A 72,089-nucleotide genomic window follows, 5' to 3' on the forward strand; every position below is an offset into this window, starting at 1 on the left:
GACAAGGCGGAACGAAGATAGAGCTGCAATGTCGGAGGTGACAAGAATCATCCTCTGGGCAGAAAGACACGCGTTGGCACTCTCAGCCATCTTCTTTCCGGAAGTGGACAACTGGGAAGCAGACTTCCTCAGCAGACACGATCTCCATCCAGGGGAATGGGGTCTCCATCCGGAGGTGTTCAAGTAAATAACTGACCTTTGGGGGTTACCCCAAATAGACATGATGGCCTCTCGTCTCAACAAGAAGCTCTGGCGCTATTGTTCCAGGTTGAGGGACCCACAAGCAGTGGCAGTGGACGCCCTGGTGTCTCCGTGGGTGTTCCAGTCGGTGTATGTGTTTCCACCGCTTCCACTCAGTCCAAGAGTTCTAAAGCTCATAAGGAGAACAAGAGTTCAAGCGATCCTCATTGCTCCAGACTGGCCAAGGTGGGCTTGGTACGCGGACCTTTTGAATCTCTTGCAGGAAGAGCCGAGGCCTCTTCCTCTTCGGGAGGACCTGCTGCAGCAGGGGCCGTTCGCCTATCAAGACTTACCGCGGCTACGTTTGACGGCATGGAGGTTGAGCGCCTGATACTTGCTCGGAAGGGCATTCCGAAGAAGGTCATTCCTACCCTGATACAGGCTAGGAAAGGGGTAACGTCTAAACATTACCATCGTATTTGGAAGAAATATGCCTCTCGGCGTGAACCTAAGAAGTTTCCTACGGTGGAGTTTCAACTCGGACGTTTTCTCCTCTTCCTGCAAGCAGGTGTGGATATGGGCCTGAGGTTGGGATCTGTGAAGGTCCAGATTTCGGCCCTATCCATTTTTTTCCAGAAATAATTGGCTGCCCTCCCTGAGGTTCAGACCTTTTTGAAGGGAGTACTGCACATCCAACCTCCCTTTGTACCGCCTACGGCGCCTTGGGACCTTAATGTGGTGTTGCAGTTCCTTCGGTCGGATTGGTTTGAGACTCTACAGGAGGTTGAGGTAAAATTTCTTACATCGAATACTGTAACGTTGTTGGCCTTAGCTTCTGCTAGACGTGTGTCAGAATTCGGGGCTTTATCCTGTAAAAGCCCTTACTTGATCTTCCACAAACATAGAGCTGAACTCAGGACACGTCAGCAGTTCCTTCCGAAGGTTGTGTCGACATTTCATATCAACCAACCTAATGTGGTGCCAGTGGCTACTGACTCCTCAATTACATCAAAGTCCTTGGATGTTGTGAGGGCTCTGAAGATATATGTGAAGAGAACTTCTCGTCACAGAAAGTCGGACTCTCTGTTTGTCCTGTATGAGCCCAAGAAGATTGGGTGTCCTGCTTCTAAGCAGACGATCTCTCGCTGGATTAGGTTCACTATCCAGCACGCGTATTCTACGGCAGGATTGCCGTATCCAAAATCTTTTAAGGCCCACTCTACTCATAAGGTGGGGGTCTTCCTGGGTGGCTGCCCAGGGTGTCTCGGCATTGCAACTTTGCCGAGCTGCAAGTTGGTCTGGGTCGAACATGTTTGCAAAGTTTTACAAGTTCGATAGTTTGGCCTCTGATGATTTGGAGATCAGTCACTCAGTTCTGCAGGAGCCTCCGCGCTCTCCCTCCCGTTTTTGGAGCTTTGGTACATCCCCATGGTACTAATGTGAACCCCAGCATCCTCTAGGACGTAAGAGAAAATAGGATTTCTGCTGCGGGGTACACTGGGCTCCACAAGGAAAGACATAGGGGTGTAGAGTAGGATCTTGATCCGAGACACCAACAGGCTCAAAAGCTTTGATTGTTCCCAGAATGCACAGCGCCGCCTCCTCTATAACCCCGCCTCCCTGCACAGGAGCTCAGTTTTATAGTTGGTGCCGCAGATAGCAGGCACATAACAGAGGGGCTGCTCTGGGCAGCCCCAAGAAGAGCTTTTTGAGAAGAAAAGTGAAGACTTCAAGAGCTGTAGCAGTGTGTACATGTCTAGTGACATTCACTGCTGCAGCTCCATCTCTCCCCAGCAGCGCTGTACACTCCCGAGCCCTGGTTGCCGCGTAAGTACAGCAGGAGGCTCCGGTTTTCTTCTACAGTCAGGCACACACGACGGGGGCTCTCCGGGATCGCGTGGCCGAGCTTCGGGAGGTGGTGAGTGGGTCCCGCTCGCGGGATTCGTACTTTATCGCGATCCGGCGCGGTCAGTGGGAAGTGGGCCGCGCGCGCTGGCGGTGGACACTGAGGCAGTACAGGCGATCCCACTAGATCACCAGGGCATGGGTGCAGGTCAGGTTTTCCCTTAAAACCGTTTTACTAGTAGCCCACAGTACCCGGTGGTTTTGCCAGCAGGGGGATAAGGCTTAGACCTGGAGCCCCTCCCCCAGCCCCAGGGCGCCATTTCCAGCAAATGTTCCCGCCCTGGAGCTGCATATCTGTTTCTCCCTCACTCCCTGTTAGTGTTTGGGTGCCATTTCTCTCAGCTACACTGTTCCTGGGACTGCTTGTTAAAATCCTCCTGTGTAAAGCCGTCTGGTTGTCAGCGCTGTGACTTTACATGACACTTAAGTATTCTACATGTCAATTAGACAGTGTTAGTTAAGAAAGAGTGCATTTAGTCAGGGTTCTCTGGTACAAGTACCCTGTGATATACATCCAGTTCTTACTGTGCAGTGTTATATCTATTGACTACATAGCTATATAAGCTGGTCCAGTACAGTATTATTGTTAGTAATAACCTCTAAATTGTTTAACTGTGACTATATGTGTGGGCATTAGCTTGCTGAGTGGTTTCCATTTCGTGTCTCGCACTCAACTTGCTATCCCTATATTCTATAACCTGAGGGGGCTTGGTGCGTCAGGTTTTATAATTATATAGGATTTTCACAAGATATACTCTAATACGTATTTTTCTCTGTGATTTTAGTCACCATATCTCTCCTGTATCTCTGCTTGTGCTGACTACACTGCGCAGGGGTTTGGGTAAGAGGTATTGTGCTGCTGCCAATTGTACTGTGTTACCTGATACTGCAAGTTATATCATGTCTGCTTCTGACGGTAACGGTTCTGGGGCTGAACACACTGCCGGTGTTGCTGACACAACAGATCACTATGAGGAGACTACAGCAGCTGTGGGCTCTGTTTCTTGGGGCTCCATGCCCACCAGTGGGACTGTGGCAATGGGGGTACATAATGACCCACCATGGGCTACTTTCTCCACGCTTCTACATACGCTAGTTACTAAACTAACACCCCCTATGGGACCTCCTATGCCGGTGCAACCATATGTGGTCCCCGCAGCTAACCCGCCGTGGGCGGATAATTTATCTGCTCAACTGAAGAAGTTGAACCAGAAGAACTTGGCTAATAAAAAGTCTGACTCTCGCTCGCCTAAGACCAAGGGGTCCTCTAAGCGAGCTCTTATCTCCTCACAATCCACTGCTGTCACTGACTCCTCGTCTGATGAAGATGGCGCTTACTCTGACCCCACAGATTCTGACACAGATACTGCTGATGGGGAAGGTAGTTCACATGTGGATGCTCCTGATCTTTTGGAGGCTATTAAGTTAATTTTACAGATTACGGATGATCCCGAGCCATCCGACCCTCCTAAGAAACCAGATAGGTTCAAGCGTCAGAAGGTGGTTAAACATGTTTTACCTCACTCTGACCACCTAGTGGATATATGTCAGGAACCCTTGGGAAACCCAGGTAAGAAGTTTATGCCTCAAAAGAAGATGCTGGCTCGCCATCCCCTCGCACCAGAGCTGTCTAAAAATTGGGAAACGCCTCCTCCAGTGGACTCACATGTGGCTAGGATGGTGGTTTCCCCAGCTCTACCTGTCACTACCGTCACATCTCTGAAAGAGCCTACGGATAAACGTGTGGAGGGTTGTCTGAAAGCGATTTACATCCTCACGGGTGCTGCACAAAGGCCCACTATTGCAGCAACATGGGCTGCAGAGGCTATTGAAGCATGGGCCCTAGAGTTAGAAGCTGAAATCTCTTCTGACCATGCTAGACAATGCTTGTCATATATTGTCACAGCTTCTCACTATATTAAAGAGGCGGCTTCTGATGCCGGTATCCTAGCAGCCAAGGCCTCTACTACATCAGTCCTGGCTCGCCGGATATTGTGGCTGAGATCCTGGTCTGTGGATCTGGATTCTATAAAAAGCCTGGAGGCACTCCCTTTCAAGGGAGATATTCTGTTTGGGGAGGACTTAAATAAGATAGTGGCTGACTTGGCTACTGCCAAAACTGCCTGTCTGCCAAGTACCGCTCCTTCTGTTTCGAAGGCTAAAGGTACTTCCTTTCGCCCCTTTCGTCCTTCAGGTAAAGCAAAAGGTCAGGCGTACAACAAGCAGGCCCGCACTTCCAAACCTGGTAAGCCGAAGCCCAAAAGAGCCTGGGGATCCCAGGGTGGGGGGCCGGCTTCTAGAGTATACCCAGGAATGGTTGAAGACCACTTCAGATGCCTGGGTACGGGAAAGCGTCACTCGAGGTTACGCCATAGCCTTCAAAAACCGACCCCCTCATCAATTTTGCCGGACAGACGTCCCGTTGGGCCAGGCAAAGGCAAACACTCTACATTCGGTGGTACAGACCCTTCTGGATACAGGAGTAGTAGTACAGGTGCCTCTTGCTCAGAGGGGCCAGGGGTACTATTCTCCGCTGTTTCTGGTCCCGAAACCGAATGGGTCATCCCGGCCCATTCTCCACCTCAAGGCATTAAACAGGTTTGTGAAAGTTTCCAAGTTCCGTATGGAAACCCTTCGCTTTATAGTTCTGGCCTTGGAACCTGGGGACTACATGGTCTCCCTGGACATACAGGATGCTTACCTGCATATTCCTATAGCAGTGTCACATCAGCAATACCTGAGGTTTGCGATTGGCAACCTCCATTACCAGTTTCGGGCGTTACCTTTTAGTTTAACTACGGCTCCGCGAGTCTTCACCAAAGTCATGACGGTGGTGCTCCGCCATCAAGGGGTCAGGATACTGTCATATCTTGACGACTTGTTAATCCTGGCAAATTCCCCAGAAATTCTCCTGCGTCATCTGGATATGACTGTCCGGTTTCTACAAGCCCACGGGTGGCTCATCAACTGGAAGAAATCCTCCCTGGTCCCTGCTCAGAGCATGGTGCACCTGGGAGTGCTATTGGACACTCACAACCAGCGGTTGTTCTTGTCTCAGAAGAAAGTCCTGAAGCTTCAGGACAGGATTCGGTACTTCCTTTCTCGTCCGCAAGTGTTGATACATTCGGCGATGCAGGTGCTGGGCCTCATGGTGTCAGCATTTGACATGGTGGAGTATGCTCAATTCCATTCTCGCCCCCTCCAGAGGCTGATTCTAGCCAAGTGGGACAGCCTGCCTCACCGGATCAGGTCTCACATGATCTCATTGACTCCGGAGGTCCGTCTGTCGCTGCACTGGTGGCTCCAGGACCAACGATTGTGCACGGGCCGTCCCTTCTGGATATCCGACTGGGTCCTGTTGATGACAGATGCGAGTCTCAGAGGTTGGGGAGCGGTGCTGGAGCAACACTCCCTTCAGGGTCGGTGGACCAAGGAGGAATCTCTCCTCTCGATCAACATTCTCGAATTGCGGGCGGTCTTCGATGCGTTGAACCTAGCCCAGCATTTAATTCAGAACCGTCCTGTTCAAGTACAGTCGGACAACGCCACCACAGTGGCTTACATAAATCATCAAGGCGGCACTCGAAGCCGTTTGGCAATGAAGGAAGTCTCACGGATTCTACATTGGGCGGAACGCCATCTACCGGCCATATCGGCAATATTCATTCCGGGAGTCCTGAATTGGGAAGCGGACTTTCTCAGTCGTCAGGACGTACATGCCGGCGAGTGGGGCCTCCATCCAGAAGTGTTTCAACTCCTAGTGGAAAAGTGGGGCCTTCCAGACGTAGATCTGATGGCGTTTCAACACAATCACAAGGTTCCAGTCTTCGGAGCAAGGACAAGGGATCCTCAAGCAGCATTCGTGGATGCGCTGGCGGTGCCGTGGAGGTTTCGGCTGCCGTACGTGTTCCCTCCGGTGTCTCTTCTACCCAGGGTAATTCGGAAGTTCAAGCAAGAGGAATTCTGCAGGGCCCATCGTCAGAGCTTCCAATTCTACTTCCACAACGCCAATCAGGCACGGTGGGGGCCCGTCTCAATGAATTTCAGCGCGCAGTGGGCTCACTCGCAAGTAGACCCCTGGATCCTTCAAGGGATATCTCAGGGGTACAAATTGGAATTCGAGACGTCTCCCCCTCACCGTTTCCTAAAGTCGGCTTTACCGATGTCTCCCTCTGACAGGGAGGCAGTTTTGGAAGCCATTCACAAGCTGTATTCCCAGCAGGTGATAATCAAGGTACCCCTCCTGCAACAGGGAACGGGGTATTATTCCACACTGTTGTGGTACCGAAGCCGGACGGCTCGGTGAGACCGATTCTAAATCTAAAATCTTGAACACTTACATACGGAGGTTCAAATTCAAGATTGAGTCACTCAGAGCAGTGATTGCGAACCTGGAAGAAGGGGACTACATGATGTCTCGGGACATCAAGGATGTTTACCTTCATGTCCCAATTTACCTTTCTCACCAAGGGTACCTCAGGTTTGTGGTACAGAACTGTCACTATCAGTTCAGACGCTGCCGTATGGATGGTCCACGGCACCCCGGGTCTTTACCAAGGTAATGGCCGAAATGATGATACTCCTTCGAAGGAAGGGAATTTTAGTTATCCCTTACTTGGACGATTCCCTGATAAGGGTAAGATCCAGGGAACAGTTGGAGGTCGGTGTAGCACTATCTCAGGTAGTGTTGCGGCAGCACGATTGGATTCTCAATATTCCAAAATCGCAGCTGATTCCGACGACTCGTCTTCTGTTCCTAGGGGATGATCCTGGACACAGTCCAGAAAAAGGTGTTTCTCCCGGAGGAGAAAGTCAGGGAGTTATCCGAGCTAGTCGGGAACCTCCTATAACCGAGCCAAGTCTCAGTACATCAATGAAAGGGTTCTGGGAAAAATGGTGGCTTCCTACGAAGCAATCCCATTCGGCAGATTCCACGCAAGAACTTTCCAGTGGGACCTGCTGGACAAATGGTCCGGGTCGCATCTTCAAATGCATCAGCGGATAACCCTGTCACCAAGGACAAGGGTGTCTCTCCTGTGGTGGTTGCAGAGTGCTCATCTTCTAGAGGGCCGCAGATTCGGCATTCAGGACTGGGTCCTGGTGACCACGGATGCCAGCCTGCGAGGCTGGGGGGCAGTCCCACAGGGAAGGAATTTCCAGGGCTTATGGTCAAGCCTGGAGACATCACTTCACATAAATATCCTGAAGCTAAGGGCCATTTACAATGCTCTAAGCTTAGCAAGACCTCTGCTTCAAGGTCAGCCGGGGTTGATCCAGTCGGACAACATCACGGCAGTCACCCACGTAAACAGACAGGGTGGCACAAGAAGCAGGAGGGCAATGGCAGAAGCTGCAAGGATTCTTCGCTGGGCGGAAAATCATGTGATAGCACTGTCAGCAGTATTCATTCCGGGAGTGGACAACTGGGAAGCAGACTTCCTCAGCAGATACGACCTCCACCCGGGAGAGTGGGGACTTCACCCAGAAGTCTTCCACATTATTATAAACCGTTGGGAAAAACTCGACAGGTATTGCGCCATGGGTGTACCAGTCAGTGTATGTGTTCCCTCCTCTGCCTCTCATACCCAAGGTACTGAGAATTATAAGATGGAGAGGAGTAAGCACTATATTAGTGGCTCCGGATTGGCCAAGAAGGACTTGGTAACCGGAACTTCAAGAGATGCTCACGGAGGATCCGTGGCCTCTACCTCTAAGAAGGGACCTGCTCCAGCAAGGACCCTGTCTGTTCCAAGACTTACCGCGGCTGCGTTTGACGGCATGGCGGTTGAACGCCGGATCCTGAAGGAAAAATGCATTCCGGATGAAGTCATCCCTATCCTGATCAAAGCCAGGAAGGATGTAACCGCAAAACATTATCACCGCATTTGGCGAAAATATGTTGCGTGGTGCGAGGCCAGTAAGGCCCGACGGAGGAAATTCAACTGGGTCGATTACTACATTTCCTGCAAACAGGAGTGTCTATGGGCCTGAAATTGGGGTCCATTAAGGTTCAAATTGCGGCCCTGTCAAATTTTCTTCCAAAAAAGAACTAGCTTCAGTCCCTGAAGTTCAGACGTTTGTAAAAGGGGTACTGCATATACAGCCTCCTTTTGTGCCTCCAGTGGCACCTTGGGATCTCAATGTAGTTTTTTGGGTTCCAAAAGTCACATTGGTTTGAACCACTTAAATCTGTGGAGTTAAAATATCTCACATGGAAAGTGGTCATGCTGTTGGCCCTGGCCTGGGCCAGGCACGCGTCAGAATTGGCGGCTTTATCCTGTAAAAGCCCTTATCTGATTTTCCATTCGGACAGGGCGGAATTGAGGACTCGTCCTCAGTTTCTCCCTAAGGTGGTTTCAGCGTTTCACCTGAACCAACCTATGGTGGTGCCTGCGGCTACTAGGGACTTGGAGGACTCCAAGTTGCTAGACGTTGTCAGGGCCCTGAAAATATATGTTTCCAGGACGGCTGGAGTCAGAAAATCTGACTCGCTGTTTATCCTGTATGCACCCAACAAGCTGGGTGCTCCTGCTTCTAAGCAGACTATTGCTCGTTGGATTTGTAGTACAATTGAGCTTGCACGTTCTGTGGCAGGCCTGCCACAGCCAAAAATCTGTAAATGCCCACTCCACAAGGAAGGTGGGCTCATCTTGGGCGGCTGCCCGAGGGGTCTCGGCTTTACAACTTTGCCGAGCAGCTACTTGGTCAGGAGCAAATACGTTTGTAAAAATTCTACAAATTTGATACCCTGGCTGAGGAGGACCTGGAGTTCTCTCATTTGGTGCTGCAGAGTCATCCGCACTCTCCCGCCCGTTTGGGAGCTTTGGTATAATCCCCATGGTCCTTACGGAGTCCCCAGCATCCACTAGGACGTCAGAGAAAATAAGAATTTACTTACCGATAATTCTATTTCTCGTAGTCCGTAGTGGATGCTGGGCGCCCATCCCAAGTGCGGATTGTCTGCAATACTGGTACATAGTTATTGTTACCAAAAATCGGGTTATTGCTGTAGTGAGCCATCTTTTCTAGAGGCTCCTCTGTTATCATGCTGTTAACTGGGTTTAGATCACAAGTTATACGGTGTGATTGGTGTGGCTGGTATGAGTCTTACCCGGGATTCAAAATCCTTCCTTATTGTGTACGCTCGTCCGGGCACAGTATCCTAACTGAGGCTTGGAGGAGGGTCATGGGGGGAGGAGCCAGTGCACACCAGGTAGTTCTAAAGCTTTACTTTTGTGCCCAGTCTCCTGCGGAGCCGCTATTCCCCATGGTCCTTACGGAGTCCCCAGCATCCACTACGGACTACGAGAAATAGAATTATCGGTAAGTAAATTCTTATTATTTCTCTTACGTCCTAGAGGATACTGGGGTTCATTTAGTACCATGGGGTATAGACGGGTCCACTAGGAGCCATGGGCACTTTAAGAATTTTATAGTGTGGGCTGTCTCCTCCCTCTATGCCCTCCTACCAGACTCAGTTTAGAAAATGTGCCTGGAGGAGCCGGTCACGCTGAAGGAAGCTCCTGAAGCGTTTTCTGCATTTATTTTATGTTTGTTATTTTCAGGCAGGGCTAGATGACATTGCCTGCCTGCTTTGTGGGATTTAGGGGGGCGAACGACCCAACCTCTTGAAGGGTTAATGGTCCTGTTCCCCGCTGATAGGACACTGAGCTCCTGAGGGACCTATTCGCAAGCCCATCACGGAGAGCGTACAGTCCTGCAGCACGCTGCCACCCCTAACAGAGCCAGAAGAATGAAGAGTGGTGAGTACTGAGCCGGCGTCCCTGCTAGCGTGGCACCGGCCATTATGGCGACGTGATGGTACGGAGACGCACAGCTTCTAAACGGGGCGGAATGTGTCTCCGGACACAGTACATAACTGCGTCCCCGTACACTGTACACAGTACCCATACTGGCACAACAGCCTTAAAATGGTTTTCTCAATTTTCTCCTTCATCCACTAGGGGCCACTGGAGCGTAGTTACAATGGGGAAATAGTAGGCAGTAATTGGGAGCTGGCACTTTAAAATTCTCACACTGTGGCTAGCTCCTCCCCTACTATCTCCCCTCCAAGCCAGTCTTAGTTAGTGCCCGATGTGAGCTGGTTCACTTGGGTTTAGCTGAAGAAAATTTTCTTTTTTCTTTATTATTTTATTTTTCTTTCACACACGCACAGACTGGCAGCTCTGCCACTGCCAGTCTGCACCGCGGGAGCTGCCGGCGGGGTCCCATCGCAGCTGCGTGCGGCTCGGGATGGGCCCCGTCTGAGGTAGACACTGAGCTCTCCTGAGTTGGCCGGACACCGCTACGTGCGGCGCGTGTCGGGGCCGCTCCACCAGCAGAAGATTCCGGCAGCACGGCAGCGGTGAGTATCAAAAGTGGCCGGACACCGCTGCGTGCGGCGCGTGTCGGGGCCGCAGGGTCGAGCAGAGTACGCCTAAAGTGTGGCGAGTACAAACATCCCCCTCCAGACTGATGTATGTTTTTACAGTTTCAGTTTTCAACATATGTATGGACCCCTATACTCTTCAGTCATAGAAGGCTGGAGTGCATCAAAGGCGCTTACTAATTTGAACTTGGCGCCATTATATGGGGGGCGGAGCTTCAGCCCGCTCTATAAGCGGGCTCAGCGCTCTTCACTACCCGGCTGCAGCAGAAGGCAGCCGGGGGATACAGAACAGTGAGATGTAAGTTTGATCCAAGGCTGGTTGCCTTTTATAGTTGCCGCCTTTGTCTTATGTAAGTGTTGTGTAAAAACATGTGGCTCTGTTCATGGACTGTCCGCTCCCCGGCCGCAGCATACAAGCGGCCGGGGAGATACAGGGCGCTTCCCGCTTACTGTAGAGCAGGTTTGAATTTGGCGCCGAAGCGGGGGGGGGGGGGGGGAGCTAACTCCCGCTCTGTTCGGCGGGCTAAGCGCTCTCCGTCCCCCGGCCGCTACAGGACCGCCGCTTCACTGTCCTACCGCTCCCCGGCCGCTGCAAGCTCCCTTCCCTCTCCGGGCTGTTCAGGGAGGATAAAGGTAGGATGTGGGGGTGAAGGCTATTCCCGCTTTGCTCAGCGGGCTCCCGGCGGCGGATCGCAGCGTTCACTGCCTCTAGGCACAAATCCTGTCTCAGGGGGGTTTTTAGTTTTTCTGTGCAGGGAGTTGCTGACATATTTGTAATATCTGACTTTGGCAGCCATTCCTCCCTGCAGGAGAGTCCTCTGCCAGGCATTTCATACAGGAGCCTGCTCTATTACAGGAGCTGGGGCTCATCTCATTAATGATTAAAAATCTACTGTGCAGTATTTCTTTACCCTACAAATACTATTAGGTTTAAATAGACAGTATTTATCTACCCTATTAGGTTCACAGGCACAGTATTTATCTACCCTATTGGGTTCACATACACGGTTGAATTAACTGTGGGTGTGTATATATATATATAGATATGTATGTATGAATATATATATGTGTGGAGGTATGTATATAGATATATGCATACAATACCGTCTATAGGGGATAAAACAAACCACTTCCGCAATGTTTTCTAATAACAAAATACCTCCTTGCCACATAACATTTTCCCCCATCTTTTCTCGCAGTCTGGTCACCATTTTGAAAAGCCAGCGGAACCTCCGAGAAACATCTGGTGCACCTAAATTAGCGGTACACTACATACAGGGCGGGGTGTTGCCTTCCCTTTATTATTCCTTGGTGTCACTAGTTACTAATGCTATTTGTAATTTGGGAAATGTGTGTAAGGCATCAGACAAATAGCGCTGCGGCTCAGTACGCTAGTAGCGGGTATCTGAACAGGGGGACCAGGGTTTGAATCCAAAAAAAAAAAAAAAGCTTTAAGGGGAGCTCCTATAGCCTAGGGCTAAGACTCCTGTCCCACAGCGCAGCGCTACTGGTTCAGGTCTCCGCTGCTCCAGAAAGTTTATTTGAATAGTGTCGGTCACTACACATTATAGTGCAGACCTTACATAGGGCTGTGTTTATTTAACCCACCTTTTCTCCTTTCGTTGGTCTCACCTGGGATAGTCAAAGAATTCCCTCTTAGGTGTGAAGTATGTGGTGGAGCCATCTGCTTAGCCCTCCACGCACCTGCAGAACACTCCTGTTTGAACAGCTAAGATTATGCAGGTAATGTCACTATTAACCAGAGACCTTGTACGTCATTTCACCTCTCCAGGTTTCTAAAGGAACCTTGCTAACCTTCCATGTTACAATACTGATGATGTCTGTTTTCTGTGGAGTCTGAATATCCAGGTGCATTATACAGCAGTTCGTCTGGTACTGCAGGTAAAGGAGGCGGACATGTCAAGTCCATCAGGGTTCGACGCCGAGGACGAAATGACAGCGACTGGTCCAGTCTCGGATGAGCTGGGCAGGCTCCGGTAGGCGGCCGGCAGACACCCGAATACACAATATCAGGTATCAAACAATGTTTGTTTTCCTATCCTTTCCCCGCAGACGGCAGGAGATGGTATCAGAACCTCTCTAGGGTATACCCCTCGATGTATCGCCGGTCCAACAAGCTGCCGTTTTCCTGAGGCAGCCTTGCTCAGGGATCCATCAAAGACATATACGGCAGCGCGGTTCTACCGTGTCCGGAGCAGGTAGGTTGTGGAACAATTGTCCTCTAGGTTACAGGATGTTTCGCATCAGGATCAATTGATACTTTGGTACAGGTCAGAATCACGATTCTGCTTTATGATCTTTGGAGGTCTCCACGTCTGCAGACTCGGACCCTGCATTTTCGCTTGGGCTGTCTTAACCCGACGACCTCTGGGTCTGCGACAGTGACAGGTGAACATGTAATCCTACAGGGCAGATGGTTCAAGTGAAGGAACTTTCTGCAGGATTTCTTGAACCATTGGAGGTAAGTCCACTTTGCTTTCTCCTAATACTGCCCCAGCTCCAAGACAGACCTTTACCGGTCTTTCCTCTAGATTTTTCCGTGCCCCTTCAAACTTTCGACTCCACACGGGCGATATCTCAGTCGCCAGGAGATCTCAGGGTAAAAAAAAAAAAAAAAGCTCAAGCAGAGGTTCAGCATCCTCGGTCCAGTCTGATTTTAGGTCATCCTATAAACCCACTACAGGTCAGACTTTCCTACCACCTGGAGGGTCCCAGGGTAGGCGCAGGTCGGTGGTCCTACGGGAAGAACTGAGAAGGCTTGGGCGGTTACAAACTGGATTTTGGAGTACAACCATCTCAGGAGTCCCTCGGCAGGGGTCGGCCGATTTACGATGACAAGAGAGTCATACTGCAGGCGGCGCTCCATATGCTTCTAACCGCAAAGGGTGTCGATCCCTGTTTTTCACATATCATTTGAATCGGGACAGTTCTCAGGCCTTTGTTTTCTTTTCACGTTCCGAAGCCAGTTGGCTCGGCCAGGCCTATTCTGGCCTTAGAATCCTTTCAGTCTGTGATTGCTAGTTTGAACAAGAAAGGGAGTTTTACGGTTCCCTTGTCTTCAGAGATGCCTGTTTACTCATTTCCGTTGGACGGGCTTTTCTCAGATTCGCATTACAGGATTCTCATTTCTCTGACGTCCTAGTGGATGCTGGGAACTCCGTAAGGACCATGGGGAATAGCGGGCTCCGAAGGAGGCTGGGCACTCTAGAAAGATCTTAGACTACCTGGTGTGCACTGGCTCCTCCCACTATGACCCTCCTCCAAGCCTCAGTTAGATTTCGTGCCCGGCCGAGGTTGGATGCACACTAGGGGCTCTCCTGAGCTCTTAGAAAGTAATAGTCTTAGATTTTTTTATTTTCAGTGAGACCTGCTGGCAACAGGCTCACTGCAGCGAGGGACTAAGGGGAGAAGAAGCGAACTCGCCTGCTTGCAGCCGGATTGGGCTTCTTAGGCTACTGGACACCATTAGCTCCAGAGGGATCGACCGCAGGCCCAGCCTTGATGTTCGGTCCCGGAGCCGCGCCGCCGTCCCCCTTACAGAGCCAGAAGCAAGAAGATGGTCCGGAAAATCGGCGGCATGAAGACTCTGTCTTCACCAAGGTAGCGCACAGCACTGCAGCTGTGCACCATTGCTCCTCTCACACACTTCACACTCTGGTCACTGAGGGTGCAGGGCGCTGGGGGGGGGCGCCCTGAGGCAGCAATAAAAACACCTTGGCTGGCTAAAATACCTCAATATATAGCCCCAGGGGCTATATATGAGGTAAATACCCCTGCCAGAATTCCATAAAAAGCGGGAGAATAGGCCGCGAAAAAGGGGCGGAGCCTATCTCCTCAGCACACTGGCGCCATTTTTCCCTCACAGCTCCTGCTGGAAGGAAGCTCCCTGGCTCTTCCCTGCAATCTACAGTACCAGTAAGAGGGAAAAGAGAGGGGGGGCATTAAATTTGGCAGTATATATATATTTTATTGAAAAGCAGCTATTAGGGACATAACTCAGTTAGTCCCTGTATATATATAGCGCTCTGGTGTGTGCTGGCATACTCTTACTCTGTCCCCCCAAAGGGCTTTTTGTGGGTCCTGTCCTCTGTTTGAGCATTCCCTGTGTGTGTGGAGTGTGTCGGTACGGCTGTGTCGACATGTTTGAGGAGGATAATGATGTGGAGGGGGAGCAGATGCCTTTAGCAGGGATGTCACCCCCTGGGGGGCAGACACCTGAGTGGATGAGTTTATGGCAGGAAATGAGTGCACGTATAGACTCCTTACATAAAAAATTTGACGACATGCCGACTGTGGGACAGCCGAGTCTTCAGCTCGTGCCTGTCCAGGTGTCTCAAAAGTCATCAGGGGCTCTGAAACGCCCGCTATCTCAGATGGCACAAGTAGATGTCGACACAGATACTGACACCAGTGTCGACGACGATGAGTCAAATTTAATGCCCGTTAAGGCCATTCACTGCATGATTGAGGCAATGAAAGAGGTGTTAAATATTTCTGATTTACATCCAGGTACCACAAAAAAGGGTATTATGTTTGGGGAGAAAAAACTACCTGTAGTTTTCCCCCCGTCAGATGAATTAAATGAAGTGTGTGAAGAAGCGTGGGCTTCCCCTGATAAGAAATTGGTAATTCCTAAGAAGATACTAATGGCGTTCCCTTTCCCGCCAGAGGATAGGTTACGTTGGGAAACACCCCCTAGGGTGGATAAAGCGCTCACACGTTTGTCTAAAAAGGTGGCACTACCGTCCCAGGATACGGCCGCCCTTAAGGAACCTGCTGATAGAAAGCAGGAGGCGATCCTGAAGTCTGTATATACACACTCAGGCATTATACTTAGACCAGCTATTGCGTCAGCATGGATGTGCAGTGCTGCCGCTGCGTGGTCAGATAAACTGTCAGAAAATATTGACACATTAGACAGAGACACGATTCTGCTAACAATTGACCATATCAAAGACTCAGTCTTATACATGAGAGATGCACAGAGGGAAATCTGCCGGCTGGCATCTAAAGTAAGTGCATTATCCATCTCTGCTAGGAGATGCTTATGGACTCGCCAGTGGACTGGAGATGCAGATTCCAAAAGGCACATGGAAGTTTTGCCTTATAAAGGGGAGGAATTATTTGGGGATGGTCTCTCCGACCTAGTTTCCACAGCAACGTCTGGGAAGTCAGCATTTTTACCCCATGTCCCCTCACAGCCTAAGAAGGCGCCATTTTATCAGGTTCAGTCCTTTCGGACCCAGAAAAACAAGCGGGGAAAAGGAGGGTCTTTTCTGTCTAGAGGCAGAGGTAGGGGAAAAAGGCTGCAGCAAACAGCAGGTTCCCAGGAACAAAAGTCCTCCCCCGCTTCCTCTTCCAAGTCCGCCGTATGACGGTGGGGCTCCACAGGCGGAGCCAGGTACGGTGGGGGCCCGCCTCATGAATTTCAGCGATCAGGGGGCTCGCTCACAGGTGGATCCCTGGATCCTTCAAATAGTATCTCAGGGATACAAGCTGGAATTCGAGGCGGCTCCACCCCACCGGTTCCTAAAATCTGCCTTGCCGATTGCTCCCTCAGACAGGGAGGCGGTGCTAGCAGCGATTCACAAGCTGTATTCCCAGCAGGTGATAATCAGGGTACTCCTACTTCAACAAGGCCGGGGTTACTATTCCACACTATTTGTGGTGCCGAAACCGGACGGTTCGGTGAGACCCATTTTAAATTTGAAATCCTTGAACACATACATAAAAAAATTCAAGTTCAAGATGGAATCGCTCAGGGCGGTTATTGCAAGCCTGGACGAGGGCGATTACATGGTATCCCTGGACATCAAGGATGCTTACCTGCATGTCCCCATTTACCATCCTCACCAGGAGTACCTCAGATTTGTGGTACAGGATTGCCATTACCAATTCCAGACGCTGCCGTTTGGACTCTCCACGGCACCGAGGGTATTTACCAAGGTTATGGCGGAAATGATGATACTCCTTCGAAAAAAGGGAGTTTTAATTATCCCATACTTGGACGATCTCCTAATAAAGGCACGATCCAAGGAACAGTTGTTAGTGGGAGTAGCACTATCTCAGGAAGTGCTGCGCCAGCACGGCTGGATTCTGAATATCCCAAAGTCACAGCTGGTCCCCACGACACGTCTAATGTTCCTGGGAATGATTCTGGACACAGTCCAGAAAAAAGTGTTTCTCCCGGAGGAGAAAGCCAGGGAGTTGTCTTCTCTAGTCAGAGACCTCCTAAAACCAAAACAGGTATCGGTGCATCACTGCACGCGGGTCCTGGGAAAGATAGTAGCTTCTTACGAAGCAATTCCATTCGGCAGGTTCCATGCCAGAATTTTTCAGTGGAACCTGTTGGACAAGTGGTCCGGATCGCATCTTCAGATGCATCGCTTGATAACCCTGTCCCCAAGAACCACCTGTGGTGGCTGCAGAGTGCTCATCTTCTGGAGGGCCGCAGATTCGGCATACAGGACTGGGTCCTGGTGACCACGGATGCCAGCCTACGAGGCTGGGGGGCAGTCACAAAGGGAAGAAACTTCCAAGGACTATGGTCAAGTCAGGAGACTGCCCTTCACATAAATATTCTGGAACTAAGGGCCATTTACAATGCCCTAAGTCAAGCAAAATCCCTGCTCCTACACCAGCCGGTGCTGATCCAGTCAGACAACATCACGACAGTCGCCCATGTGAATCGACAGGGCGGCACAAGAAGCAGGATGGCAATGGCAGAAGCCACAAGAATTCTCCGATGGGCGGAGAATCATGTACTAGCACTGTCAGCAGTGTTCATCCCGGGAGTGGACAACTGGGAAGCAGACTTTCTCAGCAGGCACGACCTCCACCCGGGAGAGTGGGGACTTCATCCAGAAGTCTTCCAAATGATTGTAAATCAATGGGGTCGTCCACAGGTGGACATGATGGCGTCCCGCCTAAACAAAAAACTAGAGAGGTATTGCGCCAGGTCAAGAGACCCTCAGGCGATAGCTGTGGACGCTCTAGTGACACCGTGGGTGTACCGGTCAGTTTATGTGTTCCCTCCTCTACCTCTCATACCAAAGGTATTGAGAATAATAAGAAAGCGAGGAGTAAACACAATTCTCGTGGTTCCGGATTGGCCAAGAAGAGCGCGGTACCCGGAACTTCAAGAGATGATCTCAGAGGACCCGTGGTCTCTGCCGCTCAGACAAGACCTGCTACAGCAGGGGCCCTGTCTGTTCCAAGACTTACCGCGGCTGCGTTTGACGGCATGGCGGTTAAACGCCGGATCCTGAAGGAAAAGGGCATTCCGGAGGAAGTCATTCCTACGCTTATTAAAGCCAGGAAAGAGGTCACAGCAACTCATTATCACCGCATATGGCGGAAGTATGTTGCATGGTGTGAGGCCGAAAAGGCCCCAACGGAGGAATTTCAACTAGGTCGATTTCTGCATTTCCTGCAAGCAGGAGTAAATATGGGCCTAAAACTGGGCTCCATTAAGGTACAGATCTCGGCTCTGTCGATTTTCTTTCAAAAAGAACTAGCTTCAGTACCTGAAGTTCAGACATTTGTTAAAGGAGTGCTGCATATTCAGCCCCCGTTTGTGCCCCCTGTGGCACCTGGGGATCTCAACGTGGTGTTGAGTTTCTTAAAATCACATTGGTTTGAACCACTAAAAACCGTGGATCTGAAATATCTCACGTGGAAGGTGGTTATGTTATTGGCCTTGGCTTCTGCCAGGCGAGTATCAGAATTGGCGGCTTTGTCCTGTAAAAGCCCTTATCTGATTTTCCATATGGATAGGGCAGAATTGAGGACTCGTCCCCAGTTTCTCCCAAAGGTGGTGTCAGCGTTTCACCTGAACCAGCCTATTGTGGTGCCTGCGGCTACTAGGGACTTGGAGGACTCCAAGTTGCTAGACGTTGTCAGGGCACTGAAAATATATGTTTCCAGAACGGCTAGAGTCAGAAAATCTGACTCGCTGTTTATCCTATATGCACCCAACAAGCTGGGTGCTCCTGCTTCTAAGCAGACTATTGCTCGTTGGATTTGTAATACAATTCAGCTTGCACATTCTGTGGCAGGCCTGCCACAGCCAAAATCTGTCAATGCCCATTCCACAAGGAAGGTGGGCTCATCTTGGGCGGCTGGGTCTCGGCTTTACAACTTTGCCGAGCTGCTACTTGGTCAGGGGCAAACACATTTGCAAAATTCTATAAATTTGATACCCTGTCTGAGGAGGACCTGGAGTTCTCTCATTCGGTGTTGCAGAGTCATCCGCACTCTCCCGCCCGTTTAGGAGCTTTGGTATAATCCCCATGGTCCTTACGGAGTTCCCAGCATCCACTAGGACGTCAGAGAAAATAAGAATTTACTCACCGGTAATTCTATTTCTCGTAGTCCGTAGTGGATGCTGGGCGCCCATCCCAAGTGCGGTTTATCTGCAATACTTGTACATAGTTCTGTTAACTAAATCGGGTTATTGTTGAGCCATCTGTTGAGAGGCTCTGTTGTTTCATACTGTTAACTGGGTTTCATATCACGAGTTGTACGGTGTGATTGGTGTGGCTGGTATGAGTCTTACCCGGGATTCAAAATCCTTCCTTATTGTGTACGCTCGTCCGGGCACAGTATCCTAACTGAGGCTTGGAGGAGGGTCATAGTGGGAGGAGCCAGTGCACACCAGGTAGTCTAAGATCTTTCTAGAGTGCCCAGCCTCCTTCGGAGCCCGCTATTCCCCATGGTCCTTACGGAGTTCCCAGCATCCACTACGGACTACGAGAAATAGAATTACCGGTGAGTAAATTCTTATTTTTCACTGTCAGTCCTTTCCTTTCGGTCTCTCTTCCGCTCCCACAGAGTTCAGGAAGATCACAGAATAACTCTTTTTCAAGGGCAGTAGGTGACGTTGGTTCCCTAATGGGACAATCTACTGCTACTTTCCCACTCTGTACATTAGGTGGCTTCTGAATATCCGGAGGATCCAGGAGCTTCTGGTTCAACACAGATCCAATTTATGCTCCTCGTAGACGTTTCTCAACACGGTCTGTCAGAGGATTTTGCCTTCCTCGGCACCAGGTACTCTATTCCTTCAGTCAAGTTGCGACGCAATGAGTGGTCGCCTACATTCCTCTCTGAGCGGGGGACAACATTCCTCTCTGAGCGGGGGACAACAATCTTCTTTCCAGGTCAAGCCACCAGGTCAGACTCCCGAGTGAGGAAACATTCCCTGGAGTTTTGTCAGCTGGTCCGCTGTGGGCGGAGATTTCGGATCGACTCAGGGCGTTCTGACTGACTCTTTAACCCTTTACTACTCTCGGACGTGAGCTCGGGCGGCAGTAGCCGAGGAGGCCCTCTGGGCTCCGGGGAGTTTTCTGGTTATTCTATCCTGCCTCCCTTTTTGATTTCTACCTCATGTTCGGTAACACAGGAGGGGATTATGCGTGCTAGTCCTCTCGGTGGTGCTGGTTGGGCCACGCATGACTTGAAGATACAGATACACCTGTTGTCAGTAGAGGAGCCTTGGCTCCTACCTCGACTGGACTGTCCCCTTCAACAGGCTCCTTTTTCTTTGTTCAATCTTACACTGGTTTCGTTTAACCGTGTGACTGTTCACGAGACCTCAGAAGGGAGGAGTTCCCTAGTTCGGTTAGGCCTACTGGGCCCCGATTTCAGAAGTCTGTTACCTCTTCTCGCTTTTGCCACTTTTGGAAAACTTTATGGGACATAATAAGCATAAAAGGGGTTTTCCCCTTCTTTCAGTTACCATTGATCTTTGGTTTCTCTGGGAGGTTTTGCTCCGCTGCGCTTCAAACCACACTGACCTGAATTTAGGTCTCTGCCTTTTTCGGTTTTCTTCCAAAAGAGATTAGCCTAGCGGCCGTAAGTTCGGGCTCTCTTTTTCAGGGAGTACTCTATTGGCTACTCCCCCGGCTGAGCTTCAGACTCAGCGGTCGTTTCTTCCAGAGGGGATGTCCATTTTTCAGATAAATCTGACACTAGTGTTTTTCGGTCCTCTTTGAATGTTGTCAGGGCTCGCCGACTCTCTCTACAGAGGTCTTCGGCTATTCGACGAAGTGTTTTTCTTCTTTGTGCTGTACGATGCTCCCGTGCTAAATAGCCGGGGTCCCAGCATACGCTGGGCCGTTGGATACATCTGACCATCAGACAGTCTTCTTGGCGGTTGCTAGGGAGCCTCCATTTTCCATTTCAGCGCACTTTACGCGCGTTGTAAGACCTTCGTGGGCGGCTGCCCGTGGGGTCTCCATAAATAGTTTGTCGGGCGGCTACTTGGTGGGACCGACATTCGTTTTGTCAAATTCTACAAGTTTTACAATTTTGCGGCCTCTGCATCACAGTTTGGCCGAGCAGTTTTTACAGGACTCTCAGCGCTCTCCCACCCGTTTTTGGGAGCTCCGGGACGTCCCCATTGTAACTACGCTCCAGTGGCCCCTAGTGGATGAAGGAGAAATCAGGATTTTGGTACTTACCGATAAATCCCTTTCTCCGATTCCACAGGGGCCACTGGACGCCCGCCCAGCGCTGTTCCTCCTTGTTTTTTGCTTAAAGGTTTGCAGATCAATATATGACTGCTTGTTGAGTTCAGGCTAGCCTGGTTTTTGTCAGGTTCTGTTCCAGGTTTAGTTTGGGTTATCCTGGTTTACAGGGCGTCATTAACCTCCTCTACCTTAAGGTTTGTTTATTCCATCTCTCATCGGGCACAGTTTTACGTAGACTGGCTTGGAGGGGAGATAGTAGGGGGGAGGAGCTAGCCACAGTGAGAGAATTTTAAAGTGCCAGCTCCCAATTACTGCCTACTATTTCCCCATTGTAACTACGCTCCAGTGGCCCCTGTGGAATCGGAGAAAGGGATTTATCGGTAAGTACCAAAATCCTGATTTAAGCACCAGATTCCTCAGCCAGTATAAAAAAAAGCGGGAAGACCGCGTGCCATTGAAGGGGTGGGGCTTCACTATGAGGATCCAGCAGCTCACCAGCGCCATTTTCCCTCTGCAGTGGACATAAACGCTGACTGATAGGGACACGCAGCTCCTCCAGTGTGACTCCAAATTACCTCAGCGGTGCCAGGGGGTCATACCAGGGGGGGAGTGATTACTAGTGTACTAAGTCCCCTATCAGGATACTTAGTCTGCGACCCGGCTAAGCTTGGCATTAGCAATAAGGGCACGGTGGGGGCTGGCTCCAAACATCTCTGTGTCTCCCTGAAGGGCTCTTTTTGGGTTAATTGTGCTTAACCTTTGTGTGTGTGTGTGTGTGTGTGTGTGTGTGTGTGTGTGTGTTGTGTGCTGTCACATTACATTATGTCAAAGAGTGTGTGTCTTGTACCACAGAGTATTCCTCTTTACCAGGGGGCTCACTACTGGGTACTCAGGGTTCACAGACTAGCGGGGCTGAACCGGAATGGGTTAATTCTCTTAAGGGAATGATCTCAACTCTTTCTACAGAATTGTCCCGCAATGAGAAAGAGACGCAATACATAAAACAGACTGTGGCCGAGTTTATGAACAGAGACTCAGTCACCAGGATATCATCTCAATCCCCTCCCATTTGTCCGCAAGAGCGATCTCTGGCCCATATACTGCAGTCTGACGCTGGCAGGTCAGACATGGTGAAGGGGGGAGGTTGACTCCGGGGGAGGGGTAATGCAGCTCTGTCACAGGGAATAGAGTCTCTTATAGAGACTGTCAGATGTTCTGCATATTCCTGATAAGGTGTCAGAGGAGTGTGAGGAATCTTATTTTAATGTAAAAAAGAAGTCCTCAGTTACTTTTCCTGCGTCAAATAAATTGAATATCCGGTTTGAAGAACCATGGGTTAATCCTGATAGGTAGTTTCAGATCCCTAAAAGGTTGCTCTCATATTTTCCTTTTCCTCTGGAGGATAGGAATAAATGGGAAATTACACCGATAGTGGACGCATCACTCTCTGGGCTGTCACGTAAAATTGTATTGCCTGTTCCTGGTGCAGCCTCCCTGAAAGACACGGCTGATCGTAAAATTGAGATCACACTCAAATCTTTGTACACAGCTGCTGGGGTGGCCCATAGACCCACTATTGCCTGTGCATGGATCACTAAAGCCATTGCAAAATGGTCAGGTAACCTAATTGAGGGGTTAGATTCCTTGTCTAGGTTGGATGTTGTCTTACTCATGCAGCATATACAGGACTCTGCAAACTTTATGGTGGAAGCCATAAAGGAAATAGGCGTGTTTAACGCACGCACCACCGCTATGGCAGTGTCGGCACGCAGAGGCTTGTGGCTACGCCAGTGGACTGCTGACGCGGATTCCAGGAAAGGCGTGGAAGGCCTACCATTCACAGGAGAGGCCTTGTTTGGAGATGAACTAGACAAATGGATCTCCACAGCTACTGCGGGTAAGTATACTTATCTTCCTTCCGTAGCCTCCCCAACCAAGAAGACTTATTCAGCTTCTAAGTTACAGTCCTTTCGGACGGCCAAGTTCAAGGACAAATTTAGAGGTGCTTCTATGTCCTCCAGCGGCGCAAGCGGTAAACCACGCAAACCAGCAACAGCAGGTGCTCAGGAACAGAGCTCAGGCTTTGCTTCCTCAAAGATTGCAGCATGACGGTGGACCGCAATGCCTGGAAGGCTGTCAGGTGGGAGCTCGCCTACAATTCTTTAGTTAAATCTGGTCAAATTCGTGCCACGATCCCTGGGTCATAAATCTTATTTCCCAGGGCTATAGACTGGAGTTCCAAGAGCTCCCACCTCACAAATTCTTCAAATCAGGCTTGCCAGTTTCACAAGAGGCAAGTATAAAGGGGGGTACTCACGGAGCGATATTCTAAGCAATCTGACTAGATTGCTTAGAATATCAGCATGATCGCTCCGTGTGTAGCCCCCCTCAGCGATAGCGATGCGCGGCCCCGCACATCGCTATCGCTGCTGCTAGATTGGCCTGCATGCAGGCCAATCTAGCGGGTCGCTCACTTCACCCGCTGGGTGAAATGAGCGGCCCCCCGTCTCCCCCCGCATGCTCAGCACAGATCGCGCTGTGCTGAGCGGCAGGAGAGATGTGTGCTGAGCGGTTCGCTCAGCACACATCTCTCCTGCATCGGCCCGTGGGTACTGGGCTTTAGTTACAACATAAGTTACAACATAGCCATCAACATGCCTATTTCTATGTGTTTAGCTTCACCGGTCTGATATTTGATCATTATGTGGTGAGTCTCTGTACTGCAATATGGCTCTTGTCTGTGTTACTCACACCTGCAGGAATTTGGCCATTACAGTGTGCCTGGTCTCCAGCCATCCTGATTGGGGCGTGTTCTCTTATTACCCAGCTAGCTCTGCAGTTCTGAGCTGGTAATAGACGTTTTATTAAGATACCTGTATGTTCCTGATTAGTGTCTTGTCCAGTATTGCATCTGTGTCCAGGCCCTGTCTGATACTGGAATCCTGTGTACTCAGCTCTGTCAGAGTCCGGAGCTTCTTGTGAGCTGCTTCCTGCCCTGGAGCGTTCCTGTCCTGAAATCCTGAGTTACAGTCTACCTTTGATCCTGTAATCCTGAGTCCTGGTGTCCTGTGGCCTGCTGTTGGAATCCTCCCAGCTTTCCATTCCTGTGAGCCTATGCCTGCGGCCTCGGGGTTCCCGTTCACCTGCCTGTATTAGCACCGGTGTTGTGAGTAGCGGCTTTGCCGCACCTTACGGCCTTGGCCGTATCTGTTCGTTATTTTCCTTTGGTGTTTTCTGCGGAGGTCTCTGCTTTGGCTGTCCTCGCTGGTATGCGACGGTGGCGTGTGGGCTGCATTGCCTTTTGTTGTTATTTGTCTTGGCGGCTGAGCCACACATACTTTTGTTAGAGTTCTGTAGTTGCCCCTAACTCTGTTTCAGGTTTTAGTTAGAGGTTCCCCTTGTTATCGCCCCGTCTCAGTTTACGCCTTGTCTCCAACTAAGACCGGAGGGACATCGGAGTTGGGCAGACTTAATCCCCCCTTCAAACGCGGCTGCCGTTGGCCCAAGCAAACAAAGTCTCGCAGGCGTAGACTGACCACGAGGGTGAGACAACGGAGTCAGGGCTTCTTAGGGGTAACTGCTGAACTTCGTCCCAAGTACAGAAAACATAACAGGGGAATTCCTAGTGTCTCTGGATACCAAGGATGCGTACCTTCACATTCCGATCTGGCCGCCTCATCAGGCTTACCTACGGTTTGCACTGCAGGACTGTCACTACCAGTTCCAGGCCCAGCCATTTGGTCTCTCCACGGCACCAAGGGTGTTCACCAAGGTGATGGCAGAGATGATGTTTCTACTCTGCAAACAGGGAGTGAACATAATTCCGTACCTGGACGAACTCCTGATAAAAGTACCGTTCAGTGAAAGGTTTCTGGACGGCATTGCTCTCTCAAACTTCTCCAGGATCGTGGGTGGATTCTGAACATTCCGAAAATCTCATCTAGAGCCAAGATGGAGGCTCACATTCCTGGGAATGACACTGGATACAGAGTCGCAGAAGGTGTTCCTTCCGTTGGAAAAAGCATTAGTGATCCCGTCGATGGTTCGGGATGTCCTGACGCCAACCCGGATATCTGTGCATCTATGCGTTCGCCTTCTGGGGAAAATGGTGGCCTCTTACAAGGCTCTTCAATACGGAAGTTTCACGCAAGACCCTTCCAGCTCGATCTGTTGAACAAATAGTCCGGATCGCATCTTCACATGCACCAGAGGATCCGACTGTCGCCAATAGCTAGGACCTTCCTTCTGTGGTGGCTACAGATTTCTCACCTCGTCGAGGGTCGGAGGTTCGGAATTCAGAATTGGATTCTGTTAACCACAGACGCAAGCCTCAGAGGTTGGGGAGCAGTCACTCAGGGGGTGTAGTTTCAAGGAAGATGGTCCAGTCAGGAAGTCGTCATTCCAATCAACATTCTGGAACTCAGGGCCATATACAAATGCCCTTTCTGTAGGCCTCACATCTTCTTCAAGATCAGGACATTCAGGTCCAGTCGGACAATGTGATGGCAGTAACGTACATGTCAGGGTGACATTCTGTGCTGCGGCTCCGTCACCTCCCCAGCAACGTCGCATACTCCCGCTGTCTCAGTACCCGGGTACTTGTGGCAGGGGCGCTCTGGCATTGGGCACATGGTCGCAGCACTCTCTTGGTTCGCGTGGCTTCTATGAAAGGAGGAGATAAGAGGGTCCCCCAGGTGGGACCCACCATTAAATTGCGTACTGATCACAGCCTAGGGAAATGGACTGCAATGCTAGCGTGGACACTGTCACCGAGCAGGGACCCCACTATATCCACCAGGACATAGGAGTACAGGTCGGGTGTACTAATGCCCACTTTAATAAGACTCCATAGTACCAGGTAGTGATGACCAGCATAGGGGAGACAGAGTTTGACCTGTAGCCCCGGCCCAGGGCGCCATCTACTGCTGGTGTTCCCACCCTGGAGCTGCCTCACACTCTACCTCACTCCCTGACTGAGACGCTGGTCGCCATCTTCTAAGCATTGCTGCGACTGGTCTCCGGTACTGCAGGGCAAGGTCTCCCTTGTAAATCTGCCTGATTCATCAGTGCTGTGATTTTACAAACACTTAAGTATTCTACATGTAAATATAAAGACAGCGTTAGTTAAGAACTAGTGCACCTGTGCCGGAATATAGTGTACGAGTATTCTGATATATACATCCGGTCTGAGACTGCGCTGTTTATATATATATATATATATATATATATATATATTCTAGCCCAGTGCAGTTTTATTGTCTTACTAAAATATCTGCATTGTGACTGTGTGTGCCTGTATCTGCTGTGTTGATTTCACTTTCAGTGTATCCCAGCTTTGTCTATAACTGTACTCTGTACCCTAAAGGACTAGGTGCATCAGGGTCACATATATAGTGTTTCACAGTATTTACTGATTAAGTGTATGCTACTGTGTACTCGGTCACGTAATAGCGGATTTATTTGCTAGTGTTGTGTACTGGGGACTCAGTCGCATAATAACGAACTTATTCGTTGGTGTTGTGTACTGTGTACGCGGTCACATTCTAGGAAATTTATTCGAAGGTATTGTACTCTGGCTGTATCATACTAATATGCTCTGTTGTTGCATAACTAAAAATGTCTAACACAAAGGGTGGGAAATCTGAGGGCGCTCCTGCATCATGCAGTGCATGCACCAAGGCTTTGCCTGAGGGGAATGTTTTGTATGATGGTCTGTGTACTATGTGCCATACATCTCCCAGTTAGTCTGCAGCTCCTGTAACCATTCAGGAGTCACCTTAGGCGTTGTTCTCAACTATGTTAAATATGCTTGTAACACGCCTTACGCCCCCTATGGGACCTCCTTTACCATTATAGTCACATATTGTCCCTATGGTAAATCCACCCAGTTGCAGCAATTAAATCAATCTTTGGTTAGACATAAGACTACCCCAAGCCACACTCGTGTCAAGGGGTCATCTAAGCGGGCCTTTTCCTCCTTACAATCCACTAATCTCTCAGAAGATTCTTCTGAAGAGGACGGCGAGCACACTGTCCCGTCAGACACTGACACAGCTGCTTCTGACGAGGAATCTACAACTCAGGTTGATGTCCCTGACCTAGTGATTGCTATTAAGCAGATCCTGCAAATATCAGAAGATGAGTATTCCACTACGGTGTCTAAAAAACCTGATAAGTTTCAACGTCAGAAGGTAACTAAAAATAAGAATTTACTCACCGGTAATTCTATTTCTCTGACGTCCTAGTGGATGCTGGGACTCCGTAAGGACCATGGGGAATAGCGGCTCCGCAGGAGACAGGGCACAAGAATAAAAGCTTTAGGATCAGGTGGTGTGCACTGGCTCCTCCCCCCATGACCCTCCTCCAAGCCTCAGTTAGATTTTTGTGCCCGAACGAGAAGGGTGCAGGCTAGGTGGCTCTCCTGAGCTGCTTAGAATAAAAGTGTATTTTAGGTTTTTTATTTTCAGTGAGTCCTGCTGGCAACAGGCTCACTGCATCGTGGGACTAAGGGGAGAAGAAACGGACTCACCTGCGTGCAGAGTGGATCGGGTTTCTTAGGCTACTGGACATTAGCTCCAGAGGGACGATCACAGGTTCAGCCTGGATGGGTCCCGGAGCCGCGCCGCCGGCCCCCTTACAGAGCCAGAAGAGCGAAGAGGTCCGGTGAAATCGGCGGCAGAAGACGATCCTGTCTTCAGACTAAGGTAGCGCACAGCACCGCAGCTGTGCGCCATTGCTCTCAGCACACTTCACACTCCGGTCACTGAGGGTGCAGGGCGCTGGGGGGGGGGCGCCCTGAGACGCAATATAACAGATAATACCTTAGGTTGGCAAAAGAATACATCACATATAGCTCTTGGGCTATATGGATGTATTTTAACCCCTGCCATTTTTACAGAAAGAGCGGGAGATAAGGACGTCGTGAAGGGGCGGAGCCTATCTCCTCAGCACACAAGCGCCATTTTCCCTCACAGCTCTGCTGGAAGGACGGCTCCCTGACTCTCCCCTGCAGACTTGCTACTGAATCAGGGTAAAAAAGAGAAGGGGGGGCACTATTGGCAGCTAAAAATTATATAAACAGCAGCTATAAGGGAATAACACTTATATAAGGTTATCCCTGTATATATATATATAGCGCTTGGTGTGTGCTGGCAGACTCTCCCTCTGTCTCTCCAAAGGGCTTGTGGGGTCCTGTCCTCTATCAGAGCATTCCCGGTGTGTGTGCTGTGTGTCGGTACGTGTGTGTCGACATGTATGAGGAGGAAAATGATGTGGAGGCGGAGCAATTGCCTGGGTTAGTGATGTCACCTCCTAGGGAGTCGACACCTGACTGGATGATCGTATTTAAAGAATTAAGTGATAATGTCAGCACTTTGCAAAGAACGGTTGATGACATGAGACAGCCGGCAAATCAATTAGTGCCTGTCCAGGCGTCTCAGACACCGTCAGGGGCACTAAAACGCCCGTTACCTCAGTGGGTCGACACAGACCCAGACACAGATACTGAGTCTAGTGTCGACGGTGAGGAGACAAACGTAATGTCCAGTAGGGGCACACGTTACATGATCACGGCAATGAAGGAGGCATTGAACATTTCTGACACTACAAGTACCACAAAGAAAGGTATTATGTGGGGTGTGAAAAAACTACCAATAGTTTTCCCTGAGTCAGATGAGCTAAATGAGGTGTGTGATAAAGCGTGGGTTTCCCCCGACAAAAAACTGCTAATTTCTAAAAAATTATTGGCACTATATCCTTTCCCATCAGAGGTTAGGACGCGTTGGGAAACACCCCCTAGGGTAGATAAGGCGCTCACACGTTTATCTAAACAAGTAGCGTTACCGTCTCCTGATACGGCCACCCTAAAAGAACCAGCAGATAGAAGGCTGGAAAATATTCTTAAAAGTATATACACACATACTGGTGTTATACTGCGACCAGCAATCGCTTCAGCCTGGATGTGCAGTGCTGGCGTCGCGTGGTCGGATTCCCTGACTGAAAATATTGATACCCTGGATAGGGACAATATACTGTTAACTATAGAGCATTTGAAGGATGCATTACTATATATGCGTGATGCACAGAGGGATATTTGCACCCTGGCATCAAGAGTAAGTGCTATGTCCATTTCTGCCAGAAGAGCGTTATGGACGCGACAGTGGTCAGGCGATGCGGATTCCAAACGACATATGGAAGTATTGCCGTATAAAGGGGAGGAGTTATTTGGGGCTGGTCTATCGGACCTGGTGGCCACGGCAACGGCTGGAAAATCCACCTTTTTACCCCAGGTCACTTCACATCAGCAGAAAAAGACACCGTCTTTTCAAACTCAGTCCTTTCGTTCCCATAAGTACAAGCGAGCTAAAGGCCATTCCTTCCTGCCCCGGGGCAGAGGAAGAGGAAAAAGACTGCACCATGCAGCCGCTTCCCAGGAGCAGAAGCCCTCCCCTGCTTCTGCCAAGTCTTCAGCATGACGCTGGGGCTTTACAAGCAGACTCAGACATGGTGGGGGCCCGTCTCAAGAATTTCAACGCGCAGTGGGCTCACTCGCAAGTGGACCCCTGGATTCTACAGGTGGTATCGCAGGGGTACAAACTGGAATTCGAGGCGTTTCCCCCTCGCCGGTTCCTGAAGTCTGCTCTACCAAAGTCTCCCTCCGACAGGGAGGCAGTTTTGGAAGCCATTCACAAGCTGTATTCCCAGCAGGTGATAATCAAGGTACCCCTCCTACAACAGGGAAAGGGGTATTATTCCACGCTGTTTGTGGTACCGAAGCCGGACGGCTCGGTGAGACCAATTTTAAATCTGAAATCCTTGAACACTTACATAAAGAGGTTCAAATTCAAGATGGAATCACTCAGAGTGGTGATAGCAAACCTGGAAGAAGGGGACTATATGGTGTCTCTGGACATCAAGGATGTTTATCTCCACGTCCCAATCTACCCGTCTCACCAAGGGTACCTCAGGTTTGTAGTACAAAACTGTCATTATCAGTTTCAGACGCTGCCGTTTGGGTTATCCACGGCACCTCGGGTCTTTACCAAGGTAATGGCCGAAATGATGATTCTTCTTCGAAGGAAAGGCATCTTAATTATCCCTTACTTGGACGATCTCCTGATAAGGGCAAGGTCCAGGGAACAGTTAGAAGTTGGAGTAGCACTATCTCAGGTAGTGTTACGTCAGCACGGGTGGATCCTAAATATTCCAAAATCGCAGCTGATTCCAACGACACGTCTACTGTTCCTAGGAATGATTCTGGACACAGTCCAGAAAAAGGTGTTTCTCCCGGAGGAGAAGGCCAGGGAGTTATCCGAGCTAGTCAGGAACCTCCTAAAACCAGGCCAGGTGTCAGTGCATCAGTGCACGAGGGTCCTGGGAAAAATGGTGGCTTCTTACGAAGCAATTCCATTCGGAAGATTCCATGCAAGAACGTTTCAGTGGGATCTACTGGACAAATGGTCCGGATCGCATCTTCAGATGCATCAGCGGATAACCCTGTCGACAAGGACAAGGGTGTCTCTTCTGTGGTGGCTGCAGAGTGCTCATCTACTAGAGGGCCGCAGATTTGGCATTCAGGATTGGGTCCTGGTGACCACGGACGCCAGCCTGAGAGGCTGGGAAGCAGTCACACAGGGAAAACATTTCCAGGGCTTGTGGTCAAGCATGGAAACATCTCTTCATATAAACATTCTGGAACTAAGGGCCATTTACAATGCCCTAAGTCAGGCGAAACCCCTGCTTCAGGGTCAGGCGGTATTGATCCAATCGGACAACATCACGTCAGTCGCCCACGTAAACAGACAGGGCAGCACGAGAAGCAGGAGGGCAATGGCAGAAGCTGCAAGGATTCTTCGCTGGGCGGAAAATCATGTGATAGCACTGTCAGCAGTGTTCATTCCGGGAGTGGACAACTGGGAAGCAGACTTCCTCAGCAGACACGACCTTCACCCGGGAGAATGGGGACTTCACCCAGAAGTCTTCCACCTGATCGTAAACCGTTGGGAAAAACCAAAGGTGGACATGATGGCGTCCCGTCTAAACAAAAAACTAGACAGATATTGCGCCAGGTCAAGGGACCCTCAGGCAATAGCGGTGGACGCTCTGGTAACACCGTGGGCGTACCAGTCAGTGTATGTGTTCCCTCCTCTGCCTCTCATACCAAAAGTACTGAGAATCATAAGAAGGAGAGGAGTAAGAACGATACTCGTGGTTCCGGATTGGCCAAGAAGGACTTGGTACCCGGAACTTCAAGAGATGCTCACGGAAGACCCGTGGCCTCTACCTCTAAGAAAGGACCTGCTCCAGCAGGGGCCTTGTCTGTTCCAAGACTTACCGCGGCTGCGTTTGACGGCATGGCGGTTGAACGCCGGATCCTGAAGGAAAAAGGCATTCCAGGTGAAGTCATCCCTACCCTGGTCAAAGCCAGGAAGGATGTAACCGCAAAACATTATCACCGCATTTGGCGAAAATATGTTGCGTGGTGTGAGGCCAAGAAGGCCCCTACAGAGGAATTTCAACTGGGTCGTTTCCTCCATTTCCTGCAAACAGGACTGTCTATGGGCCTAAAATTAGGGTCCATTAAGGTTCAAATTTCGGCCCTGTCGATTTTCTTCCAGAAAGAACTGGCTTCAGTACCTGAAGTTCAGACATTTGTAAAAGGGGTACTGCATATACAACCTCCTTTTGTGCCTCCAGTGGCACCTTGGGATCTCAATGTTGTTTTGAGGTTCCTTAAGTCACATTGGTTTGAACCACTCACCACTGTGGACTTAAAATATCTCACATGGAAGGTGACGATGCTGTTAGCCCTGGCTTCAGCCAGGCGTGTGTCAGAATTGGCGGCTTTATCATATAAAAGCCCTTACTTAATTTTTCATTCTGACAGGGCAGAATTGAGGACTTGTCCTCAATTTCTCCCTAAGGTGGTTTCTGCTTTTCACATGAACCAACCTATTGTGGTGCCTGCGGCTACTAGGGACTTGGAGGACTCCAAGTTACTTGACGTTGTCAGGGCCCTGAAAATATATGTTTCCAGGACGGCTGGAGTCAGAAAATCTGACTCGCTGTTTATCCTGTATGCACCCAACAAGCTGGGTGCTCCTGCTTCTAAGCAGACGATTGCTCGTTGGATTTGTAGTACAATTCAGCTTGCACATTCTGTGGCAGGCCTGCCACAGCCAAAATCTGTAAAAGCCCACTCCACAAGGAAGGTGGGCTCATCTTGGGCGGCTGCCCGAGGGGTCTCGGCTTTACAACTTTGTCGAGCAGCTACTTGGTCAGGGGCAAACACGTTTGCTAAATTCTACAAATTTGATACCCTGGCTGAGGAGGACCTGGAGTTCTCTCATTCGGTGCTGCAGAGTCATCCGCACTCTCCCGCCCGTTTGGGAGCTTTGGTATAATCCCCATGGTCCTTACGGAGTCCCAGCATCCACTAGGACGTCAGAGAAAATAAGATTTTACTTACCGATAAATCTATTTCTCGTAGTCCGTAGTGGATGCTGGGCGCCCATCCCAAGTGCAGATTGTCTGCAATACTTGTACATAGTTATTGTTAACTAAATCGGGTTATTGTTGTTGTTGTGAGCCATCTTTTCAGAGGCTCCTTCGTTGTTATCATACTGTTAACTGGGTTCAGATCACAAGTTGTACGGTGTGATTGGTGTGGCTGGTATGAGTCTTACCCGGGATTCAATATCCTTCCTTATTATGTACGCTCGTCCGGGCACAGTATCCTAACTGAGGCTTGGAGGAGGGTCATGGGGGGAGGAGCCAGTGCACACCACCTGATCCTAAAGCTTTTATTCTTGTGCCCTGTCTCCTGCGGAGCCGCTATTCCCCATGGTCCTTACGGAGTCCCAGCATCCACTACGGACTACGAGAAATAGATTTATCGGTAAGTAAAATCTTATTTTCTCGTAGTCCGTAGTGGATGCTGGGAACTCCGTAAGGACCATGGGGAATAGCGGGCTCCGAAGGAGGCTGGGCACTCTAGAAAGATTTATGACTACCTGGTGTGCACTGGCTCCTCCCACTATGACCCTCCTCCAAGCCTCAGTTAGGACACGGTGCCCGGACGAGCTGACATAATAAGGAAGGATTTTGAATCCCGGGTAAGACTCATACCAGCCACACCAATCACACCGTACAACTCGTGATACTATATCCAGTTTGACAGTATGAAAACAACTGAGCCTCTCAACAGATGGCTCAACAATAACCCTTTAGTTAGCAATAACTATTTACAAGTATTGCAGACAATCCGCACTTGGGATGGGCGCCCAGCATCCACTACGGACTACGAGAAATAGAATTACCGGTGAGTAAATTCTTATTTTCTCTGACGTCCTAGTGGAAGCTGGGAACTCCGTAAGGACCATGGGGATTATACCAAAGCTCCCAAACGGGCGGGAGAGTGCGGATGACTCTGCAGCACCGAATGAGAGAACTCCAGGTCCTCCTCAGCCAGGGTATCAAATTTGTAGAATTTTGCAAACGTGTTTGCCCCTGACCAAGTAGCTGCTCGGCAAAGTTGTAAAGCCGAGACCCCTCGGGCAGCCGCCCAAGATGAGCCCACCTTCCTTGTGGAATGGGCATTTACAGATTTTGGCTGTGGCAGGCCTGCCACAGAATGTGCAAGCTGAATTGTACTACAAATCCAGCGAGCAATAGTCTGCTTAGAAGCAGGAGCACCCAGCTTGTTGGGTGCATACAGGATAAACAGCGAGTCAGATTTTCTGACTCCAGCCGTCCTGGAAACATATATTTTCAGGGCCCTGACAACGTCTAGCAACTTGGAGTCCTCCAAGTCCCTAGTAGCCGCAGGCACCACAATAGGCTGGTTCAGGTGAAACACTGACACCACCTTAGGGAGAAACTGGGGACGAGTCCTCAATTCTGCCCTATCCATATGGAAAATCAGATAAGGGCTTTTACATGATAAAGCCGCCAATTCTGACACTCGCCTGGCTGAAGCCAAGGCCAATAACATGACCACTTGCCACGTGAGATATTTCAGATCCACGGTTTTTAGTGGCTCAAACCAATGTGATTTTAAGAAACTCAACACCACGTTGAGATCCCAAGGTGCCACAGGAGGCACAAACGGGGGCTGAATATGCAGCACTCCTTTCACAAATGTCTGAACTTCAGGTACTGAAGCTAGTTCTTTTTGAAAGAAAATCGACAGAGCCGAGATCTGTACTTTAATGGAGCCTAGTTTTAGGCTCATATTCACTCCTGCTTGCAGGAAATGCAGAAATCGACCTAGTTGAAATTCCTCTGTTGGGGCCTTTTCGGCCTCGCACCATGCAACATATTTCCGCCATATGCGGTGATAATGATTTGCTGTAACATCTTTCCTGGCTTTAATAAGCGTGGGAATGACTTCCTCCGGAATGCCCTTTTCCTTCAGGATCCGGCGTTCAACCGCCATGCCGTCAAACGCAGCCGCGGTAAGTCTTGGAGCAGACAGGGCCCCTGCTGCAGCAGGTCCTGTCTGAGCGGCAGAGGCCACGGGTCCTCTGAGATCATCTCTTGAAGTTCCGGGTACCACGCTCGTCTTGGCCAATCCGGAACCACGAGAATTGTGTTTACTCCTCGCTTTCTTATTATTCTCAATACCTTTGGTATGAGAGGCAGAGGAGGGAACACATAAACCGACTGGTACACCCACGGTGTCACTAGAGCGTCCACAGCTATCGCCTGAGGGTCCCTTGACCTGGCGCAATATCTTTTTTAACTTTTTGTTGAGGCGGGACGCCATCATGTCCACCTGTGGTTTTTCCCAACGGTTTACCAGCATCTGGAAGACTTCTGGATGAAGTCCCCACTCTCCCGGGTGGAGGTCGTGTCTGCTGAGGAAGTCTGCTTCCCAGTTGTCCACTCTCGGAATGAACACTGCTGACAGTGCTAGTACATGATTTTCCGCCCATCGGAGAATTCTTGTGGCTTCTGCCATTGCCATCCTGCTTCTTGTGCCGCCCTGTCGATTTACATGGGCGACTGCCGTGATGTTGTCTGACTGGATCAGCACCGGCTGGTGTAGGAGCAGGGATTTTGCTTGACTTAGGGCATTGTAAATGGCACTTAGTTCCAGAATATTTATGTGAAGGGAAGTCTCCTGACTCGACCATAGTCCTTGGAAGTTTCTTCCCCGTGTGACTGCCCCCCAGCCTCGAAGGCTGGCATCTGTGGTCACCGGGACCCAGTCCTGTATGCCGAACCTGCGGCCCTCTAGAAGATGGGCACTCTGCAGCCACCACAGTAGAGACACCCTGGTTCTTGGAGACAGGGTTATTAAGCGATGCATCTGAAGATGCGATCCGGACCATTTGTCCAACATGTCCCACTGAAAGATTCTGGCATGGAACCTGCCGAAGGGAATTGCTTCGTAAGAAGCTACCATCTTTCCCAGGACCCGCGTGCAGTGATGCACCGATACCTGTTTTGGTTTCAGGAGGTCTCTGACTAGAGATGACAACTCCCTGGCTTTCTCCTCCGGGAGAAACACTTTTTTCTGGACTGTATCCAGAATCATACCCAGGAACAGTAGACGTGTCGTCGGAACCAGCTGTGACTTTGGGATATTCAGAATCCAGCCGTGCTGGTGCAGCACTTCCTGAGATAGTGCTACTCCCACCAACAACTGTTCCTTGGACCTCGCCTTTATTAGGAGATCGTCCAAGTACGGGATAATTAAAACTCCCTTTTTTCGAAGGAGTATCATCATTTCCGCCATAACCTTGGTAAATACCCTCGGTGCCGTGGACAGTCCAAACGGCAGCGTCTGGAATTGGTAATGGCAATCCTGTACCACAAATCTGAGGTACTCCTGGTGAGGATGGTAAATGGGGACATGCAAGTAAGCATCCTTGATGTCCAGGGATACCATGTAATCCCCCTCGTCCAGGCTTGCAATAACCGCCCTGAGCGATTCCATCTTGAACTTGAATTTTTTTACGTATGTGTTCAAGGATTTCAAATTTAAAATGGGTCTCACCGAACCGTCCGGTTTCGGCACCACAAATAGTGTGGAATAGTAACCCCGGCCTTGTTGAAGTAGGGGTACCTTGATTATCACCTGCTGGGAATACAGCTTGTGAATTGCCGCTAGCACCGCCTCCCTGTCTGAGGGAGCAATCGGCAAGGCAGATTTTAGGAACCGGTGGGGTGGAGACGCCTCGAATTCCAGTTTGTACCCCTGAGATACTATTTGAAGAATCCAGGGATCTACCTGTGAGCGAGCCCACTGATCGCTGAAATTCTTGAGGCGGCCCCCCAGCGTACCTGGCTCCGCCTGTGGAGCCCCACCGTCATGCGGCGGACTTGGAAGAAGAAGCGGGGGAGGACTTTTGCTCCTGGGAACCTGCTGTTTGTTGCAGCCTTTTTCCCCTACCTCTGCCTCTGGACAGAAAAGACCCGCCTTTTCCACGCTTGTTTTTCTGGGTCCGAAAGGACTGAACCTGATAAAACGGCGCCTTCTTAGGCTGTGAGGGGACATGGGGTAAAAATGCTGACTTCCCAGACGTTACTGTGGAAACTAGGTCCGAGAGACCATCCCCAAATAATCAGGGCCGGCGCTACCATTAGGCAGCTTTAGGCAGCTGCCTATGGGCGCTGGCCACTGGAGGGCGGCAGGCTCCAATTAAATATATTTTACAAAAAAAATATATATTTTGATAAGTAAGCCCAGACCAGGGGCGGCCGCGGCGAGGGTCTAGCCTGCCACAGCCGTCAGTCACCTCACCGGCCCAGTGTATTGCTTTCCCTGCGGGCCTGCGGCTGCTCCATGTCTCTAACAGAAATAGACGGAGCCGCGCGTATGAGAGAGCAGGTCAGGAGACGGGCGCCGCCCACACTGACAGCCTAACACGCATCCTGCTAGGCGCCGTCAGCACGAACGTCAGCGCTTGTGTGGCGCCCGTCTCCTGACCTGCTCTCTCATACGCGCGGCTCCGTCTATTTCTGTTAGAGACATGGAGCAGCCGCAGGGAAATCACACTGGCGTAGGTGAGGTGACTGACGGCTGTGGCAGGCTAGACCCTCGCCGCGGCCGCCCCTGGTCTGGGCTTACTTATCAAAATATATTTTTTTTTGTGTAAAATATATTTAATTGGAGCATCTGAAAGACAAGAGAAGTCTCTCTATCCCCTCCCTCCCCGCCGCCCCGCGCCTCCCTATCCCCTCCCTGCCGCCCCGCGTCTCCCTATCTTCTCTTTCCCACCCAGCGTCTCACTATCCCCTAACTGCCGCCCCGCGTCTCGCTATCCCCTCCCTCCCTGCCGCCCCGCGCCTCCCTATCTCCTCCCTCCCACCCCGCATCTCCCTATCCCCTCCCTTCCACCCCGCGTCTCCCTATCCCCTCCCTCCCACCCCACATCTCCCTATCCCCTCCCTCCCTGCCGCCCCGCGTCTCCCTATCCTCTCCCTCCCACCCGCGTCTCACTATCCCCTCACTGCCGCCCCACGTCTCCCTATCCCCTCCCTCCCACCCCACGTCTCCCTATCTCCTCCCTCCCACCACGCATCTCCCTATCCCCTCCCTCCCACCCCACGTCTCCCTATCCCCTCCCTCCCTGCCGCCCCGCGTCTCCCTATCCTCTCCCTCCCACCTGCGTCTCACTATCCCCTCACTGCCGCCCCGCGTCTCGCTATCCCCTCCCTCCCACCCCACGTCTCCCTATCCCCTCCCTCCCACCCCACGTCTCCCTATCCCCTCCCTCCCACCCCACGTCTCCCTATCCCCTCCCTCCCTGCCGCCCCGCGTCTCCCTATCCTCTCCCTCCCACCCCGCGTCTCACTATCCCCTCACTGCCGCCCCGCGTCTCGCTATCCCCTCCCTCCCTGCCGCCCCGCGCCTCCCTATCTCCTCCCTCCCACCCCGCATCTCCCTATCCCCTCCCTTCCACCCCGCGTCTCCCTATCCCCTCCCTCCCACCCCACGTCTCCCTATCCCCTCCCTCCCTGCCGCCCCGCGTCTCCCTATCCTCTCCCTCCCACCCGCGTCTCACTATCCCCTCACTGCCGCCCCGCGTCTCGCTATCCCCTCCCTCCCTGCCGCCCCGCGCCTCCCTATCTCCTCCCTCCCACCCCGCATCTCCCTATCCCCTCCCTTCCACCCCATGTCTCCCTATCCCCTCACTCCCTGCCGCCCCGCGTCTCCCTATCCTCTCCCTCCCACCCGCGTCTCACTGTCCCCTCACTGCCGCCCCGCGTCTCGCTATCCCCTCCCTCCCCGCGCCTCCCTCCCTGCTGCCCCGCGCCTCCCTATCCCCTCACTCCCTGCCGCCCCGCGTCTCCCTATCCCCTCCCTCGCACCCCGCGTCTCACTATCCCCTCCCTGCCGCCCCACGTCTCGCTATCCCCTCCCTCCCTCCCTGCCGCCCCGCGCCTCCCTATCTCCTCCCTCCCACCCCGCATCTCCCTATCCCCTCCCTTCCACCCCGCGTCTCCCTATCCCCTCCCTCCCACCCCACGTCTCCCTATCCCCTCCCTCCCTGCCGCCCTGCGTCTCCCTATCCCCTCCCTCCCACTCCACGTCTCCCTATCCCCTCCCTCCCTGCCGCCCCGCACCTCCCGATGTTGGAGTTGCCTACAGCAGCGGCAGCTCCGGAGACAACAGGCAGCGCTGTTACCTCTATTTCCGTGCCCTCAGCATCTCCGGCAGCATCTGCTTCCTCCGGGACTGAGGAACCAGGACCACTAAGGCGAGGGGTGGGGGGAGTTGTGCTTGGTGGCAAGTGTCTGGGCAGCTCACCCCCAGATCACTTGGACTGCAGCTCCCCGCTTTGTGATCTGGGGGTGAGCTGCAGTCCAAGTGATCTGGGGGTGAGCTGCAGTCCAAGTGATCTGGCAAGATCACTTGGACTGCAGCACACCCCCAGATCACTTGGACGCAGGGACAGGGAAAAATAAATAAAATAAATGTAAAAAAATTATATATTTATATCACAGCTGCCCGCCTCCCACCGCTAACCAGCGCTCACTTCTGCACGCTGCACCGCCATTGAAAGCTGACCACCGCAGACCACAACTGGCGGTGGTCAGAGGGACATCAACGCCGCAGCGAAGAAGGACAGCTTAGTACCGCCGCATCCCCCGCAGACCATGGGCTCATACGCCACCAACAACCACAGTCCCTTCCGCACCTCCGCTGCACATATCAGGTAATGTTACCCTATGTCCCTGCTGTCACGCTCTCAGTCCCTGCTGTCACGCTCTCAGTCCCTGCTGTCACTCTCAGTCCTTGCTGTCACTCTCTCTCCCTGTCCCTGAATTGTGGGTCATACCGTTTGCTATAATGTGAATTTCGTCTCATACCATATGGTAAAATCAGAATTTTGGCTCATACAGTATGCTGTAATGTGAATTTCGGGTCATACCGTGTGCTATAATGTGAATTTCGGCTCATACAGTGTGGTAAAATCTGAAATTTTGGGTCATAGCGTGTTCTGAAACGTGAATTTCGGCTCATACCGTGTGCTGTAATGTGAATTTCGGCTCATACTGTGTAGTAAAATATGAATTTTGGCTCATACTGTGTGCTGTAATGTGAATTTCGGCTCATACCGTGTGCTGTAATGTGAATTTCGGCTCATACCGTGTGCTATAATGTGAATTTCGGCTCATACCGTGTGCTGTAATGTGAATTTCGGCTCATACCGTGTGCTGTAATGTGAATTTCGGCTCATACTGTGTGGTAAAATATGAATTTCGGATCATACGGTGTGCTGTAATGTGAATTCCGGCTCATACGGTGTGCTGTAATATGAATTTCGGCTCATACGGTGTGCTGTAATGTGAATTTCGGCTCATACTGTGTGGTAAAATATGAATTTTGGCTCATACCATGTGCTGTAGTGTGAATTTTGGCTCATACCATGTGCTGTAGTGTGAATTTCGGCTCATTCCGTGTGCTGTAATGTGAATTTCTAGATAGTATAAGAATTTCTAGATAGTATAAGGGGTCCTAATACACTGAAGGACACGCCCCCATTTGAGTGGCCACACCCCCTCTTCCGGAGGCGCGCGCATAATTGCAACCTTCACTTTTCCATACCCCCACTTCAAAATGTCTACGTCGACCACTGTATATGTACGTGTGTGTATATATATATATATATATATATATGTATATATATATATATATATATATATATATACAGGTTGGGTCTCCCTTATCCAAAATGCTTGGGACCAGAGGTATTTTGGATATGGGATTTTTCCGTATTTTGGAATAATTGCCTAACATAATGAGATATCATGGTGATGGGACCTAAATCTAAGCACAGAATGCATTTATGTTACATATACACCTTATACACACAGCCTGAAGGTAATTTTAGCCAATATTTTTTATAACTTTGTGCATTAAACAAAGTGTGTCTACATTCACGAAATTCATTTATGTTTCATATACACCTTATACACACAGCCTGAGGGTCATTCAATACAATATTTTTAATAACTTTGTGTATTAAACAAAGTTTGTGTACATTGAGCCATCAAAAAACAAAGGTTTCACTATCTCACTCTCACTCAAAAAGGTCCGTATTTCGGAATATTCCGTATTTCGGAATATTTGGATATGGGATACTCAACCTGTAGTTAGTATTCATTCTAGCACCCTGCACCTTTCAAAATCCATGCAGTTCCCCTTTCCTGGAGAAGCACCACAGCAGAGAGCGAAACCCAGGCAGGAAAGAGGAACTGCACAGTATTTGAAAGGTGCAGGGTGCTAGAATGAACACTATATATATATATATATATATATATATAGCCAATGACCTCACCGCACGTCACTGCCACAAAGTTCTAGTTACAACCCTGATGCCTATCTATAATACTGTATAAAACTACAGGCTGTGGTATTATACTATATATGGATGTGGGGCTGGATGCTTTTTAACTTGTGTGCATTTAATATAATATTTGTCAGGTTTTCTTTTGCTGTTATTTGGCTGCTTCAGGAGGATCAACATACTGTTAACACAGCCTCTAGATAACGTGATCACTCCACTGTCCAACAACAGGGGAAGGGGAGGGTCGGGAGGACGGGGGGGGGGGGGGGGGGGGGTGGTGTAGGCAGAAATTTTGCCTAGGGTGCCGAGAAACCTTGCACCGGCCCTGCAAATAATTCCTCACCCTTATAAGGCAAAACTTCCATGTGCCTTTTAGAATCTGCATCTCCTGTCCACTGGCGAGTCCATAAGCCTCTCCTAGCAGAAATGGACAATGCACTTACTTTAGATGCCAGCCGGCAGATTTCCCTCTGTGCATCTCTCATATATAAGACTGAGTCTTTGATATGGTCTATGGTTAGCAGAATCGTGTCTCTGTCTAGTGTGTCAATATTTTCTGACAGTTTATCTGACCACGCAGCGGCAGCACTGCACATCCATGCTGACGCAATAGCTGGCCTAAGTATAATGCCTGAGTGTGTGTATACAGACTTCAGGATCGCCTCCTGCTTTCTATCAGCAGGTTCCTTGAGGGCGGCCGTATCCGGAGACGGTAGTGCCACCTTTTTAGACAAACGTGTGAGCGCTTTATCCACCCTAGGAGGTGTTTCCCAACGTGACCTATCCTCTGGCGGGAAAGGGAACGCCATTAGTACCTTCTTAGGAATTACCAATTTTTTCTCTATCGTCCTAAGTGGATGCTGGGGTTCCTGAAAGGACCATGGGGAATAGCGGCTCCGCAGGAGACAGGGCACAAAAAAGTAAAGCTTTACTAGGTCAGGTGGTGTGCACTGGCTCCTCCCCCTATGACCCTCCTCCAGACTCCAGTTAGATTTTGTGCCCGAACGAGAAGGGTGCAATCTAGGTGGCTCTCCTAAAGAGCTGCTTAGAGAAAGTTTAGTTTAGGTTTTTTTCTTTACAGTGAGTCCTGCTGGCAACAGGATCACTGCAACGTGGGACTTAGGGGGAAAGTAGTAAACTCACCTGCATGCAGAGTGGATTTGCTGCTTGGCTACTGGACACCATTAGCTCCAGAGGGATCGAACACAGGCCCAGCCGTGGAGTCCGGTCCCGGAGCCGCGCCGCCGACCCCCTTGCAGATGCTGAAGCGTGAAGAGGTCCGGAAACCGGCGGCTGAAGACTCCTCAGTCTTCATAAGGTAGCGCACAGCACTGCAGCTGTGCGCCATTTTCCTCTCAGCACACTTCACTGGGCAGTCACTGAGGGTGCAGAGCGCTGGGGGGGGGCGCTCTGAGAGGCAAATATAAACCTTATACAAGGCTAAAAATACCTCACATATAGCCCATAGGGGCTATATGGAGATATTTAACCCCTGCCTGACTGGAAAAATAGCGGGAGAAGAACCCGCCGAAAAAGGGGCGGGGCCTATCTCCTCAGCACACGGCGCCATTTTCTGTCACAGCTCCGCTGGTCAGAACGGCTCCCAGGTCTCTCCCCTGCACTGCACTACAGAAACAGGGTAAAACAGAGAGGGGGGGCACATTAATGGCTATATATATATATATTAAAGCAGCTATAAGGGAGCACTTAATATAAGGATATCCCTTGTATATATAGCGCTTTGTGGTGTGTGCTGGCAGACTCTCCCTCTGTCTCCCCAAAAGGGCTAGTGGGTCCTGTCTTCATTAGAGCATTCCCTGTGAGTTTGCGGTGTGTGTCGGTACGTGGTGTCGACATGTATGAGGACGATATTGGTGTGGAGGCGGAGCAATTGCCAAATATGCAGATGTCACCCCCCAGGGGGTCGACACCAGAATGGATGCCTTTATTTGTGGAATTACGTGATGGTTTATCTTCCCTTAAACAGTCAGTTGAGGACATGAGGCGGCCGGACAATCAATTAATGCCTGTCCAGGCGCCTCAAACACCGTCAGGGGCTGTAAAACGCCCTTTGCCTCAGTCGGTCGACACAGACCCAGACACGGGCACTGATTCCAGTGACGACGGTAGAAATTCAAACGTATTTTCCAGTAGGGCCACACGTTATATGATTTTGGCAATGAAGGAGACGTTACATTTAGCTGATACTACAGATACCGTAAAACAGGGTATTATGTATGGTGTGAAAAAACTACAAACAGTTTTTCCTGAATCAGAAGAATTAAATGACGTGTGTGATGAAGCGTGGGTTGCTCCTGATAAAAAGTTGATAATTTCAAAAAAGTTATTGGCATTATACCCTTTCCCGCCAGAGGTTAGGGCGCGCTGGGAAACACCCCCTAAGGTGGACAAGGCGCTCACACGCTTATCCAAACAAGTGGCGTTACCCTCTCCTGAGACGGCCGCACTTAAGGATCCATCAGATAGAAAGATGGAAGTTATTCAAAAGAATATATACACACATGCAGGTGTTATACTACGACCAGCTATAGCAACTGCCTGGATGTGCAGTGCTGGAGTAGTTTGGTCAGAATCCCTGATTGAAAATATTGATACCCTAGATAGGGACAATGTTTTACTGTCGTTAGAACAAATAAAGGATGCATTTATCTATATGCGTGATGCACAGAGGGATATTTGCACACTGGCATCTCGGGTGAGTGCTATGTCCATTTCAGCCAGAAGAGCCTTATGGACACGACAGTGGACAGGCGATGCGGATTCAAAACGTCACATGGAGGTTTTGCCGTATAAAGGGGAGGAGTTATTTGGAGTTGGTCTATCAGACTTGGTGGCCACGGCTACTGCCGGGAAATCCACTTTTTTACCTCAAGTCACTCCCCAACAGAGAAAGGCACCGACCTTTCAACCGCAGCCTTTTCGCTCCTACAAAAATAAGAGAACAAAGGGCTTGTCGTACCTGCCACGAGGCAGAGGAAGAGGGAAGAGACACCAACAGGCAGCTCCTTCACAGGAACAGAAGCCCTCCCCGGCTCCTGCAAAAACCTCAGCATGACGCTGGGGCCTCTCAAGCGGACTCGGGGACAGTGGGGGGCCGTCTCAAAAATTACAGCGCGCAGTGGGCTCACTCGCAGGTAGACCCCTGGATCCTGCAGATAATATCTCAGGGGTACAGGTTGGAATTAGAGACGGATCCTCCTCATCGTTTCCTGAAGTCTGCCTTACCAACCGTCTCTTCCGAAAGGGAGAGGGTGTTGGAAGCCATTCACAAGCTGTACGCTCAGCAGGTGATAGTCAAAGTACCCCTATTACAACAAGGAAAGGGGTATTATTCCACTCTATTTGTGGTACCGAAGCCGGATGGCTCGGTAAGGCCTATTCTAAATCTGAAGTCCTTGAACCTCTACATAAAAAAGTTCAAGTTCAAGATGGAGTCACTCAGAGCAGTGATAGCGAACCTGGAAGAAGGGGACTTTATGGTATCCTTGGACATCAAGGATGCGTATCTACACGTTCCGATTTACCCCGCACACCAGGGGTACCTCAGGTTCATTGTTCAAAACTGTCACTATCAGTTTCAGACGCTGCCGTTCGGATTGTCCACGGCGCCTCGGGTCTTTACCAAGGTAATGGCCGAGATGATGATTCTTCTTCGAAGAAAAGGCGTATTAGTTATCCCATACTTGGACGATCTCCTAATAAGGGCAAGGTCCAGAGAACAGCTGGAGACAGCTTTAGCACTATCTCAAGAGGTGCTAAGACAACACGGGTGGATTCTGAATATTCCAAAATCCCATTTAATCCCGACAACTCGTCTGCTGTTCCTAGGAATGATTCTGGACACGGTTCAGAAAAAGGTTTTCCTTCCAGAGGAAAAAGCCAAGGAGTTATCCGATCTGGTCAGGAACCTCCTAAAACCAGGAAAAGTGTCAGTACATCAATGCACAAGAGTCCTGGGAAAAATGGTGGCTTCTTACGAAGCAATTCCATTCGGCAGATTCCATGCAAGAATATTCCAAAGGGATCTGTTGGACAAATGGTCAGGGTCGCATCTGCAGATGCACCTGCGAATAACCCTGTCACCAAAGACAAGGGTGTCACTTCTGTGGTGGTTGCAGAAGGCTCACCTATTAGAAGGCCGCAGATTCGGCATTCAGGATTGGATCCTGGTGACCACGGACGCCAGCCTGAGAGGCTGGGGAGCAGTCACACAAGGAAGAAACTTCCAGGGAGTATGGACGAGTCTGGAAAAGTCTCTTCACATAAACATTCTGGAACTAAGAGCAATCTACAATGCTCTAAGCCAGGCGGAACTTCTCCTGCAAGGAAAGCCGGTGTTGATTCAGTCGGACAACATCACGGCGGTCGCCCATGTAAACAGGCAGGGCGGCACAAGAAGCAGGAGTGCAATGGCAGAAGCTGCCAAGATTCTTCGCTGGGCGGAGAATCACGTGATAGCACTGTCAGCAGTGTTCATCCCGGGCGTGGACAACTGGGAAGCAGACTTCCTCAGCAGACACGATCTTCATCCGGGAGAGTGGGGTCTACATCCAGAAGTCTTCAACATGTTAATAGACCGTTGGGAAAGACCAATTGTAGACATGATGGCGTCTCGCCTCAACAAGAAACTGGACAAATATTGCGCCAGGTCAAGAGATCCACAGGCAATAGCTGTGGACGCACTGGTAACTCCTTGGGTGTACCAGTCAGTGTATGTGTTTCCTCCTCTGCCGCTCATACCAAAGGTATTGAAGATCATACGGCAAAGAAGAGTAAGAACAATACTAGTGGTTCCGGATTGGCCGAGAAGGACTTGGTATCCGGAACTTCAAGAGATGCTCACGGACGAACCGTGGCCTCTACCTCTGAGAAGGGACCTGCTACAGCAGGGTCCCTGTCTTTTTCAAGACTTACCGCGGCTGCGTTTGACGGCATGGCGGTTGAACGCCAGATCCTAAAAGGGAAAGGCATTCCAGAAGAAGTCATTCCTACCTTGATTAAGGCACGGAAGGAAGTCACCGTGAAACATTATCACCGCATTTGGCGAAAATATGTAGCGTGGTGCGAGGATCGGAGGGTTCCGACGGAGGAATTCCAACTGGGTCGTTTCCTACATTTCCTGCAATCAGGATTATCTATGGGTCTCAAATTGGGATCCATTAAGGTTCAAATTTCGGCCCTGTCAATATTCTTCCAAAAAGAATTGGCCTCTGTCCCTGAGGTCCAGACTTTTGTCAAGGGAGTACTGCATATACAGCCTCCTGTGGTGCCTCCGGTGGCACCGTGGGATCTAAATGTAGTTTTAGATTTCCTCAAATCCCATTGGTTTGAACCATTGAAAAAGGTGGATTTGAAATATCTCACATTGAAAGTGACTATGTTACTAGCCCTGGCCTCTGCCAGGAGAGTATCTGAATTGGCGGCTTTATCTTATAAAAGTCCTTATCTAATCTTCCATTCGGATAGGGCAGAACTGCGGACTCGTCCGCATTTTCTCCCTAAAGTGGTATCAGCATTTCATCTGAACCAACCTATTGTGGTGCCTGCGGCCACTAGCGACTTGGAGGACTCCAAGTTGTTGGACGTTGTCAGAGCCTTAAAAATATACATTGCAAGGACGGCTGGAGTCAGAAAATCTGACTCGCTGTTTATATTGTATGCACCCAACAAGTTGGGCGCACCTGCTTCTAAGCAGTCGATTGCTCGTTGGATTTGTAACACAATTCAACTTGCACATTCTGTGGCAGGCCTGCCACAGCCTAAAACTGTAAAAGCCCACTCCACAAGGAAGGTGGGCTCATCTTGGGCGGCTGCCCGAGGGGTCTCGGCATTACAACTCTGCCGAGCAGCTACGTGGTCGGGGGAGAACACGTTTGTAAAATTTTACAAATTTGATACCCTGGCAAAGGAGGACCTGGAGTTCTCTCATTCGGTGCTGCAGAGTCATCCGCACTCTCCCGCCCGTTTGGGAGCTTTGGTATAATCCCCATGGTCCTTTCAGGAACCCCAGCATCCACTTAGGACGATAGAGAAAATAAGAATTTACTTACCGATAATTCTATTTCTCGGAGTCCGTAGTGGATGCTGGGCGCCCATCCCAAGTGCGGATTATCTGCAATACTTGTACATAGTTATTGTTAACTAATTCGGGTTATTGTTAAGGAGCCATCTTTAAGAGGCCCTTTCTGTTGTCATACTGTTAACTGGGTTTAGATCACAAGTTGTACGGTGTGATTGGTGTGGCTGGTATGAGTCTTACCCGGGATTCAAAATGCCTCCCTTATTGTGTATGCTCGTCCGGGCACAGTACCTAACTGGAGTCTGGAGGAGGGTCATAGGGGGAGGAGCCAGTGCACACCACCTGACCTAGTAAAGCTTTACTTTTTTGTGCCCTGTCTCCTGCGGAGCCGCTATTCCCCATGGTCCTTTCAGGAACCCCAGCATCCACTACGGACTCCGAGAAATAGAATTATCGGTAAGTAAATTCTTATTTTATCAGGGAAGGCCCACGCTTCTTCACACACTTCATTTAATTAATCTGATGGGGGAAAAACTACGGGTAGTTTTTTCTCCCCAAACATAATACCCTTTTTAGTGGTACCTGTATTTATATCAGAAATGTGTATCAGTATCAGTGTCGACATCTGCGTCTGCGATCTGAGGTAGCGGGCGTTTCAGAGCCCCTGATGACCTTTGAGACGCCTGGACAGGCACGAGCTGAGAAGTCGGCTGTCCCACATTTGGCATGTCGTCAAATTTCTCATGCAAGGAGTCTATACGTGCACTCATTTCTTTCCATAAGCTCATCCACTCAGGTGTCTGCCCCGCAGGGGGTGACATCCCTTCTAAAGGCATCTGCTCCGTCTCCACATCATTATCCTCATCAAACATGTCGACACAGCCGTACCGACACACCGCACACACACAGGGAATGCTCTAACAGAGGACAGGACCCACAAAAGCCCTTTGGGGGGACAGAGTGAGAGTATGCCAGCACACACCAGAGCGCTATATAATGCAGGGCAGTGGCGGAACAAGCGAGCGGTGGGCCCAGGTGCGACAAAATGCTTTGGGCCCCCCCCCCCCACATATCCCCACACACACACACATCCCATCCAAGTCCACCCCCTCACCCCTGGAGAGGATCTGGTGAGGGGGACCTGCTCAGGGCCAGAGAAATGGATACCTAGCAACAGTGCCGTAACTAGACATTTTAGCACTGTGTGCAAGAAACGGCATCGGAGCCCCACCCCTGCATGCAAAACAGGGGCAGTGCGCGCCGTAGGCACGCGCAAAAATACATAGTGGCGTGGCTTCATGGGGAAGGGGTGTGGCCACAAAATAATACCATTTCATAAAACGGTACACAGTAGTCTCCATTATTCAAATTATGTCGCACAGTAGCACCACTACACCAGGTAGAGACCCTTTTACACCTTACAGCGGACAGATTCCTCTTTTTACACATTACAGCAGACAGCGTGCACTTTTTACACATAACGGCAGACAGCGTCCCCTTTTTACACATTACGGCAGACAGCGTGCCCTTGTTACACATTACGGCAGACAGCGTCCCCATTTTTACACATTACGGCAGGCAGATTCCCCATTTTTACACATTGCGGCAGGCAGATTACCCCTTTGTACACATTGCGGCAGGCAGATTACCCCTTTGTACACATAGCGGCAGGCAGATTACCCCTTTGTACACATTGCGGCAGGCAGATTACCCCTTTGTACACATTGCGGCAGGCAGATTACCCCTTTGTACACATAGCGGCAGGCAGATTACCCCTTTTTACACATTGCGGCAGGCAGATTACCCCTTTTTACACATTGCGGCAGGCAGATTACCCCTTTTTACACATTGCGGCAGGCAGATTACCCCTTTGTACACATAGCGGCAGGCAGATTACCCCTTTGTACACATTGCGGCAGCCAGATTACCCCTTTGTACACATTGCGGCAGCCAGATTACCCCTTTGTACACATAGCGGCAGGCAGATTACCCCTTTTTACAAATTGCAGCAGGCTGATTCCCCCTTTTTACACATTACGTCAGGCAGTCCCCCCTTTTTATACATAGCGGCAGGCAGTCCACCATTTTTACACATTGCGGCAGGCTGATTCCCCTTTTTACACATTACGTCAGGCAGTCCCCCCTTTTTATACATAGCGGCAGGCAGTCCCCCAATTTTACACATTGCGGCAGGCTGATTCCCCCTTTTTATACATAGCGGCAGGCAGTCCCCCATTTTTACACATTGCGGCAGGCTGATTCCCCCTTTTTATACATAGCGGCAGGCATTCCCCCCTTTTTACACATAGCGGCAGGCAGTCCCCCCTTTTCTCTAACGTCCTAGTGGATGCTGGGGACTCCGTCAGGACCATGGGGAATAGCGGCTCCGCAGGAGACAGGGCACAAAAGCAAGCTTTTAGGATCACATGGTGTGTACTGGCTCCTCCCCCTATGACCCTCCTCCAAGCCTCAGTTAGGTTTTTGTGCCCGTCCGAGAAGGGTGCAATCTAGGTGGCTCTCTTAAAGAGTTGCTTAGAAAAAGTTTTTAGGTTCTTTATTTTCAGTGAGTCCTGCTGGCAACAGGCTCACTGCATCGAGGGACTTAGGGGAGAGAATTTCAACTCACCTGCGTGCAGGATGGATTGGATTCTTAGGCTACTGGACACCATTAGCTTCAGAGGGAGTCGGAACACAGGTCTCGCCCTGGGGTTCGTCCCGGAGCCGCGCCGCCGACCCCCTTGCAGATGCTGAAGATTGAAGAGGTCCGGAACCAGGCGGCAGAAGACTTTTCAGTCTTCCTCAGGTAGCGCACAGCACTGCAGCTGTGCGCCATTGTCTGTCAGCACACTTCCCACAGCGATCACGGAGGGTGCAGGGCGCGGGGGGGGGCGCCCTGGCAGCAATGTAGAATACCTGTATGGCGAAAAATACATCACATATAGCCCTTGAGGCTATATGGATGTATTTAACCCCTGCCAGACTTCACAATCTCCGGAGAAGAAGCCCGCCGAAAAGGGGGCGGGGCCTATTCTCCTCAGCACACAGCGCCATTTTCCCTCACAGAAAGGCTGAGGGGAAGGCTCCCAGGCTCTCCCCTGCACTGCACTACAGAAACAGGGTTAAAACAGAGAGGGGGGGCACTGATTTGGCGATATACATATATATTAAATGCTATATGGGAGGAACACTTATATAAGGGTTGTCCCTGTATAATTATAGCATTTTGGTGTGTGCTGGCAAACTCTCCCTCTGTCTCCCCAAAGGGCTAGTGGGTCCTGTCCTCTATCAGAGCATTCCCTATGTGTGTGCTGTATGTCGGTACGTGTGTGTCGACATGTATGAGGAAAATGTTGGTGAGGAGGCGGAGCAAATTGCCTGTAATGGTGATGTCACTCTCTAGGGAGTCGACACCGGAATGGATGGCTTACTTATGGAATTACGTGATAATGTCAACACGCTGCAAGTGGGTTGACGACATGAGACGGCCGGCGAACAAATTAGTACCGGTCCAGGCGTCTCAGACACCGTCAGGGGCTTGTAAAAACGCCCATTTACCTCAGTCGGTCGACATAGACCCAGACACGGACACTGATTTCAGTGTCGACGGTGAAGAAACAAACGTATTTTCCTTTAGGGCCACACGTTAAGGGCAATGAAGGAGGTGTTACATATTTCTGATACTCCAAGTACCACAAAGAAGGGTATTATGTGTGAGGTGAAAAAACTACCTGTAGTTTTTCCTGAATCAGATAAATTAAATGAAGTGTGTGATGATGCGTGGGTTTTCCCCGATAGAAAATTATTGGCGGTATACCCTTTCCCGCCAGAAGTTAAGGCGCATTGGGAAACACCCCTCAGGGTGGATAAGGCGCTCACATGCTTATCAGAAAAATATCCTAAAAAGTATACACACACATGCTGGTGTTATACTGTGACCAGCGATCGCCTCAGCCTGGATGTGCAGAGCTGAGGTGGCTTGGTCGGATTCCCTGACTAAAAATATTGATACCCTTGACAGGGACAGTATTTTATTGACTATAGAGCATTTAAAGGATGCATTTCTATATATACGAGATGCGCAGAGGGATATTTGCACTCTGGCATCAAGAGTAAATGCGATGTCCATATCTGCAAGAAGATGTTTATGGACACGACAGTGGTCAGGGGATGCAGATTCCAAACGGCACAAAGATGTATTGCCGTATAAAAGGGGAGGAGTTATTTGGGGTCGGTCCATGGGACCTGGTGGCCACGGCAACTGCTGGAAGATCCACCGTGTTTTACCCTAAGTCACATCTCTGCAGAAAAAGACACCGTCTTTTCAGCCTCAGTCTTTTCGTCCCTATAAGATATCTGCCCAGGGATAGAGGAAAGGGAAGAAGACTGCAGCAGGCAGCCCATTCCCAGTAACAGAAGCCCTCCACCGCTTCTACTAAGTTCTCAGCATGATGCTGGGACCGTACAGGACCCCTGGATCCTACAAGTAGTATCAAAGGGGCACAGATTGGAATGTCGAGGCGTTTCCCCCCTCGCAGGTTCCTGTAGTCTGCTGTACCAATGTCCCCCTCCGACAGGGAGGCAGTATTGAAAACAATTCACAAGCTGTATTCCCAGCAGGTGATAATAAAATTACCCCTCCTACAACAAGGAAAGGGGTATTGTTCCACACTATAGGGTGGTACTGAAGCCAGAAGGCTAGGTGAGACCGATTCTAAATCTGAAAAATTTGAACACTTACAAGGGTTCAAATCCAGATGGAGTCACTCAGAGCAGTGATAGCGAACTGGGAACAAGGGGACTATATGGTGTCCCGGGACATCAGGGATGCTTACCTCCATGTCCCAAAAATTTGCTTTTCTCCCCAAGGGTACCTCAGGTTCGTGGTACAGAACTGTCACTATCAGTTTCAGACGATGCCGTTGGAGTGTCCAAGGCACCCCGGGTCTTTACCAAGGTAATGACCGAAATGAGGATTCGTCTTCAAAGAAAATGGACGACCTCCTGATAAGAACAAGGTCCAGAGAACAGTTGGAGGTCGGAGTAGCACTATCTCAAGTAGTTCTACGACAGCACGGGTGGATTCTAAATATTCCAAAACCGCAGTTGTTCCGACGACACGTCTGCTGGTCCTAGGGATGATTCTGGACACAGTCCAGGAAAAGGGTGTTTCTCCCAGAGGAGAAAGCCAGGGAGTTATCCGAGCTAATCGGGATCCTCCTAAAACCAGGAAAAGTGTCAGTGCATCATTGCACAAGAGTCCTGGTAAAAAATGGTGGCTTATTACGAAGCGCTTCCATTCGGCAGATTTCACGCAAGAACTCTTCAGTGGGATCTGCTGGACAAATGGTCCGGATCGCATCTTCAGATGCATCAGCGGATAACCCTATATCCAAGGACAAGGGTGTCTCTCCTGTGGTGATTACAGAGTGCTCATCTTCTAGAGGGCCGCAGATTCGGCATTCAGGATTGGATGCTGGTATCCACGGAGGCCAGCCTGAGAGGCTGGGGAGCAGTCACACAGGGAAAAAATTTCCAGGGAGTGTGATCAAGTCTGGAGAATTCTCTCCACATAAATATACTGGAGCTAAGAGCAAATTTGTAATGCTATAAGCTTAGCAAGGCCTCTGCTTCAAGGTCAGCCGGTATTGATCCAGTGGGATAACATCACGGCAGTCGCCCACGTAAACAGATAGGGCGGCACAAGAAGCAGGAGGGCAGTGGGTCAAAACTGCAAGGATTTTTCGCTAGACGGAAAATCATGTGATAGCACTGTCAGCAGTGTTCATTCCGGGAGTGGACGACTGGGAAGCAGACTTCCTCAGCAGGCACGACCTCCACCCGGGAGAGTGGGAACTTCATCGGGAAGTTTTCCGCATGATTGTGAACCGTTGGGAAAGACCAAAGGTGGAAATGATGGCGTCCCGCCCGAACAAAAAACGGGACAGGTATTGCGCCAGGTCACGAGACCTTCAGGCGATAGCTGTGGACGTCCTGGTAACACCGTGGGTGTAACAGTCGGTGTATGTGTTCCCTCTTCTGCTTCTCATAACCAAGGTATTGAGAATTATAAGACGTAGAGGAGTAAGAACTATACTCGTGGCTCCGGATTGGCCAAGAGGGACTTGGTACCCGGAACTTCAAGAGATGCTCACAGAGGACTAATGGCCTCGGGAGCTAAGATGGGATTTGCTTTCAGCAAGAACCATGTCTGTTCCAAGAGGAACCGTGGCATCTGCCTCTAAGAAAGGACCTGCTCCAGCAGGGACCTTGTCTGTTCCAAGACTTACCGCGACTGCGTTTGACGGCATGGCGGTTGAACGCCGGATCCTAAGGGAAAAGGCATTCCGGAAGAGGTCATACCTACCCTGGTCAAAGCCAGGAAGGAGGTGACCGCACAACGTTATCACCACATGTGGTGAAAATATGTTGCGTGGGTGAGGCCAGGAAGGCCCCACGAAAAAATTTCAACTAGGTCGATTTCTGCACTTCCTGAAAACAGGAGTGTCTATGAGCCTCAAATTGGGGTCCATTAAGGTTCAAGTTTCGGCCCTGTAGATTTTGTTCCAGAAAAAAAATTGGCTTCAATTCCTGAAGTCCAGACGTTTGTCAAGGGAGTATTGCATATACAGCCCCTTGTGTGCCTCCAGTGGCACCGTGGGATCTCAACGTAGTGTTGGGATTCCTCAAATCATATTGGTTTGAACCGATCAAATCTGTGGATTTGAAATATCTCACATGGAAAGGGACCATGTTGTGGCCCTGGCCTCGGCCAGGCGATTGTCAGAATTGGGGGCTTTGTCTTAAAAAAAAGCTCATATTTGTTTTTCCATTCGGACAGGGCAGAACTGCGGACTCGTCCCCAGTTTCTTCCTAAGGTGGTGTCAGCGTTTCGCCTGAAACAACATATTGTGGTGCCTGCGGCTACTAGGGACTTGGAGGACTCCAAGTTGCTAGACGTTGTCGGGGCCCTAAAAATAGATATATATATATATATATATATATATATATATTTCCAGGACGGCTGGAGTCAGAAAGTCTGACTTGCTGTTTATATTGTATGCACCCCAAAAGATGGGTGCTCCTGCTTCTAAGCAGACTATTGCTCGTTGGATTTGTAGTACAATTCAGCTTGCACAGTCTGTGGCACGCCTGCCACAGCCAAAATCTGTCAATGCCCATTCCACAAGGAAGGTGGGCTCATCTTGGGCGGATGCCCGAGGGGGTCTCGGCTTTAAAATTTTGCCGAGCAGCTACGTGGTCAGGGGGGAACACGTTTGTAAAATTCTACAAATTTGATACCCTGGCTGAGGAGGACCTGGAGTTCTCTCATTCGGTGCTGCAGAGTCACCCGCACTCTCCCGCCCGTTTGGGAGCTTTGGTATAATCCCCATGGTCCTGACGGAGTCCCCAGCATCCACTAGGACGTTAGAGAAAATAAGATTTTACTTACCGATAAATCTATTTCTCGTAGTCCGTAGTGGATGCTGGGCGCCCATCCCAAGTGCGGATTGTCTGCATTACTTGTACATAGTTATTGTTACAAAAATCGGGTTATTATTGTTGTGAGCCATCTTTTTTAGAGGCTACTTCATTGTTATCATACTGTTAACTGGGTTCAGATCACAAGTTGTACGGTGTGATTGGTGTGGCTGGTTTGGGTCTTACCCGGGATTCAAGATCCTTCCTTATTGTGTACGCTCGTCCGGGCACAGTACCTAACTGAGGCTTGGAGGAGGGTCATAGGGGGAGGAGCCAGTACACACCATGTGATCCTAAAAGCTTGCTTTTGTGCCCTGTCTCCTGCGGAGCCGCTATTCCCCATGGTCCTGACGGAGTCCCCAGCATCCACTACGGACTACGAGAAATAGATTTATCGGTAAGTAAAATCTTATTTTTATACATAGCGGCAGGCAGTCCTCCATTTTTACACATTGCAGCAGGCAGGCCCAAGAAAGAAAGAAAGTAAAAAAATAAAGAAAGAAAAAGAGAAAAAGAAAGAAAGAAGAATTATACTTACCCTCTCCGCCGGCTCAGGCTCCTCGGTGCAGCTGCGTCAGACGACGATTCCCGGGCAGTAGAGAATGAGGAGGAGGGAGGTGGAGGAGGGAGCCGCAGCAGCGCTTTGTTACTGGTGGAGGCGCTGCTGCTGCTGCTCCTCTGCTTCCCTATAGGCTGTTCTCGGAAGACAGCCTATAGGGAAGCAGAGGAGCAGCAGCAGCAGCGCCTCCACCAGTAACAAAGCGCTGCTGCGGCTCCCTCCTCCTTCCCCCGTCCGTGCCGCTGCTCCTCTCCTCGCCGGGCGGCTGTGCGCTGCGGGCAGCGGTTGCCCGCAGCGCACAGCGGCATGTAATGAGTCAGTTTGACTCATTACCTGCTTGGGCCCCTGGACAGAGGCGGGCCCCAGTGCAGTGCACTGCTTGCACTGCCGGTAGTTCCGCCTCTGATGCAGGGACTAACTGAGTTATGTCCCCTATAGCTGCTTTTTCTATATAAATGTATACAGCGCCTAAAATTAGTGCCCCCCCTCTCTTTTTTACCCTTTTCTGTAGTGTAGACTGCAGGGGAGAGTCAGGGAGCTTCCTTCCAGCGGAGCTGTGAGGGAAAATGGCGCCAGTGTGCTGAAGGAGATAGCCCCGCCCCTTTTCCGCTGACTATTCTCCCGCTTTTTCCTATATTCTGGCAGGGGTATTTTCCACATATATAGCCTCTGGGGCTATATATTGTGGTATTTTTGCCAGCCAAGGTGTTATTATTGCTTCTCAGGGCGCCCCCCCCCCCCAGCGCCCTGCACCCTCAGTGACCGGAATGTGAAGTGTGTGTGAGGAGCAATGGCGCACAGCTGCAGTGCTGTGCGCTACCTTGGTGAAGACTGATGTCTTCTGCCGCCGATTTTCCGGACCTCTTCTTGCTTCTGGCTCTGTAAGGGGGACGGCGGCGCGGCTCCGGGACCGAACACCAAGGACTGGGCCTGCGGTCGATCCCTCTGGAGCTAATGGTGTCCAGTAGCCTAAGAAGCCCAAGCTGGCTGCAAGCAGGCAGGTTCGCTTCTTCTCCCCTTAGTCCCTCGCTGCAGTGAGCCTGCTGCCAGCAGGTCTCACTGAAAATAAAAAACCTAATTTCCATACTTTCTTTCTAAAGGCTCAGGAGAGCCCCTAGTGTGCATCCAACCTCGGCCGGGCACAAAATCTAACTGAGGCTTGGAGGAGGGTCATAGTGGGAGGAGCCAGTGCACACCAGGTAGTCATAAATCTTTCTAGAGTGCCCAGCCTCCTTCGGAGCCCGCTATTCCCCATGGTCCTTACGGAGTTCCCAGCATCCACTAGGACGTCAGAGAAACATTATTACCGTATTCTGACCATTTAGTGGACATACGACAAGAACCCTGGATTACTCCAGGGAAGAAATTCTCCCTGTCTAAATGGTTGGTAGCTCGCTATCCTCTCCCTACAGAGTTGTGTAGCAAGTGGGAAAATTCACCGCCGGTGGATACCTGTGTCACCCGTCTGATGGTGTCATCTACTCTGTGTCACGATCCGGGTAACTGGACGCAATTTTCTACCAGTTAGGTGTCTCCTGAGATTGGCTCAGCGTGCCAGGGCCGGGTCATAACTATGTTTTGTTTTACAGTTCAGTTTTGTGTACCCGCAGCGCTGGCTCAGCGGCCTTCTTAGTGTGTTCACTTAGCTTAGTATGGCGCTCTCAGCCCCGTCGCGGCCGTCACCACCGCGCCGTGATCCTGCCGAATGGAAGCTGCGTATGGCGTCCCCTGTGTGCCGCCGCCGTCATCTCTGTGGCCGCTGTGCGTATGTGGGAGAGCATGGAGTTCTCTGCTGCCGCGGCCTCCACCGCCATTGTTGTTTGGCACATGGTTCTTTCCCCTTCAAGCTCTGTCATGGGCGCAGCCATGTTGAATAGAATCACATGTCACTCTTCTCACCAATCCGCAGCGCTGCTGGTGCCTGTGTCTAATTGTCAGCCAATGCCTGCTCACCAGCAGGTATAAATATCCTGTCCCAGCACCCAGGAAATTGTCAGTGCTTCAATTGTCTTTCCAGTGATTCCAGTCTTCAGCTTCACTAGAGACTCTCCTGTGGATACATCCAGCAGTGCAGCCCAACTCTCCTGTGGTTACACTCTGCGGTACAGCCTGACTCCCCTGTGACTATACTCTGCAGCGCAGTCCAACTCTCCTGTGAATATACTCTGCGGTGCAGCCTGTTTCTCCTGTGAATATACTCTTCGGTACAACCTGCTTCTCCTGTGATTACACTCTGTGGTGCATCCTGACTCTCTTGCTATTTGCACCCTGCATGGGCAGAGTATATACCTTGGCTTCCAGTAGCTTTTCTCCAGCAGTACTCTGTTTTCACTACTCTCAAATAATCTACCATTACAGCTAAGTGCTGTCCCTGCGATCCCTAGCATCACTCTAAAGTTTGACTACGATCTCAAGCATCATAAAACACCTTAACCCAATTCCTAAGTCACTGGTCTCAAACCAGTAGGAATTCAGAGACACTCTTTGATGGTTATTGTTTTGTTGCACCTTCTATGACTTTTATTATTTAATAAAAACCCTTAAAGCTACTTCCAGTTGTCGTGGTCACACCTTCGGGCATTGGTGCTGCAGTCCCAGCGTATGTCTAGGAGTCCCATCTCACCTCCTAAGTTCAGGTACCCGTCAGCCCCTACAACTGAGGCTTCCTGCTACCATCACCAGCCCTCAGTTGTGACAGTAAGCACTGACCTAATGGAGCCGGTCGGAGATCAAGTCCAGGGGACTAGGCCGATGCAAGAACTGGCAGCCCGCCTTAAACACCAGGAGGCTGCACAAGGCCATGTCATCAGATGTCTTCAGGATCTCTCCTCCCGGCTGGATGAAATCCAAGCAACCCTCCGTGGGCAGGGGCATCCAGTGTGCCGACTGCAGTACCTACGGTGGTATCCCCACCCACCATACCCATTTCTGCTCCACGTTTCCACTTGCCGACACCTGCTAAATATGATGGATCTCCAAAGGCCTGCAGGGGTTTCTTAAACCAGTGTGAGATCCACTTTGAGTTGCAACCTGGCAGTTTTCCCACAGACCGCACTAAAGTTGCTTATATCATCTCCCTTTTCAGTGGCTCCGCCCCCTACGACTGGGCATCACCCTTATGGAAAAGATCAGATACGCTGTTGTTATCCTATTCTGACTTCGTGGCAACATTTAGACGCATCTTTTATGAGCTAGGTCGAGTGTCATCAGCCTCTTCTAAAATTCTCTGGCTATGTCAGGGGACACGAACTGTCGGCCAGTATTTAGTTCAATTCCAGACTTTGGCATCTGAAGTCTCCTGGAATGAGGAAGCCCTCTATGCAGCTTTTTAGCAAGGCCTGTCTGAACGTATTAAAGATGAGCTCGCTACTAGAGACTTGCCCTCAAAATTGAATGAGCTCATATCGCTCTGCACCAAGGTTGACCTAAGGTTCCGTGAAAGGGCTATAGAGCGGGGCAGGTCAACAGTTCCCAAGACTCCTTCTGCTCCCCCTCCTCGTCAGCCATCTTCCGCCCAAAGACGAACCTATGCAGATAGGTCACTCACGATTGTCTCCAGTTGAGTGTAGAAGACGTCTATCCCATCGTCTTTTCCTGTATTGTGCTGCACCGTCCCACCTCATTAACGCCTGTCCTGAGCATCCAGGAAACTCCAAGTCCTAGCCCGCCAAGGTTCGGCTAGGAGCAATGAATTCCTCTCCGTCTTCAAGTGACTGCAACCTCTCAGTTTCTCTTCAGGTGGCTCAACGTACCAAGAATCTTGAAATTGATTTGGACCGAGCACTTATGTGTGCTAATGTATAGTGTGCTAAGAGAAATGAATATAATAAATGAATATAATAAATAAAATAAAATAAAATAAAAGTAAACAAAAAATGAATAAGGACGAGGGAAGGGTTGGGTAAGGGTAAGGGGGAGGAAGTGCAATGTTTACAGCTCCTTTATGTATTTTGTGGAGCTTGTGGACACTTTGGATGAAAGGCTCAGTCTATTCGTTTGTAGTGGAAAAACTTTCCCTGACTTACCCTATTATCCAGTATAGGTGTGGCTCTGGTGTTTTTTGACAGCGTAGGGGATAGCTTCTCCTGCCTGTGCTGTTAATCACGTTCCACTCCTTCTGGCCGCACTGTAGCCACTGCACCGTTCGTCAGACCGGAAGTTCGGTTGTTTACTTCCGGTATTCGGGCGCTTGCGGCGGCGGGCTTCGTGTCCTTGGTTTAAGCTTTGTTCTTCTTGTACTCCAACGCGTTTCGAATCCGCAGCAGGATTCTTTTTCAAGGAGATAGTAGAATTGTTTCTAGGAAATGTCCGTTTTATATAGCATAACTTTATTGATAAAACCGGATGTACCCGTGACCGGAAGTGGGTTCTCCCGGCGGCATCCTCATGGTAAAAGCTTCCATAGGGAAGTGGGTAAAAAAAAAAAAAATTTTTTTCTAAAAATAGATAGTAGATAAATCGTTGCACTTCATAGAGGGGGAGGGGGGAGGGGGGTATGATAAAAAATAAATTAAATGAAAATGAAAAAAATTAAAAAATAAATAAAAAATAAATAAAAATAAAAATAAAAAATAATAAATAATAAAATATAAAAAAAAAAAAAAAAAAAAAAAGATAAAATAAACAATAAGAAAAAAATAAATGAATGGCGGCATTTGTATTTACAGGAAGACATTTAGTTCTATGTCAATATTCAGACCGTGTGGTTCTAAACTCTTCATTTTGTATATCCATTCGGTCTCTTTTTTTCTTTAATGTTTTGACAATGTCCTCTCCTCTCCAGTGGGCTTCAATCTTTTGAATTCCAATAAATTTCAGCCCAGTAGGATCCTGGTTGTGTTTTATTAGGAAATGTGCTGAGACGCTGTGTGTTTTCAAGCCTCTCTTTATGTTGTACACATGTTCTGCTATCCTTATTTTTAGTTTGCGTTTTGTTTGTCCTACGTATTGTTTTCCGCATGCACATTCCAGGATGTACACGACTCCCTCTGTATGACAGGTTACATGATTGTGAACTTCAAATTCTTCTTTTGTTGTATTGGACTTAAAAGCAGTTATAGGTTTGGTGGGCGTCTTCTGGTTTCTGCAGCCGATGCAGGTCGTGCACTGGTGAAATCCTTTTGTTTTTATTTGATTTTTTGGTTCTTGTTGGATTGGTAAAAAGCTGTGAGTCAGTTGTTGTTTTAGGTTATTCGCTTTTCTGTAGATTATTTTTGGTTTCATGGGGATAGATTCTTTTAGGTCTTCATCAAGAGAGAGGATATGCCAGTGTTTTTCAAGTATTTTTTCAACATCTTTATGATTACTGGTGAACTGTGTTATAAAGGTTACCGGTAATTCTTTTTTATCTTTTTGTTTAAAGATGAGTAGGTCTTTTCTGTCCATGTTTTTCACTTTTTCTAATTGTTGTATTAAATGGCTTTCTTTGTATCCCATTTGAAGGAATTTATTTTTCATTTCGTGTGCTTGATGTTCGAACACTTTCTGATCTGTGCAATTTATTTCCTAATAAAACACAACCAGGATCCTACTGGGCTGAAATTTATTGGAATTCAAAAGATTGAAGCCCACTGGAGAGGAGAGGACATTGTCAAAACATTAAAGAAAAAAGAGACCGAATGGATATACAAAATGAAGAGTTTAGAACCACACGGTCTGAATATTGACATAGAACTAAATGTCTTCCTGTAAATACAAATGCTGCCATTCATTTATTTTTTTCTTATTGTTTATTTTATCTTTTATTTTTTATTTTTATTTTTTTTTATATTTTATTATTTATTATTTTTTATTTTTATTTATTTATTTTTTAATTTTTTTCATTTTCATTTAATTTATTTTTTATCATACCCCCCCCCCCCCCCCTCTATGAAGTGCAACGATTTATCTACTATCTATTTTTAGAAAAAAATTATTATTTTTTTACCCACTTCCCTATGGAAGCTTTTACCATGAGGATGCCGCCGGGAGAACCCACTTCCGGTCACGGGTACATCCGGTTTTATCAATAAAGTTATGCTATATAAAACGGACATTTCCTAGAAACAATTCTACTATCTCCTTGAAAAAGAATCCTGCTGCGGATTCGAAACGCGTTGGAGTACAAGAAGAACAAAACTTAAACCAAGGACACGAAGCCCGCCGCCGCAAGCGCCCGAATACCGGAAGTAAACATCCGAACTTCCGGTCTGACGAACGGTGCAGCGGCTACAGTGCGGCCAGAAGGAGTGGAACGTGATTAACAGCACAGGCAGGAGAAGCTATCCCCTACGCTGTCAAAAAACACCAGAGCCACACCTATACTGGATAATAGGGTAAGTCAGGGAAAGTTTTTCCACTACAAACGAATAGACTGAGCCTTTCATCCAAAGTGTCCACAAGCTCCACAAAATACATAAAGGAGCTGTAAACATTGCACTTCCTCCCCCTTACCCTTACCCAACCCTTCCCTCGTCCTTATTCATTTTTTGTTTACTTTTATTTTATTTTATTTTATTTATTATATTCATTTATTATATTCATTTCTCTTAGCACACTATACATTAGCACACATAAGCGCTCGGTCCAAATCAATTTCTATATACGTCAAACAATAACCTGAGCAGCCTCATTTCACAAGCGCAGCAAACTATATTTATTCATTCTGCGTACCAAGAATCTTGTTGCCTTATTGGATTCTGGAGCAGCCGGAAACTTCATAACAGAGAGGGTCGTTAAGCAGTGGTCTCTACCCACTGGGAGACTGTCATCTCCTATATCTTTAACTGCCGTGGACGGCAGTACAATTTCTGATGCAGTGATTACCTCCAAGACCCTACCTATCCGTCTGAAGGTATGGGTTCTGCACACCGAACTAATTTCCTTCCTGGTAATCCCAAGGGCAACGCATCCTGTGGTTCTAGGCCTCCCATGGCTTCGTTTGCATAATCCTCAAGTTGATTAGAGGACTACCCATATCCTGGCATGGGGTCCTTCTTGTACTGAGACATGTCTACGTAAAGTGCTTCCAGTTTGCAAATCTTCTTCTAAGTCTCCTGATGTTCCACCTTCGCCATATCAGGTTTTCACCGATGTGTTTAGGAAGTCCTCAGCCGATATTCTTCCTCCCCATAGAGAATGGGATTGCTCTATCGATCTCATCCCAGGGAAAACTCCCCGTGGACGCACGTATCCATTGTCGTTGCCTGAGACCCACTCCATGGAAGAGTACATTAAAGAAAATCTGAGTAAAGGGTTTATCCGGCCTTCATCTTCTCCAGCTGGCGCAGGCTTCTTCTTCGTGAAGAAGAAAGATGGCAGCCTGCGGCCTTGTATCGACTACCGGGGTCTGAATGACATCACAGTGAAAAATCGGAACCCTCTGCCGCTTATCACCGAGCTGTTTGACCACGTCAGTGGAGCCACTATTTTTACAAAGTTAGATTTAAGGGGTGCTTATAATCTCATCCGAATCCGGAAGGGTGACGAGTGGAAGACCGCTTTTAACACCCGTGACGGACATTACGAGTACCTCGTCATGCCTTTCGTACTCAGTAATGCTCCAGCGGTATTTCAACACTTCGTGAATGAAATCTTCAGGGACATTCTCTATCGACATGCTGTGGTCTATCTCGATGATATCCTTATCTTTGCGAATGATCTGGAGGAACATCGGTTCTGGGTGAAAGAAGTTTTGTCCCATCTCCGTACCAATCTTCTGTATTGCAAACTGGAAAAATGTGTATTTGAAGTTAAATCCATCCCGTTCCTGGGGTATATTGTGTCCGGTTCTGGCCTGGAGATGGATACCGAGAAACTTCAAGCTATTCAAGATTGGCCGATTCCTGTAACCCTCAAAGGCATCCAGAGATTTCTCTGACGTCCTAGTGGATGCTGGGGACTCCGTAAGGACCATGGGGAATAGCGGCTCCGCACGAGACTGGGCACAAAAGTAAAGCTTTAGAACTACCTGGTGTGCACTGGCTCCTCCCCCTATGACCCTCCTCCAAGCCTCAGTTAGATTTTTGTGCCCGAACGAGAAGGGTGCACACTAGGTGGCTCTCCTGAGCTGCTTAGTTAAAAGTTTAGTTTTAGGTTTTTTATGTTCAGTGAGACCTGCTGGCAACAGGCTCACTGCATCGAGGGACTAAGGGGAGAAGAAGCGAACTCACCTGCGTGCAGAGTGGATTGGGCTTCTTAGACTACTGGACATTAGCTCCAGAGGGACCGATCACAGGCCCAGCCATGGATAGGTCCCAGAGCCGCGCCGCCGGCCCCCTTACAGAGCCAGAAGACAGAAGAGGTCCGGAAAATCGGCGGCAGAAGACGTCCTGTCTTCAGCAAGGTAGCGCACAGCACTACAGCTGTGCGCCATTGCTCTCAGCACACTTCACACTCCGGTCACTGAGGGTGCAGGGCGCTGGGAGGAGGCGCCCTGAGACGCAATAAAAACACCTTGGATGGCAAAAAATGCATCACATATAGCTCCTGGGCTATATGGATGAATTTAACCACTGCCAGAATACACAGAAAAACGGGAGATAAGGCCGCCGAGAAGGGGGCGGAGCCTATCTCAGCACACTGGCGCCATTTTCCCTCACAGCTCCGTTGGAGGGAAGCTCCCTGGCTCTCCCCTGCAGTCACTACACTACAGAAAGGGTTAAAAAAGAGAGGGGGGCACTAATTAGGCGCAGTATAAACAATACAGCAGCTATAAGGGGAAAAACACATATAAGGTTATCCCTGTATATATATAGCGCTCTGGTGTGTGCTGGCAAACTCTCCCTCTGTCTCCCCAAAGGGCTAGTGGGGTCCTGTCCTCTATCAGAGCATTCCCTGTGTGTGTGCTGTGTGTCGGTACGTTTGTGTCGACATGTATGAGGAGAAAAATGATGTGGAGACGGAGCAGATTGCCTGTAATAGTGATGTCACCCCCTAGGGGGTCGACACCTGAGTGGATGAACTGTTGGAAGGAATTACGTGACAGTGTCAGCTCTGTATAAAAGACAGTGGTTGACATGAGACAGCCGGCTACTCAGCTTGTGCCTGTCCAGACGTCTCATAGGCCGTCAGGGGCTCTAAAGCGCCCGTTACCTCAGATGGCAGTTATAGACGCCGACACGGATACTGACTCCAGTGTCGACGGTGAAGAGACAAATGTGACTTCCAGTAGGGCCACACGTTACATGATTGAGGCAATGAAAAATGTTTTACACATTTCTGATAATACGAGTACCACCAAAAAGGGGTATTATGTTCGGTGAGGAAAAACTACCTGTAGTTTTCCTGAATCTGAGAAATCAAATGAGGTGTGTGATGATGCGTGGGTTTCCCCCGATAACAACTGATAATTTCTAAAATGTTATTGGCATTATATCCTTTCCCGCCAGAGGTTAGGGTGCGTTGGGAAACACCCCCTAGGGTGGATAAAGCGCTCACACGCTTGTAAGAACAAGGGCTCTACCCTCTCCTGAGATGGCCGCCCTTAAGGATCCTACTGATAGAAAGCAGGAGGGTATCCTAAAATGTATTTACACACATACTGGTGTTATACTGCGACCAGCAATCGCCTCAGCCTGGATGTGCAGTGCTGGGTTGGCGTGGTCGGATTCCCTGACTGAAAATATTGATACCCTAGATAGGGACAGTATATTATTGACTATAGAGCATTTAAAAGATGCATTTCTATATATGCGTGATGCACAGCGGAATATTTGCCGACTGGCATCAAGTCTAAGTGCGTTGTCCATTTCTGCCAGTAGAGGGTTATGGACACGACAGTGGTCAGGTGATGCAGATTCCAAACGGCATTTGGAAGTATTGCCTTATTAAGGGGAGGAGTTATTTGGGGTCGGTCTTTCAGACCTGGTGGCCACGGCAACAGCTGGGAAATCCACGTTTGTACCCCAGGTCGCCTCTCAACATAAGAAGACGCCGTATTATCAGGCGCAGTCCTTTCGTGGGCAAGCGGGCAAAAGGTTCCTCTTTTCTGCCCCGTGACAGAGGGAGAGGAAAAAGGCTGCAGAAATCAGCCAGTTCCCAGGAACAGAAGCCCTCTCCCGCCTCTGCCAAGCTCACAGTATGACGCTGGGGCTTTACAAGCAGAATCAGGCACGGTGGGGGCCCGTCTCAATGAATTTCAGCGCGCAGTGGGCTCACTCGCAATTAGACCCCTGGATCCTTCAGGTGATATCTCAGGGGTACAAATTGGAATTCGAGACGTCTCCCCCTCGCCGTTTCCTAAAGTCGGCTTTACCGATGTCTCCCTCTGACAGGGAGGCAGTTTTGGAAGCCATTCACAAGCTGTATTCCCAGCAGGTGATAATCAAGGTACCCCTCCTGCAACAGGGAACGGGGTATTATTCCACACTGTTGTGGTACCGAAGCCGGACGGCTCGGTGAGACCGATTCTAAATCTAAAATCTTGAACACTTACATACGGAGGTTCAAATTCAAGATTGAGTCACTCAGAGCAGTGATTGCGAACCTGGAAGAAGGGGACTACATGATGTCTCGGGACATCAAGGATGCTTACCTTCATGTCCCAATTTACCCTTCTCACCAAGGGTACCTCAGGTTTGTGGTACAGAACTGTCACTATCAGTTTCAGACGCTGCCGTATGGATAGTCCACGGCACCCCGGGTCTTTACCAAGGTAATGGCCAAAATGATGATACTCTTTCGAAGGAAGGGAATTTTAGTTATCCCTTACTTGGACGATTCCCTGATAAGGGTAAGATCCAGGGAACAGTTGGAGGTCGGTGTAGCACTATCTCAGGTAGTGTTGCGGCAGCACGATTGGACTTTCAATATTCCAAAATCGCAGCTGATTCCGACGACTCGTCTTCTGTTCCTAGGGATGATCCTGGACACAGTCCAGAAAAAGGTGTTTCTCCCGGAGGAGAAAGTCAGGGAGTTATCCGAGCTAGTCGGGAACCTCCTATAACCGAGCCAAGTCTCAGTACATCAATGAAAGGGTTCTGGGAAAAATGGTGGCTTCCTACGAAGCAATCCCATTCGGCAGATTCCACGCAAGAACTTTCCAGTGGGACCTGCTGGACAAATGGTCCGGGTCGCATCTTCAGATGCATCAGCGGATAACCCTGTCACCAAGCACAAGGGTGTCTCTCCTGTGGTGGTTGCAGAGTGCTCATCTTCTAGAGGGCCGCAGATTCGACATTCAGGACTGGGTCCTGGTGACCACGGATGCCAGCCTGCGAGGCTGGGGAGCAGTCACACAGGGAAGGAATTTCCAGAGCTTATGGTCAAGCCTGGAGACATCACTTCACATAAATATCCTGAAGCTAAGGGCCATTTACAATGCTCTAAGCTCAGCAAGACCTCTGCTTCAAGGTCACCCGGAGTTGATCCATTCGGACAACATCACGGCAGTCACCCACGTAAACAGACAGGGTGACACAAGAAGCAGGAGGGCAAGGCAGAAGCTGCAAGGATTCTTCGCTGGGCGGAAAATCATGGGATAGCACTGTCAGCAGTATTCATTCCGGGAGTGGACAACTGGGAAGCAGACTTCCTTAGCAGACACGACCCCCACCCGGGAGAGTGGGGACTTCACCCAGAAGTCTTCCACATGTTTATAAAACTCGACAAGTATTGCGCCAGGTCAAGGGACCCTCAGGCAATAGCTGTAGACGCTCTGGTAACACAGTGGGTGTACCAGTCAGTGTATGTGTTCCCTCCTCTGCCTCTCATACCCAAGGTACTGAGAATTATAAGATGGAGAGGAGTAAGCACTATATTCGTGGCTCCGGATTGGCCAAGAAGGACTTGGTAACCGGAACTTCAAGAGATGCTCACGGAGGATCCGTGGCCTCTACCTCTAAGAAGGGACCTGCTCCAGCAAGGACCCTGTCTGTTCCAAGACTTACCGCGGCTGCGTTTGACGGCATGGCGGTTGAACGCCGGATCCTGAAGGAGAAAGGCATTCCGGATGAAGTCATTCCTATCCTGATCAAAGCCAGGATAGATATAACCGCAAAACATTATCACCGCATTTGGCGAAAAATATGTTGCGTGGTGCAAGGCCAGTAAGGCCCCGACGGAGGAATTTTCAACTAGGTCGATTCCTACATTTCCTGCAAACAGGAGTGTCTATGGGCCTGAAATGGGAGTCCATTAAGGTTCAAATTTCGGCCCTGTCAATTTTCTTCCAAAAAGAACTAGCTTCAGTCCCTGAAGTTCAGACGTTTGTGAAAGGGGTACTGTATATACAGCCTCCTTTTGTGCCTCCAGTGGCACCTTGGGATCTAAATGTAGTTTTTGGGTTCCAAAAGTCACATTGGTTTGAACCACTTAAATATGTGGAGTTAAAATATCTCACATGGAAAGTGGTCATGCTGTTGGCCCTGGCCTGGGCCAGGTGCGTGTCAGAATTGGCGGCTTTATCCTATAAAAGCCCTCATCTGATTTTCCATTCGGACAGGGCGGAATTGAGGACTTGTCCTCAGTTTCTCCCTAAGGTGGTTTTCAGCGTTTCACCTGAATCAACCTATTGTGGTGCCTGCGGCTACTAGGGACTTGGAGGACTCCAAATTGCTAGACGTTGTCAGGGCCCTGGAAATATAGGTTTCCAGGACGGCTGGAGTCAGAAAATCTGACTCGTTGTTTATTCTGTATGCACCCAACATGCTGGGTGCTCCTGCTTCTAAGCAGACTATTGCTCGTTGGATTTGTAGTACAATTCAGCTTGCACATTCTGTGGCAGGCCTGCCACAGCCAAAATCTGTAAAAGCCCATTCCACAAGGAAGGTGGGCTCATCTTGGGCGGCTGCCCGAGGGGTCTCGGCTTTACAACTTTGCCGAGCAGCTACTTGGTCAGGAGCAAATACGTTTGTAAAATTCTACAAATTTGATACCCTGGCTGAGGAGGACCTGGAGTTCTCTCAATTGGTGCTGCAGAGTCATCCGCACTCTCCCGCCCGTTTGGGAGCTTTGGTATAATCCCCATGGTCCTTACGAAGTCCCCAGCATCCACTAGGACGTCAGAGAAAATAAGAATTTACTTACCGATAATTCTATTTCTCGTAGTCCGTAGTGGATGCTGGGCGCCCATCCCAAGTGCGGATTGTCTGCAATACTGGTACATAGTTATTGTTACCAAAAAAAAAAAAATCGGGTTATTGCTGTAGTGAGCCATCTTTTCTAGAGGCTCCTCTGTTATCATGCTGTTAACTGGGTTTAGATCACAAGTTATATGGTGTGATTGGTGTGGCTGGTATGAGTCTTACCCGGGATTCAAAATCCTTCCTTATTGTGTACGCTCGTCCGGGCACAGTATCCTAACTGAGGCTTGGAGGAGGGTCATAGGGGGAGGAGCCAGTGCACACCAGGTAGTTCTAAAGCTTTACTTTTGTGCCCAGTCTCCTGCGGAGCCGCTATTCCCCATGGTCCTTACGGAGTCCCCAGCATCCACTACGGACTACGAGAAATAGAATTATCGGTAAGTAAATTCTTATTTTTTAGGTTTCGCCAACTATTACAGGAAATTTATTAGAAACTTCTCCACTATCGCAGCACCCATTACTGCGCTTACAAAGAAAGGTGCTAACCCTTCTAAGTGGTCAGAAGAAGCCGTTCAAGCCTTCCATCAGTTGAAACAGAGCTTCATCTCTGCTCTAGTTTTAAAACAGCCGGATACTAGCTTACCTTTTACCCTGGAGGTGTGGATGCCTCTTCTGTCGGAGTGGGCGCAGTCCTTTCTCAAAGAACCAATGATGGTCATCTACATTCCTGTGGTTTTTTCTCTCGGAAGTGTTCTCCGGCCGAGCGTAACTATGCCATTGGTGACCAAGAGCTTCTGGCTATCATATTTGCGCTGGAGGAGTGGAGATATTTGTTAGAAGGCGCTTCTCATACCATCACCATTCTGACGGATCACAAAAATCTTTTGCATTTAAAAACGCTCAATGGGGTATATTTACAAAGATTCGTGTTTTGGCCGTTTTGAAGGGTGTTTGAACTCGAATGGTATCGGGTGCATTTTACTGCAACTTTTTGAATCCTTATACGATCATTCACTAAGATGCCGAGTTTTGCACAATCGTTTTTTCCGATGTCGATGTGATTCGTAATATCAGGCAGTGTTTTACCGGAGTGATGAGTAAAACACTGCCTGACAAAACACAAGGAATCCCGGCCGGATCTGTGAGATCCGTGCAGGGCTTCATTGTGTACCTTAAAAAGTTGATTAAAGTCTTAAAAAATCTGAAAAAAATTGTGTGGGGTCCCCCCTCCTAAGCACAACCAGCCTCTGGCTCTTTGAGCCGGTCCTGGTTGAAAAAATATGGGGGGAAAAAGGACAGGGGTTCCCCCATATTTAATCAACCAGCACCGGGCTCTGCGCCTGGTCCTGGTTCCAAAAATACGGGGGACAAAAAGCGTAGGGGTCCCCCGTATTTTTGAAACCAGCACCAGGCTCCACTAGCCAGGTACATAATGCCACAGCCGGGGGACACTTTTATACTGGTCCCTGCGGCCCTGGCATTACATACCCAACTAGTCACCCCTGGCCGGGGTACCCTGGAGGAGTGGGAACCCCTTAAATCAAGGGGTCCCCCACTCCAGCCACCCAAGGGCCAGGAGTGAAGCCCGAGGCTGTCCCCCCATCCAAGGGCGGCGGATGGGGGGCTGATAACCTTTTTAAAAAATGTGAATATTGTTTTTAGTAGCAGTACTACAAGTCCCAGCAAGCCTCCCCGCAAGCTGGTACTTGGAGAACCACAGGTACCAGCATGCAGTGGGAAACCGGGCCCGCTGGTACCTGTAGTACTACTACAAAAAAAATACCCCCCAAAAAACAGGACACACACACCGTGAAAGTATAATTTTATTACATACATGCACACCTCCATACATACATACATACTTACCTATGTTCCCACGAGGCTCGGTACTCTTCTCCATGTAGAATCCTTGGGGGACCTGTGAAAAAAATTATACTCACATAATCCAGTGTAGAATCAGACCTTTGTATAATCCACGTACTTGGCAAAATAATAAAACGGAAACCCGACCACGCACTGAAAGGGGTCCCATGTTTACACATGGGACCCCTTTCCCCGACTGCCAGGACCCCCCCTGACTCCTGTCAAAGAGGGTCCCTTCAGCCAATCAGGGAGCGCCACGTCGTGGCACTCTCCTGATTGGCTGTGTGCTCCTGTAGTGTCTGTGAGGCAGCACACGGCACAGATACAATGTAGCGCCTATGCGCTCCATTGTAGCCAATGGTGGGAACTTTGCGGTCAGCGGTTGACCGAAAGTAACCTCACCGCTGACTGCAAAGTTCCCACCATTGGCTACAATAGAGCGCATAGGCGCTACATTGTATCTGTGCCGTGTGCTGCCTCACAGACACTACAGGAGCACACAGCCAATCAGGAGAGTGCCATGACGTGGCGCTCCCTGATTGGCTGAAGGGACCCTCTTTGACAGGAGTCAGGGGGGGTCCTGGCAGTCGGGGAAAGGGGTCCCATGTGTAAACATGGGACCCCTTTCAGTGCGTGGTCGGGTTTCCGTTTTATTATTTTGCCAAGTACGTGGATTATACAAAGGTCTGATTCTACACTGGATTATGTGAGTATAATTTTTTTCACAGGTCCCCCAAGGATTCTACATGGAGAAGAGGACCGAGCCTCGTGGGAACATAGGTAAGTATGTATGTATGTATGGAGGTGTGCATGTATGTAATAAAATTATACTATCACGGTGTGTGTGTCCTGTTTTTTTGGGGGTATTTTTTTAGTAGTAGTACTACAGGTACCAGCGGGCCCGGTTATCCAACGCATGCTGGTACTTGTGGTTCTCCAAGTACCAGCTTGCGGGGAGGTTTGCTGAGACTTGTAGTACTGCTACTAAAAACAATATTCACATTTTTTAAAAAGGCTATCAGCCCCCCATCCGCCGCCCTTGGATGGGGGGGACAGCCTCGGGCTTCACCCCCGGCCCTTGGGTGGCTGGAGGGGGGGACCCCTTGATTTAAGGGGTTCCCACTCCTCCAGGGTACCCCGGCCAGGGGTGACTAGTTGGGTATGTAATGCCAGGGCCGCAGGGACCAGTATAAAAGTGTCCCCCGGCTGTGGCATTATGTACCTGGCTAGTGGAGCCCGGTGCTGGTTTCAAAAATACGGGGGACCCCTACGCTTTTTGTCCCCCATATTTTTGGAACCAGGACCAGGCGCAGAGCCCGGTGCTGGTTGATTAAATATGGGGGAACCCCTGTCATTTCCCCCCCCCATATTTTTTCAACCAGGACCGGCTCAAAGAGCCCGAGGCTGGTTATGCTTAGGAGGGGGGACCCCACGCAATTTTTTTTTTCAGTTTTTACACTAAACAGACCCTTTCCCATAGATAACCATGCACAGATCTCACTGATCCGTGCATGGTTATCCAAACTCGACTGGAAAAAGCAGGTCTATTTTTTTGCTGCTTTTTTTAACGAATCAAAAAAAAACAGACCCGCACTTGAGCACTCAGAAACTAACACCCAAATACGAATGAATAGTGAATGCCCGTATTGTATGAAATAACAGCCGTGTTTGACCGATGGTCTATTCATTCGTATTTCGGAACTTTGCAAATCAAACCATTACGAATAGTCCAAACACTGCCGAGATTGGTGCTTAGTGAATTCCCGGATTGGGACTTAGAAAAAAAAACCAAATCGGACAAACTCGAATTCTTAGTAAATATTGGCCAATGTCTCAACCCTCGTCAAGCCAGGTGGGCACTCTTTTTCTCCAGATTTGACTTCAAACTTCAGTTTTGTCCTGGGTCACAGAATCGTAAGGCTGATGCCCTTTCCCGCTCTTGGGAGCAAGAAAATGAGTCTGAATCTACTGACAAGTATTATATTATTGATCCAGTGGCGTTCTCTGCAGTGAGGATGGACTCTATGCCCCCATCAGGGAAAAGTTTCGTAAAGCCGGCTCTGAAGGAAGTTCTTGCATTGGGCACATTCCTCTCACTTCGCCGGACACACAGGCATTCAGAAGACCTTAGAATTTGTTTCCAGATCATACTGGTGGCCGACCTTGAAGAAGGATATTACTGAGTTTGTTGCGTCATGCACAAAATGTGCTCAACACAAAGTGCCTCACCAGTCACCCCTTGGGCAACTGGTTCCGTTATCTGTTCCTCATCATCTGTGGACCCATTTATCTATGGATTTTGTCACAGATCTCCCTATGTGTAATAAATTCAACACCATCTGGGTGGTAGCTGACCGGTTCACCAAGATGGCTAATTT

The sequence above is a fragment of the Pseudophryne corroboree genome, chromosome 1, assembly GCF_028390025.1.
Source record: "Pseudophryne corroboree isolate aPseCor3 chromosome 1, aPseCor3.hap2, whole genome shotgun sequence".
NCBI classification, from domain to species: Eukaryota; Metazoa; Chordata; class Amphibia; order Anura; family Myobatrachidae; genus Pseudophryne; species Pseudophryne corroboree.